Below are 72089 nucleotides of genomic sequence, written 5' to 3' on the forward strand. Positions count from 1 at the left end.
TGGTAACATTCAGCAATATAAAACTTATGACATGGTGTCAGTACCCTGTGAATTCCCCATTTCTGAACTATGCCACTGGCCGCTGCTTGCAGAGTTCAGAAAATCCACCCTGCAGTGATATCACATCCCAGGTCTTCTATTCTACTGGAGGAAGGAAAAGATGGTACGGGGCTACTGTTTGCCTCACACCTCCCAAAATCTCTTGTTCTTCTGATCTCGCTTCTCGGAGGTCCTTCTCTCCAATGGGACTGGCTGGGTGGTCATCCCATGACAATGGACCAATCAACACAACCCCCTGAAAGCTTTCTCAAAAGGAGCAAAGCCATAGGCAGAACTTGCTTTCTTCAGCTGCTTTCCCTGCAGACGATGCTCTCCAACACTGAACGTTCCAGCAAGTACCCCTTGGCACTCCATTTAGGTGCATCCAGAAGAATGCCCAGCTCTGTGGTCCTTTTGACCAGCCCTGGCCATTACAGCTGCTGATTTAAGAAGAGTTCTCCTCAGCTAATAACCACAGTGCACAAGTTGAGGCAAAGAAGGGGAAGTGTAAAAGCTCATAGGCATGAAAGAACTCCAGCAAAATGTGTAAGGTGAATAGAAAAAGTTCCTTCGTGCCTCACACAGCCTTCATCCCATTCTGCTTGTTGCCTGGAATATAAGAGCTTGATATTCCTTTAGGTTTAGACAGTTCCAGATTTTCCAAAAGTGCTCTGCAATCTATATTCTGGATTGTTACCAAATATATCTGCATTTGCAGAACTGGCATACACCCTGCTCATGTTTGCTGAAAAGCACCTGTTTTCATGTAGTTGATGGCTAAACTAAGAATGGGTCTGATATGGAATCTGGATATTTTTCTATTTCTGGTAAATATATGACAAACAGCTTGCCTTATCTCTATGTTTGGGCTAGTTCAGCCATTTATTATTTGAGATGCCCACTAACACACTCCCGCTAACAGTGTAAAGGACCATAGCCTTACAATAGCCCTACACCACTCTCCCAACAAGCAACTACAAGATCTGCAAGGATGCAAGCCAGCTTTTGTTAATGCCAGCATAATGCCAGCTGTTCATTCTCTCTGCACCCAGATTCAAACTACTTCTAGCTCTTTTTCTGTATCATTCCCAGACTCTAATGGGTGATACATCCCAAAGACTGTAGCAGAAATCCAGGCCATTAAGGACCATCCAGCATGTTCTGTTATGTTGCTAATGCTTAGAGTATCTTAGAAATGGACCCATACACAATAAAAGATAGCCAGGCTCTTACTTGCCACAATAAAATAGCACAAGCTTGTAAATAAAATCATGCTGGATATTCTATAGAAGTGTCAATTCATAGAATGGGATCATGAAATCAAAAGCCACAAATGGTTTAGATTAAGTAACAACCGTGTCTTGCATTCTTCTTGCAGATTTGAGCACCTAAAGTAAGATTTGTGACTTTTATGTTGCACTATTTTAATTCTTCTATGCCACACTATTGTAACCATATGTAGTGTACACTTGTAGCCTTTTCCTCATGTATAGAAGGGAAAGATACAGCGAACTATTGCAAGGTGCTGCCACCTATTCACTGGATAATGAAATGGCGTACTTGTGCAAGGAATATTAAAGCAGACCAAATGAGAAGACAGTTTTCACTCATCGATATATTGTTGTTGTTGTTGTTATGCATCCTCAAGGCATCTCTGAATTATAGTGACCCTATGAATGAATGTTCTCCAAATTGTCCTGTCCTGGATATCCTTGCTCTGCTCTTGGAAACTCAGGCTGCAGCTTTCTTTATGGTCTTCCTCTTCTTCTGCGTTCGACTTTCCGGAGCATGATCATCTTATCCAGTGAGTCTTGCTGTATCATGATGCACCCAAAGTATGACAGTTTCCGTTTCATCATTTTTGCTTCCGTATCAATATATCCACTAATCACAAACTCAATTCAACAGCCCTGAGAACCAAATCACCTTTTGCTTTTTAAAACTGGGTCCTGAGACGAATGAGTTTACATGGCAAATGTGTGTTTAAACACTTGCAGTATTGTCAGTTCTGAATAGCATCTAAATGGACAACCTTCTATGAATTAGGCATGAAAGCAGGATCAGTTATTTTTCCAGTTGCCACTTCCACATTCAGTGCAGGGAAACCTGAATATTTAAAGGCACATGGGTCATTCTCAATTCATGGTACCACACATATATCTGACCTTTTACCTTCAAGTAGCTTTTTCATCACAAGTATTAAAAGTAAATTGCACTTTCAGTCATAGTGTCACGCGCACCAAGATGTAGAATTGACAAAAATATAGAAATCGCATTGCACAAACTAGAAACCCATGTAGAGTTAAAATACAGTTAGGGATCTATGAGGGACTTGTTGAGGGGGAAATCACAATGAATATTCATGATTTAGTTCCCCCAGATTGTAGTTTATTAGCCTCATACTGGCAGCGGCTCCCTCTTGTGCAAGTTGAGTCTGTTTCTGCACATAAGTCTCTAAGAAAGACCATGGCTCACACATTTAACACACAGAGACAAACTAAAGAGATTTGCACAAATCACACTATCTGTATTATTTGTGCAAACCACATGATTTGTGCAAATTGCACAATTTGTAATAGCTCCACAAACTGGAAGCCAAAAAAATGCAATTCCAGTATAAGTTATGCAGACAGCCTTGAATACTGGGCAGTATAAAAGTGAAATAAATAGCATAATTTGTGCAAGTTTGCTTAGCAGCCTATCTTAGAGAGGGAAGCTTGTGCGGGGACAGGGGGCAGTTCAGTACATTTCCAATCTTTGGATTAGAGTTGGGTGGGAATCTGTCAAGCTTAATTGAACCAGACTTCCCAGAGTCAGCACATTCCTAGATAGAGTAGCCACCTGCTTTATCTGGTGGTGCCCAAATCTAATAAGTAATTACTGCTGTATCCCCAATCAGAAAGTCAATGTCAATTGAGTCATTATCCTCAATGGAACATTGCTAGATTTCTACTACACAGCAGTCACTAGGAGAAGATGTAGATACGTAGACAAAGCCGAGGACACCCAAAGCACTGGATTCAAGATGGCAGCATCCACTTGCAAGGTCCAAAACTCACTTAGAACTTTGTGGAAAAGATAAGAATAAAGGGGCAGTAGAAGGAAGCCAGAACTAGGGCCACACTGCCTATGAAAAACCGCAGAGCGAAAAAAAAGTGTGTGGTAAACTCACTTGCTCACGATCCAACTGTTTGGGGACTTATGTAGAAATACAAATGGCTTGGCTGCTATGATCTGGATATTATATTATATTCTCACAATTTTTCCCGCAAGGAATGCAAGGCAGCTAACCTTATTCTTGTCTTTTTCTGCATTTTATCCTCTCAACAATCCTGTGAGGTAGGTTAGGCTGAGAGGCGGTGACTCAGCCAAAGTCATCCAGTTAGCTTCATGGTCAGTTGGGATTTAGAACCTGGATCTCCTGAGTCCCAGTTTAATATTCTAACCACTGCACCAGCCTGTATTCCAAACACTGTACATGTGGTTTTGTCTCAACATGCATAGACTTACATCCTAAATATCTTAAATGCTGTAATGGGTGAAGCTCCCCATGTGTTGGAAGCTTAAGAAGACTGTATTTCAGTAATAAAACACAGCAACCAGAGCACAAATGGGTCTACCCCTTTCCATCAATTTGTATACACCACACTTAAATGCCTTAAGTTATGATAGGCAGAGTTGGGACTTAATTATATACTGATGGTGCTCAGCAGGGCAGTGCAAACTAAGGATTTATGGATTTTTATTCTCTCTTGTCTAATACTTACACAAAGATATGTAGTGCAGTGAGGCATGGCTGAAACATGCTGCATTTATTTTTATGCCAGTAATGAAGTGTAGCAACACAATTGTACTTTATAATGAAGCTCCTGTGTCAAAATGAGAGTGTGAATTAATCTATCCTTGAAAGTTCCATCTAGATTCTAAAAGACTTCCTTGAGAGAGGTTTGATTGGGAATAGAAAGACTAAAAAAAACTTTTTATAAAAATCAGGTTGGTAAATCTGAAAGATCAAATTCAGTTCCATATGATGAAAGACTGACAATCATAAGAAGGGAGTGATCCTGTGCCTCTTGACAGAATCTGGGGGAAGGGGGCACAGGATAGTTTCAAATGCCCAATCACAACTCAGAGGCTGTGCTGTGACCTCAGAGTAGGGAAATGGCACCTGCCAGAGATTTTCTAGGTGCTTCTTTCTCACTATTCAAAAGTTGTCTGTAAGCTAACCCAACTTCTTGAAAGACAAGGCAGCTACAATAAAGCAAACAGTATTTGTTCTCACAGCAAAAGTAGCTCCTCTCTACAGATTTTTCTGTACTTGTACTCTGCGGCTCCAGAGAAAGAAGCTGCTATGGGAACTCTTTCCCCAGAAGAGTAATCAAACAACACTGAAAAGCATTTATGTACTAAATGTCAAACAAGGAATGTCAGAGTATACCTTGTGCCCCTCCCTGAGTAAATCAAGGAATGGTCCTATCAATTGCAGAGATTTTCCTCTACAGCCTACAAGGAGAATCAAAATTTTGGAAAGGATTTTAAAAACATATTGTTAGGGAATAAAAAACAAACAAAAATAATACAGGGTGCCATACAGGCAGTCCATGAGTTATGAACAACTGAGTTACGAACAACCTGTACTTAAAAACCTCTTAATGTAACAAAATTACTGTGGAAAATTGTCATCATCGAAAATCGAGAGAGAGGTAGTGAAAGGAGTGAGGGAGGGCTTCCAAAGCAACACCATAGAGAGGAATTAGAAGGATAGAGAGGAGGGCCTCCAAAGCAAACCTTTCTGCCCCTCTCATTTGGAGAGAGAAATCTCTCCAGCATTTTCTTGCTGCAAAGAGGAAGCACTGGTGAGTTTGAGCAGTGGAGGGTAGAGATATTTATGGTTTTCCCACTTTCATGGGGGTCCTGTGCCCCTAACCCCTGCAACTTTGGAGGGCAAACTATACATGATTCAACTTACAAATTCTACACAAATATGTATTTCCATTTTCTTATTTGCAACATGGGGACTGCCTGTATGTCCAAAATAACCAAATCCACAATTTTTTTAGATTCTGCATTGTTTCTTGTTTTACACAGAATTTATCTAACTCTTTATCTAAGAATTAGATAAAAGAAAAACTAATTAATTGGTGTCCTTTGGTTAATCCCATCATTCAGCTTTATGTCACAGGGGAGTAACATGAGAAATTGTAATCATTCCAGATTTGGAGATAGAATTGAAATGTTAAATAATTTTAAAATGTGTAACACACAGCAGAAAAAAAAACTTTAGTCTTTTGTGATACTTCATGCATGATTGTTGCTATGCTATTAGCTTTAATTTGCTGCATGATACAGTTCTCCATACTAGAAGAGTTTCTTTTCATTAGCAAATCATTAGTGATTCATAGATCTGGGAGGCCTAAGTTTAAAATCCTCATTAAACCATGATGCTCACCTGGTGACCTTTCACAGTTTCCCTCTCTCAGTCCAGCCTAATTCACAGGCCTTTTGACGATATGGGTGGGGCAGAACTATAGGCTTCTTGGAAGAAGAAAATGGGACAAAAATGAAGAGATGAATATATAGTGCTGGTAATATATCTAAAGGCAAGATTATTCTACATGACCAGCATTAGTAGATCCTGTCACCAAAGTCACTGAACCATCCTATCAGGAACCAAGGAAACAGTTTGTGTTTAGCAGATTTTGCAACTGGTACACTGCCTGCTCTGACAGAGCAGATGACAGAGTAGCAAATCTACAGTGCTCCTCAATTCACAATAGCCGTACACTGAAATTCAGACTAAAAGGCTTTCATCAGTTCCACTTTTAAATTAACTGTTCCTGTATCTTCCTGTCAGAGTCAGACATAGTTCCATCCAAGTGTGCAAAGAATTCTAATGCTAACTACACTGACTGAAGACTATGTCTCAGTGAGTTGGATTCATGCCCGGTATATTTAAGAATAGATCTACGGAAATCTAGACTAAGTTTCCATAGATTTCAATGGGTCTTCTCTAAATATGTTTGCATCCAATCCATTAAATACAGTAGCACTTACTTTTTAGTAAACATGCACAGAATTGCCTTAAATGTTAGACAGCATTATAAATGAAATAAAACACGTTTCCCTTTCAACAAATGCATTTACAGTGGTACTTCAGCTAACAAACGCCTCAGTTCATGACCAAATCAGGTCGCAGAGATTTCATAAAAATTTTGCTGCAGGTCGCGAACTCCACATCAGGTAACAATTGCAATCGCACCCGTCCTTCCTGCCCCAGCGCGACCACGCCCATCTAAGGCAGCAATTGCACTCGCAAGCAGGGATCACGGTCGTGCTGGGGGGGGGCAGATGGCCACATTTGTGCTGTGGGGGAGATGGCTGATCGTGCCGGATGGGGAGATGGCCGCGATCTTCGTCACTTTGCTTCAAATTTTTGTTATTGAAAAAATGGTTACAGAATGGATTAACCTTATTTACACTGAACCTTATGGGGAAATTTGACTTGGCTCACGACCATTTTGGGTCGTGACCACAGTCGTGGAATGGATTAAGTTTATGAGCCAAGGTACCACTCTATTTGATTTTTTTTTTTTTTAAATTTGCATCATTTTGTGAACGATGAAGGGCCTTTCATATCTAAAATCAGAATTTGTGTGTTAATACCACCAAACTGCTTCTCCATACCCTGGGGACAGAACGCTTCAGTCGAGAAGCTGCATCTGTACAAATACATAACACACACACACACACGTTTAATGTTAAAAGCATAATTACTCCTTTTCTCTGACAGGGAGCTTAAGTAGGAATTTTGCTGGTCAAATGTGGAAGTTTGTACAATGTGGTCTAAGTTAGTTCAGCTTTTCATTTAAATAAGTCTGTTGGGGGACAAACTGAAAAAAATAAGACTCACCAAAAGCTAAGAAATCACAAGTTAAAAGTTTTCAAAAAATGAGAAACGAACACATACCTTCAATTCAGCCTAAACTAAATGTTTTGAAAATGCATATCATCGTTCCACTGCCATAGAAGAAATGAACTCACTGCTGCCTATTTGGAAAGAACAGTTGGGCACAAACACCATTCAGAGTTAGGAGATTGCTAGTGGAACCTCTGCCATTTGATTAAAAATCCATTTAAAAATAAACAAGGATTCCTATACACAGTAGGTATATAGAGGACTGATGCATGCAATTATATGATAAAGCTAAAATTATTTCAGTGTGGCTATTTAATGTGCATTTAAGGTATGACTACCACCAGTTTTGTCAAATCCAAAGGTTGAACCAGGATTTATCTCCTTCAAGACGAAGAGGTCCATTCATAGTAGGTCTTCACTCTAAGAGAGACCCCTCCCACATACACCACAGCAGTGTCTAACTGTAAGGCATTTGTGGGGTGCAGGAGAAGCTGCTGTAAAACAAGGGTCCAAGGAAATCCAATTCTGCCAGTACAGTATTGATTCAGGTTAAATCTATATCCAATCCCTAAATCAATTAAAGCTGCATAAATTTATAGATAACAAAATAATTTTAAAGAAATAAGTTTGTTACTTCTTTTTCAAAATGTGTTCCCCAATCAGGAACAACTTTTCAGTAGATTAAAAGACTTTTTTAATTGATTCAACTAGTTAAAGGTTACAGTCCAATATAAATAGCATACCCAATAAAAGGTTTTGTCCATAGTGGGTTGTAACCAATGTAACTGCGGGAGATTCAGAAGCCATGTTCTCCCCCTCTCCTCCAAGCCACCATAGATTACAAGAAGGGATTTCAAAATGTTTTTAAAAATCACCAGTTTGCTGCCAAAATGTGGTGGTAAATCACTCCAGAATGTTCAGGAGCACTCAAAGAAGTATATTTAAATTTGGCCCTTTTGATACTCTATAGCAACTCTAGAACACAAACAGTAACAAATGTAGATTGAAAAGAAATGAAATTTGACCTTTTTACCACTTGGTAGCTGCTCTGGAACACCACTTCATTTGCAAAAAGATACTTATTTTTTCCAGAAAATTGAGTAATAGTAGGTACCTGTGCTACCCATCTTTGCTGCATAGGTTGTCTGATAGCCTGAAGTGTTCCACAGAACTGGGTGTGGAAATCAGTCTTAAATCAATAATGAAGAATGGTCTTTATCTACCATATTCCCAATTATAAATATATACAAATTAACTAATAAAATTAAACAAGGGCATCCAACTACATTTTCCTGAAATAACTTCCAGTCTTCTTTATTTCCAAATAAAGTACATTTATCCAAGAAGCATGTACATTCAACATAGAACATTTCCAGCAACAGTTACAGTCTATTTTCCATTCACAGTTTTTTTAGTGCAAAGCACTAAAAGGCCAAACACTTGTCTATCCATAAAAGAATATTTTCATTTATGATCAACATTTTAGATATATTTTATACAAAAACTATATATGGACACAAGGCATTCCCTAAGCAAGGGAGTAGACCAATATTAAAAACGGCATTTCTTCAGCGGTTCAGTATCTTTTTAATTGTGGCAATTTGACACAAATCACTAAACATTTTCTAAAAATTAAAAAAATGCACAGAAACCTGCCAAAAAAATTCATAATGGTAGGTATACTACTATTTTGCTATAGAATCGATTATAAAATAGACAGAATTAAGCAAGCCTTTATAAACTTTACAGTGAAAGTCAAGTGCTACCTACAGTGGTCATTCAACATTTTGTGGGCAAAAATAAGAATGTCCTGGTACTATTTTCCTTAAACAATAGTTAAGGAACTACAAAGCAATGGTTGTATATGAATTGTCTACAAAAACAACAACAAACATCTTCACATGAGTATTAGTGTAGTTTTAAAATATTCACTAAAAAAATTAAACTGGAGCTATTAAAGTGCTTGTGTATAAATTTATTTTAAAAAACAATTAAAATAGGGGAATGTGGGTCACTTGTAAACTTCCATATGAAAGACTGTCCAATATGGTAACCATGCAAAATTAATATGGATCTTTCCAGCAAGTTCAGTACAGTAAAATTTAATACTCAAAAAAATTAGTCAATCATCAATTCAAATTAGAGCAAATGATAGAATTATTACAATTCAATTTAAAATTCATTCAAATTATAATAAGAAATTGCTCATATACATTCATTTATAAAAATATATATTTTTAAAGTACATCACACAACAAGTGTTTGCTTAGTAGTATATCACAATGAACATAAAATCTGTTCAGCAAAATCAGATTTAAGTAGGGGCCACATCTATGAAACACATGCTGCAGTTGACAATTTCCTTAAAAATATCTTCCAAAATTGTTTTTTAAAATTCCCTTTTTTAAAATATTTGTCTCCTATTACCAACACTACTGAACTGCGTGGACTAAGACAGCCATTAGTTCTAACAGCCATTTAAATGCAGCTTAATTGCTGTTGGAAAAAAATTGGACACAATGTTATGCTTTATGAACAGTCAATACATTTAGTAAGAAAATACCTTATAAAAATATTTATTCTCATAGTACTATTCAAGACATTAGTGGCTCTATTTTCGAATTTTGCACACATCATTTTTATGTTAGGAAACATGTATATCAATATAACCTTTAGTCAACTTAAAAGGTGTGTATGGGGGTTAGTAGACTGCACTGAAGCTTACCATGAAGACCTAAGAACTTCCTCTCTCCAGTAATACGATTGCGGTTTTGTTATCAATGGGATGGATCCAGCAAGAGGCCCTGACAAAAACCTTTTGATTCCTTAGATGCTTCCAACCATGGAATGAGAAGGAAGATGATTTCCAGTGATCCCCCTCCTTCTGCAGCTCCCCTCACCACACTATTCCAAAGGGTACCCCAAGCCTACAGAGCAGAGTCAGAACGGACAGGGCTCACAGTTAGGACTGAGCTGGGAGAAAGAATCACTGAAAATTACATACCTCTCCACTTGGAGACTAAAGACTCTAATGGATCAGTGAGCTTTCCATCAACCGAGGCCACTAACTAGATCCAACCCAATCATGTATTTCTGTATTATATAGGATTTTAAAAGGAACAAACACTCCCCCACACACAAACCAAAATTCCACCAACAATATCTGAAGGTGGCTTCAATTTTTTGGATGCTTGTCTACATGTATAAATCTTTTCGCTCTGAGAACCAGAATCTACAAGTTATTTAATTCTGGGAAGCCACCTTCAAGTAATGGAGATTTTAGGACTAAAGTACCAGTACAGATATGCTCTTTATAAACATCTGTTACAGAATAAGCATTTTTTGTATAGCACAGTAATGTAAAAAACTATCCTCTTTTTGACTGCTGGTTGACCAAAAATATTTCACTTTCAAGTTAATTTAAAATTCCCCTACATATATATCCATTCATTGTATAAAATGGTACTGTAGAATATCAGACCACACTCTACTTTTAAACAGTGTCTTCAGAAACAAACATAGTTAAAATTCCAGATATAAGGGACCAATTTTTTATTATTCAAATAATACAAAGTATATGAATTTAAGGAATTGGAGTCTTGTATTAAACAGGAAAGAGCATTTCTGAATGTAAAAAATGTTAACTCTATAGATAGTTCAGCACTGTATCATAATTTTGTAATAGTCACAAATACATCAGGATTTCTGTGAAACTGTCAAAAATGTTTGCTAACAGACTAAACCACAGTTAGGTAACACAGAACCCACAGACCATCTCCAGCCTAGGAAGGCTTTCTCTGCCTGGTCAGTACCAATGAAGTGCAAAGTCAATTAAAAAAAAAAAACCTTTGGGACTATCGTATCTACTGCTAAACATTATCCCAAAAATAACCTGATGTGAATATGAAACCTTGAAGAACCAACCCTGTACATTTCAAACTGTACTGGGGTCAATGTCCTGAATGAAGAAAAATTCAGAAATTAAAATCCTTGTCTCATGCTATGGGGAAAATTGGCATAAAAGAATAAATGCAATATTCTTTTCTCCTCTATAGCATCAGTTCTACAGAGAAACGTGTGTTTAAGCTGGGGTGTACCAATGGAACTTTTAGGCAAACATTTAAGGCACTAGGTTCCTCACCAGACAAGAGCTTTAGATCTTGTACTTCTGCCTTTGGTTTTATTGTTTTCTTCGGGTGAATGTGATGCATTTGCTTTATGAGTTTTCTTATGATGTTCTAGAAAAGTCTTTTTGGCAAATGCTTTCCCACATTTATTGCATCTGTGCAGAGAGAAGTTTTTTGTGACTTTCACTTCAATGCCAACATCAGCTCCTTCATACTTTTTGCTTGGTGAGTTAGAGGTGACATCCTGTTTTGAACCATTTTGTTTACTTTCATCCCTCTGAGGGCCTCTTTTTGCCACCTTATTTAGAACACAGTCAATGGGTTTTTTTATTGCTCGGATTTCTAAACTTGCAGTTATCTTACCAAGATAACGTGAAGACTTTTTATGTACTACTGTTATGTGTCTTATCACATCACGCTTTCGGCGTGTTTCATAAGTGCAGAGGGGACACCTGTAGAATTTAACATATATGTTATTTCCGTCTGTGTGCAACTCAATGTGTTTTGTTAAATTTTGTTTAGAAGTAAATTGGCGTTTGCAGAGTTTACAATAAAGCTTTTTAAAGTCAAAACCAGCTGACAGTCTTGGTTTCCTGGGCTTTTTGAGACCACCTGTAAGGGATTGATTACTTGACTTAGAATTTTCAGGACATGGCTTCATTTTATTTCTCTTAGCAGTTGGTGTGCCTTTCCTCTCAGTGGATGGTGCATTTTTCCTCTCGGTGGACGGTGCATTTTTCCTCTCGGTGGATGATGTGTTCTTTCTTTCATTTGAATTATTTGTTCCCTTCACTTCATTCTGTAGAGAACTGATGATGGGAGGGGTGGATTCAGCAGGTTCTGTTGGTTCAATTTTAACTTTCACATCCATGTTAACTGTATTACTAGGTTTTTTCTCTCTTTTAGTATTCTTGGTGGAAAGAGTTATCTTGTGAACAATTTGCATATGTCTTTTAAGCATTACTTGGGAACTGTATTTCCTCTTGCACAAGAGGCATTTGCAAGCAGTTAAGTTGTACTCAGCCTTTGCTGACTTTTGTTTTCGGGTCTTAAGAGATTTTTTAGCAGAAGCTGTATCCAAGGACAATGGCTCTCCTGGTTTTGTAGCTATATCAGGAGTTATGGAATCCCTCCTCAGTCCCCTATGCACTTCATCAAAATGCCTCCTTACATTGGCTTTTGTAGCAAAGGATTTAAAACACACAGGACAACTTCTACCCAAAGTTACAAGAACATTCTTGTTGCGCCCCCTTCTGGATGTCTGGTTTGGCCTTTTTTTAATTTCAATGAATTTCTTTATTTCTTCCATCTTTTTTTTGTGCACTTTTCTAATATGTCGGCGTACACTGCGTCTGGAATGAAATTCTTTTTTACAAAGACAACAAATTAACTGATGACCAGAATCAGAATTATTATTGGATTCCACCTCAGGCTTTTCAGAAGGTGTAGATTCTTCTGGAGTCGTTACTACCTTGCTAGCAGCAACAGCAGGAATATCTACAGCTTCCGGTTCTGATGGAGTCGGAACTGTTTTAGAAGGTTCTATGGGGGGTTCTGGCATTTCTGAAGGAGCTTGATCAGGAGGGACATCTATCTCAATGTTCTCAGCTGAATTATCAGCCTTTGAAACATATTGAAATACAGCATTCTGGTTCGTTTCTATAGGTTCCAGATGAATGATATAATCTTGCTTGTCCACTTTTGGATACATAGCTTCTAGAAGATCACTTATGGCTTGACTTTGTTTATCATTCACATCATGAGAATCTGAAAATATACACATGATGCTTAAATTACACAATTTTACAAACATCACTTAGAACAAGAAAGTTGCTTTAAAAAACATGCATTACTTCAGTAATGGTATTTTGCAGAAGACTACAGGTTTAATTATACTAAAATAATAGTTGAAGAACACAGACAGCAAATTCTGGCCAAGTAGACCAAATATCATCTATCTCCTTGAATGAAGTTCATAAATTAGTTTACACCCCAAAAAGGAGTCAGAAACACAACAGGATCTTTCTATTACTTCATGGGTCAATCAAAATATGCAACTGATTTTCCTTTTTTAAAAAGCAAGGTGAGATAACTAATGACTCAGTATCTGAAACCACCTTTGTTTTTTGCCCCTTACATTTAAACAATAACTACATGCTATTATCTTTAATTTTAACAAATATTCCAATAAAAAATCTGCATCATATAATGTTTTGATCACATTAAGTCTGCTTTATTTTTCCTCCCAAATATTTCAAGTAAATACTTGCATTATAACAAAAAATTAACATAGGGTACATTTTTTAGCTTGGTTGTTTACTAAGTATAATTAAACAAACTTGCTAGATTCAATTACTCTTCAGGGTATCAGAAAATTTGCTGACACAAAGTAGCCCAATTTGCAATTAAGAAATTTCACAAAATCCTCATCAAGTGTGATGCTTCAGAGTTGGTAGGAATGCATGTCTTCCCATCACTCATTGTCTCCACTCTCTGCCCCCACCAGCACATCCTTCTGAGCACAAGCAGAGGAGCTCTTCAAATGCAGACCCCCATCTATGAGGTCAGAATGATTCTCCGCCCTCATAGTCGGGTTTCTGAAAAATTCTATGGCCATCTGGACATTGTGTAGCAGAAGCAGGATTCCAATGTTAAACATTTTAAAGTATTTTATAAATCATTGTAAATAAACATAGAAAACAAAGGTTGGAAAGAAACAATTTATTAAATTCTTAAAAGCAGAATATAATTACTAGAAGAGGTAAGGAAATCTATTCTATAGTGAGGTCATTTTTATAAATGGCTGTGGTGAGGTGCTCTGACGTGGCAAGGAGTGCTTTCCTTCAGCTTCGGCTGGTTCATCAACAGCACCCTTACCTGGATGACCATAGCCTAGCAATGGTGACCCATGCCTTGGTAACCCCCCAGCTGGTCTACTGTAACGCGCTCTACATGGGGCTGCCCGTGAAGACAGTCTGGATACTTTAGTTAGCCCAAAACAGAACAGCCAGGATGTGAACAGGGAATGGCAGATATTGTCGTGTGGCTGGTGCTCCTTCCCAGCGAAAGCAACTAGTCCAGTTGCTGCTAAAAAACTCTTTATTCTAAACAGTCTTACAAGTACAAACACATATACTAAGAAGTTGTCCTCTCTTTCTGAATGAGTTCCGCTCACGGGTTGCTTTTTACTCTCCTGGGCCACCCCTCAATGGGTGGGTCAGAAAGGCCCCATCCTCTCTATAGGCCTTTGGTTCTCTCGGGAAGCTTCTCTCCCTTGTGCGAGCGTTAAAGACTCCCCTGAGTCAGCAAGCATGACAGATATGCTCACATAATGCTGGTCCTTTACCATCTACACTGGCTACCAATTGAAGTCCAGGCCCAATTTTGGGTGTTGGTGATAAGCTATAAAGCCCTAAATAGTTCAGGACCCGGTTATCTTAAGAAGCGTCTCCTTCCCTATGTACCTACCAGCCCCTTAAGAGCTGGATCAGAGGTCCTTCTTTGGGAGCTCTCTTTGAAAAAGCTTAGGACAGTGGCTATCCGGAGAAGGGTCTTCTCTGAGGTGGGGCCCTGGCTATGGACATGCTCCACAGAGAAGTACGGCTGACGCTGATACTTTATTCCTTTCAGTGCCAGGCCAAACTTTTTCTATTTTCCCATTATTTTAAGATTTTTTTTTTATTTTAGTTGGGCTTTTATCATAGATACTATGCTGTGCCTTTGTTGTTGGAGCGACTTGAGACTTTTACCTATAGGATGGGACACAAAAGTTTAAAATAAATAAATAAAAACTTGCCTAGCAAAGCAGAGGCCAGTCTTGTTTTCGGCACTGAGAAGACAATACTTACTGTCATCCATGCGGAGACTTGGAGGACAATAAAACTTTTTATGGGTAATTAAGTTTGGTAATCCTCTGAATAGACTGCGGCACAGTTTACACTCAAAAATGGTGTCCACATCCTTCAACAAAATATGTTTAAGTTGTTTAGTTCCTGAAACAACAAAACAACTTTCATTAACATTAGGCACACTTAGAACACTATCCATGATGATGTAAGCATTTGCAGCAAATTTATGCAGCTAATGTAATTCCAATAATGTCTAATATAACATTTTAGGGGCTTGTAGATGACGGTACTTCTTCCAGATGTAATGAAATAATTCAATAGTAATCTGTAACAGTAAAGTCAGGGTTTTCCCCCCCAAAAAACATATGTTTATATTTAAAAATTAGTCTGTAAAACACATTTTAAGACATAGTGCTCTGGAAGAGTAGCAAGGCAGTTAACCAGGTTTTTAAAAAATATTATACAATGGTTCAAATGCATGCACAAATAAATATAATTGCTGTGTTTTTATTATCTTATGATAATTTTCTTATTTTTTCAGTTTTTCTTGTTTGCAAGCTTTTCAGTTTTGTTAACCACCCAGAGAGCCCCATCTATTGGGCAGTAGAAAAATAAACAAACAAATAAATAAAATATATAATGGAACAATAGTGTTAAGCGTCCCATAACCCAATAGTGTTAACAATAGTCCCATATGCTCTTACTAATCTCAAATATGTGCAAAGCTGTAGTTTAATGCTCTAGATGACACAAACATTTGATTCATAAATACAAGGTGAACTCAGATTCTGTTAATTTGCTTTCTTCTACCATCATACTATTTGCATGCCATGAATCACTCCAAACCATGAATCTATTTGTTTTAGACACATATTGGGTATCCAAGCATTAAATACATGACCTTCTTTCATATAAGCATATTGCTTCTTTTATTACAATGACCTGAGCAAACCCCTAAATTGTTACTGTTATTTGACAGTGGCAGTGCACTAAACATTATGCAGAATACAAATCACAGATGCATAGCTGACTTGCAATTTATAAAAGATTTACAAGGCAGTGGCTGGAGTGGGGATATGTCAGGCACTGGTAAATGGATGGGAATAAAGAGAATAGGGTTAGTTCAGAAAAGGCTTTGTTAAAAAAAATTAGCACTACTCCTTGCGTAGAAAAGGCAAATAGCATGCCCTGAAAAAATGGCAAGAAATTGTCATAGAGAAAATGATAACAGAAATCAAGGAAAAAAGGAAAAGGAAGAAGCAGTAACTATGGTTGCTGCAGAGAATGGAAAGAGTAAAAAAGTGATGCAAAAGGAAACAAGTAAAAATACAAATCTTTAAAGCCATTAAAATGTTAATTTGGATCAAGGGAAAGCTGAAATGGTAGAATTAATAGTACAGTTTCAGCTTTCCTTTGCCCTACTTAGTTGTAATTAAAACCTGCAGTTCTTTTGTCACATGCTACAGATTTCAAATGAAATAAGAGTTTGTAATATATGAGCATTCACTGGAAAGAGTTGGATACTCTAGAATAGCATCAGATTACAAACATCCCCTTTCTAGTTCAAACCTTTATCCTCTCTATAGGTACGAATGAAATGTGCATGGGTGAACGAACAACATTCCAGGGAAACTACCAGACCCTCGGATTCATATAAGAGCTCCGATTCTGGTAGCTTCTCACAACAAAAAACTGTGGCATAACTTTTTTTTAAACAAATGTTTAAGTTATTATTTTGAAACTAATCAACTTGTACATTGATGCACAACAAGTTTGCACTGATGATAAACTCTCTTTTAATGTATTCATCTCACACAGAATCAGGGCCAAATTATACTTTATGATAAATACGCTGTTTAAAAAATGTTTAAAAATACGCTGTTTTAAACTGGCTACTTTTAATTTTGAAGGAAAAAAGTCATGAGACCCAGATCTGGAGCATGCTCTTGGACGGGACCCCAGGTCAGTTTCCTTCCAGAAATTCTCTTCCAATCTGCTATACTTCCCCAAAGGTGCCATTTACTGCAGCATTGTTAGAGGAAAACAATACAAAAAACAGCGATCAGGGATTTGGATTTGGGTCAGATTTGGGGCAAAAACTGGTACCCAGTAGCAATACAAATCAGAAGCACATTCTAGACAGGATTCCCCTAGCTGCTTTTTCTTCAAATAAGATGCTAGTTCAAATCAGCTTTTTAGAATATATTTTTATTGGAACATGAAGTTTGGCATTCTGATGTGAGTTTTCCCTTTTAAAGATTATATGGTTGCATTCAGATGAAAAGACACGAACGTTCATAAACTGGGTAAGAATTTCACTTATTCAAACAAGCCTGATGATCTACCTACTTTGACAAAATACATGTGTTAGCTTCAAAGCAGTGATATTCACTAAACAGACTTGTTTTAAAACAAACAAACAAAAACCTTCCTTGTATCACCACATCTCCAAACTCTAACACAGCTTCATTGGAAGCATAACTTGGGTTGCATTTTTCACACACATACTGAAAAACTACTCCTGAAGTTTAAGGGTACTGCCAAAATTGCCTGTGCTATGGCATTAAGAGCTATTGCTGAAAATACACCTGGCCACATCTGTTTTTGGTCCAGGCACACACAACTCCTTTCTGTATAGCTTCAGGCTCATTCATAGGAAACTTTATGTCTTCTTCAGGAGAAGTAGCTGTAATTGTTTTTGGACAGCATGACAGAGTGTCAAATTTTGCAGGGCAAACCCTGTCCCACACTGTGCAATGTGCCTTGGCAATGGGCTTAATGAGAGCTAATTGTATTAGAACAGAATTTTTCATGCAGGTATTCTCACTGTTCCTTTTATCATTCACTGTCGTTGTGGAAAGAAAAGTGTGTAAACCTCTGCTTGGAGAGTTAGAGTACTCAGTAAATGTGTGAAAGCAATAAGTGTAAGGTGGGTTGAAGAATTCATTCTTTATCTCCTTCCTGCCTGTCAGACCTGGCATACCTTTAGCCAGTACATTTTCACTCAAAGGTCCATGCAGACAGGTGTCTGGTAAGTTCCCAAAGACATAAAATGAACAGGGTGTGTTATGCAATGAAGTGAAAAGGGAACACTCAAGGTACTAGCATCCCCAGTGGCAGGTTTAGTCCCTTCCTACAAAAGGTTCTGAAGTTGCAGATGGGACTCTAGGCATCTTCTGTTTGCCTCAGTGGGTTTATTGGTCTTTTCCAAGTCAGTGCTTCAATGATTCCAACCAGCCGTAAATAAGAAACCATAGTTTGAAAACCATATGGTCTCTGAAATTTAAAAAAAAATTATACATGTTTCTGTTACATCTCCTCTATCATCCAGATATATGTAGATATTAATATGGGTATGAAAAGTATGTGTGAGAAAGCGTGGTGACCACACACATTTTGGGCTCTCAATGCATCCACGGCTGGCTTGCAGCTCGCAGGAGATTTCCCAGGTGGCAATCCAGCCCTTGGGCCAAAAAAGGTTCTCCATCTTTGGTTTACTTATAAAATAAGTGTAATGAAGTTAAATATAACAGCAAAATGAAACTACCAGACAATCAAAATACAAAAGGCAAAAAGTTCAAGTAGCATAAAACAACCAGAATAAACACCTAAATTATCTATCCTTAACTGGCAACACACACACACACACACATATACACAGTATTATCACCAAAATGAGGGAGGCTTGGATAGCAGCAACAATGAAAAGGGACTTTTCAGTGGTGGCTCCTCAGTTATGGCACAAGCTCCTCACTGAGCCCTGCCTGGCACCAACTTTAGTATCTTTTAGGTGCCAGGTAAAGACTGTCCTCTTCCACAGGGCATTCAATTAAACTACTGAAGCCAGCTAGCTTTTAAATGGGTCTTAAGATTTTTCTTAGTTACCGTTTTATCTGTTTTAAATGTGGTCTTAAACTTTGTATTGTAAATGTTTTATAATGTTTTAATATTTTTGAATATGGGGCATTTTCTATTACATTTTAAATGTGCTGCTGTAAACTTCCCAGAGAACTTTGGCTATTGGGTGGTTTAGAAATTAAATAAATAAAATCAGAAAATGCCAGAAACAATGCCTTAGTGTTATCGGTATGAAGTAAATCCTGAATGCTTATTCCATTTTTCAAAAGCAGAAAAACAATACCAGATAGCATAAAAGAGAATGCATACTATGAAATTTCTAGTGCCCCAAAAACGAAATTCCAAATTTCTGAATACAGGCCAAACTAAGAAAGTACTTGTTCACACAATAAATAAATGAAAAGCAGTACAAGATATGGCAACAGCCACTGGGCTACATGGTTTTACAAATCAAATGGCCAGATTAACATGATGATAGAGCAATACCAGTTTATCACATCTACGTTTATTTTACATTTATTTTATCATATGCTAAAGTTTTGTGTCAGAATCCTACATTTTGTGCTCCTACCACCAAGCGTGTACTGGTACACAATGCAAATGCAACTACACAGTTACCAAAGTTTTGCTCTACAAATTCCAATATTTGTGCCATAAGCCAAAGCATGTATGGCAAAAAACTATCACAAAATTTTGGTATAGGTTCAGAGGTGATATGAGACTGTGTATTTTTTAGCATTTACTTTGCCCTACATTAAGGGTATGTCGTGGCGCGCTGCCACGACGTTGACGGAAGCCAGCTCCAGCAGCCAGCACAGGCGCATGCGGCGCCGGAGCGCGTTGCCCGCCGGCCCAGGTGATCGGGCGCGTGCGGTGCGTGACGGGGCGGGACTCAGAGGCGCCCTGCGGCCACAAAGCAGCGGCCACGGCCAGGAGGGAACGGCCCCTCGGGCAGGAAACACCGATCCCGCGCTGCAAGAAAGACTTCCGCCCACCTCCAGCAGCACGCCGCTCCATCGCGCTGGAGGAAAGAGCCGCCGCGTGTGCAAGCAGATGCAAGCAGATGCGCGCTGCCACGACGTTGACGGAAGCCAGCTCCAGCGGCCAGCGCAGGCACACGCGGCGCCGGAGCGCACTGCCCGCCGGCCCAGGTGATCGGGTGCGCGCGGTGCGCGACGGGGCGGGACTCGGAGGCGCCCTGCGGCCACAAAGCAGCGGCCGCGGCCAGGGCCGGCGGCCGAAGGGCAGCAGCCAAAGGGGTCGCCGCCGTTTGGGAGCCATTCGGGGGACGAGAGGGGGGCTGGGCTGGCCAAGGACTCTTGTTGAAATAGGCTTGCCTACCGCTGAATCTTAGGGAAGGGGAAGGATTTTTTTTTCTTTTTTTCTTTTTATCGTTCTTTTTTCTCCTCTTTCAAACTGCTTTATAATTTTACCCTGCTTTAATCATTGCTTTGAGTCATCCCTGGCCATGTCGACATTTATATATCCTGGGGAACACACGGGCGCTGCTATTGGCGTAGTCATGGGCAATGGTCGTTACAGGAATAGGGGCTTAACGTGTCCACGTAGAAGAAGGATGGACAGATGGCTGACACCTGTCCCTCCTTCTGGTTCTGCCCCCAACCAGAGGGCACCAGGTAGCCTTGTCAACCACCCCTCAGGCCTGACGGTGCTGCTGCTCAATGCCAGGTCGGTCAATAATAAATCTTCCCTCATCCATGACCTGATTGTGGATGAGGGGGCCGACCTGGTTTGCATAACGGAGACCTGGGCGGGAGAGGGAGGGGATGTTGCCCTCTCCCAATTGTGCCCGCCCGGGTATCTGGTTCAACACTGTTCACACCCAGAAGGGAGGGGAGGGGGAGTCGCGTTGGTTTACCGAGCCTCCATCTCTCTCACGGGTCTTCTGGTCCCTTCGAGACCAGGGCTAGAGTGCCTCTACTTGGTGTTGGGCGAACGAGACAGATTGGGGATTCTATTGGTGTACCGTGCACCCTTCTGCCCAGCAGTCTCCCTATCTGAGCTGACAGAGGCCATCTCAGACCTGGTGTTGAGGACCCCCAGGATGTTGGTCCTGGGGGACTTCAATCTCCATGCCGAGTCTGGACTGACCGGGGCGGCTCAGGACTTCATGGCCTCTATGACGGCCATGGGCCTGTCTCAACACGTCATCGGCCCGACCCATGAACGTGGACACACTCTGGACCTGGTTTTCTCGATGGGGCAGGAAGAGGATGACCTGAGGGTGAGGAACTTATGTTTGACTCCCCTGTCATGGTCAGATCACCTCCTGGTGAGGTTTGTGCTCGAGAGCGGCCTCTCCCTCTATAAGAGTGCGGACCCGATTGTAAGGGCCCGCCCCCGGAGCCAGATGGATCCGGATGGATTCCTGAAGGCCCTGGGGGAGTTTCCGGCTGACAAGACTGGTGCTCCTGTCGAGGCTCTGGTCGAACCGCAGAACGGAGAGATGACAGGGCTCTGGACACGATCGCTCCCAAGCATCCTCTCCCACCAGGCAGAGTCCGCTCTTCCCCTTGGTATATACCTGAATTGCGGGCGATGAAGCGGGTTGGGAAACAACTAGAGCGTAGGTGGAGGAAATCACGGGATGAATCTGACCGAACACACTTGAGAGCCCACTATCGGGCCTATGCTGTGGCGGTGAAGGTGGCGAAAAAGAAGTTTTTTTCCGCTTCCATTGCCTCCTCACAATGCCGTCCGGCGGAGCTTTTTCGAGTGGTACAAGGCCTGGTTCGCCCGGGTCCTAAGGAAGATCCGATGCCACCCTCAAAGGCCCGCTGTGACGACTTTGCCAGGCATTTCAGGGAGAAAATCGCTCAGATTAGTCACGAGCTGGACTCCACTAATGAATCAGAGGTCTCTGGGGAGACGCCAATGCTACCGTCTGGTCCAAAATCATTGGAGGAATTTCAATTATTGCGGCCCGATGATGTGGACAATGTGCTTGGACAAGTACATCCCACCACTTGTCTATTGGATCCTTGTCCGTCTTGGCTAATAAATAACTCCAAGCACGGGATTGGAACCTGGATCTTGGAAGTGGTTAACGCTTCTCTGAGGGAGGGTCGAGTGCCTGCCCCTTTAAAGGAGGCGGTAATACGACCGGTCCTGAAGAAAGCGTCACTGGATCCAGAGATGGCCACTAACTATAGACCTATGGCCAACATCCCGTTTCTGGGCAAGGTGTTGGAGCGAGTGGTGGCGGGACAACTCCAAGCACTCTTGGATGAAACTGATTATCTGGATCCTTTTCAGTCCGGCTTCAGACCTGGGTACAGTACTGAATCTCCCTTGGTCGCCCTGTACGATGACCTGTGCAGGGAGAAGGACAGGGGGAGTGCATCCCTGTTGGTTCTTCTGGACCTCTCGGCGGCTTTCGATACCATCGACCATGGTATCCTTCTGGATAGGCTAGTGGGATTGGGGGTTGGAGGCACTGCTTTGCAGTGGTTCCACTCCCATCTTGACGGTCGATTCCAGAAGGTAGTGCTGGGGGACTATGTCTCTGCGCCATGGCAGCTATGCCATGGAGTACCACAGGGCTCCATTCTATCCCCTCTGCTATTTAACATCTATATGAAACCGCTGGGAGAGGTCATCAGGAGGTGTGGGCTGCGGAATCATCAATACGCTGATGATACCCAGCTCTACCTCTCGTTTTCCACTAATCCAGGTGAGGCAGTGGCTGTGCTGAACCGGTGCTTAGCCGAGGTAATGGAATGGATGAGGGCCAATAAACTGAAACTCAATCCAGACAAGACGGAGGTCCTGTTGGTTGGCGGATCGGGCTTCGGAGAGGGTGGATTTGACCTGGTCCTGAATGGTGCAACACTCCCTCTTAGGGACAAGGTCCGCAGCTTAGGAGTACTCCTCGACCCGGAGCTTTCTTTGGAAGCTCAGGTGACAGCGGTGGCGAGGAGCGCCTTCCTTCAGCTTCGGCTGATTAATCAGCTGCGTCCCTACCTGGAGTACGACTGCCTGGCGACGGTGACACACGCGCTGGTAACTTCCCGCCTAGACTTCTGTAACGTGCTTTACATGGGGCTTCCCTTGAACACGGTCCGAACACTTCAATTGGTACAAAATAGAGCTGCCAGGTTGCTGACGGGGACGGGGCGTTATGCTCACATGACTCCAGTCCTCCGTCAGCTTCACTGGCTTCCCATTGAAGCCCAGGCCCAATTCAAGGTGTTGGTTATGACCTATAAAGCCCTAAACGGCTTGGGTCCTGGCTACCTGAACGAGCGCATACGTCCGTATATGCCCGACCGCCCCTTGAGATCTGCGGGAGAGTCCCTTCTCCGGGAACCCTCCATGAAAGAAATTAGGAGAGTAAGTACTCGGAGGAGGGCTTTCTCTGCGGTGGCACCCAACCTATGGAATTCACTCCCCAAAGAGGTCCGCCTGGCACCGTCGTTACTGGTTTTTCGGCGCCAGGTAAAGACCTTTTTATTTAAACATCATTTTAATTGTTAAAATATATGATCTGGCCAGGGCAACTTCTTCTTCCTTCTCTTTTCTCCTCCTATATTCTTTATTTACTTATTTTATACTGTTAATTTTAATTTTATATTATTGTATCTCAGTGTATTTTTTGTATTTTTGTATTTAGTGGTAATTTATTATGTTCTATTGTATTTCAATGTATCTTATTGTGTTGTAAGCCGCCCCGAGGCTTCGGCAAGGGGCGGCATAGAAATGTAATAATAATAATAATTATTATTATTATTATTATTATTATTATTATTATTATGCCTTTGCAGGTGGCAGAAAACTCTGGATTTGTAGCACAAATCATTGGCACAGGGTTAGAAATGATATGATAATGTTACTTTAGTTAATTAGACTATGAACTATGAACCCACATCTGATGGATCTGTACATCTTGGTGAGCAGTGATCCAAATTTTGGAATTTGTGGCACAAAACTTCAGCATATATTTGAAAGAGATAGCACAGTGCTATTTTGTGTGTTAGCCTACATTTGCTGTGTTAGCCTACACACTTAAGGGAAGTATCTCAAAACTTGGGATTTGTCGTGCAAAGCTTTAGCATATATTTGGAGATGATATTAGTTTTGGGTGTTCACAGATAACAGAACCTTTCAAAGTGGTCTACAGAATATGAAACAATAGACTGAATGAATTTGCAACACAAGGAATTCACCCTGTGAATAAACTATGCTGGATGAATTTGCAGTAAAACACAACTCATGTAACATCCCACAGTGTGCCCAAAATAAGAGTGGGCTTATTGTGGGTTGTTCTTTCCCTTGTTCTTTCCACCCCTGTCCTCTAGTCATAATGCCAGGCTCTTGTGGGTCAGAATCCATCTTGCCTCCCACTCCCTCTTCTGACTGTGACCCCACTTTCATTTGCAGATTCATTTATATATTTTAGAACCCCATATCACCACTACTAATAGCCATTCCACTGATGCCTAAGCTGCACTTAGGTTTCTTTCTCTTGGACTTGGGTAAGATGCAGTCAGTATGGTCTGGCTGAATGAGCCAAAGCAGGCTAACCATAGCAGCTGCTGAAAGCTGTTCTCAATTTAGCCTGTATGTGATCTCACCTCCTTATTGTTTGACAGGTATAATTGACAAGGTAAAATCAAAGCAAGACTGTATATGCTTTGAGAGGAGTAAGTGTACACTTGGCCAGCTTCGGGAAAAAAATTAGAAAAAAAAAGCAAAGACATCTGTGGAGACTTGTGCCACCCCAGTCCTTTTTGAAAAACAATGAGTCAGTGATGGTGGCGCCAATCTGACCCATGTCCAAGAGAAAGAAACCTCCCTTTTGCAACCAGTTAACCAAAAACCTCCCTGAAGCAACCTAACCTAAAGGCCAGGTCATTACAATGCAGATGCCTTTTCTGAATTCATCTCAAGGCCAAGCACTTCCAGTAAGCAAACCTATGGATCAGTAAACTGTCCAAGTGCCAAAACAATGAGGTATCTTCAAGAATCCATCTCAGAGTTGAGGAAGAGTAACAGTCAGCAGACAAACAACAAGAGATTCTCCTGGTATCACTATCCAGGGGGCAGGGAGTGAAGGATATATACTTCCAAGTTTGCTTTTTCCAGGACCAATGTGAAGACCAACTTTCCCAGGAAGTAGGGGAGCTTGATATATTCGTCAGAAGAGATTTGGTCAAAAATTCCTATGGTACAGGTGTGGGTTTGTATAATGGAGAGAAAAGACATGACATAAGCACCCAAAACATTCCACCCGAGACTGTGAGTGTTCAAAGAACCTGCTAGGCAGCTTAACACAGGGTTGTGCTAACCAGACTATATTTCTGTTTGTCATTCACTATTGAACTGCCTCTTTAAACAGCTTATTGGTTTGTACTCTGAAATTTTCAACCTCTTTTCTGAATCACTAATAAATCTTAAACACTGTTTTCACCCAAACTCGGACTGTATGCTTTTGGATGAAAAGCAGGAGGCTGACAAGGGGTGTGTCATGTTAACTGGTCATGCTACCACTGATTTAACAACCATTTGTGCACAACATGCTCAGCAAAATGTGTATCCTAGCTGTGCTCCTCTAAGGATCAACAAGACTTTAGAGCCCATCAAAGAGACCTCAGCAGGATCCTTGGCTAGTTATTCCCAAGGGGCTGAGAGGTCCTGGAGACGGAGGTGGTTTAGTTTACTTTACTCTGGGTAGTAGCAGCAAGTACCAGTTGCATGAGGCCTTGTACCTATGGCCAGGGTGTCAAGACACCACAGCTGCTGAGCTGTCAACTAGAACACTTTGACAAACAGGAAAGAAACTGCAAAGTAACAGTACAAGAATGGAAGTACGCTGCAGATCATTATCAGAAAATTCTGAATCACAATTTTCCCTTCTATTAGCTTCCCAGCCATGAAATCTTCATATATTTCATCTCACTTATTGCCCAGCTGCAATCTGCATATATTTTCCAGTTTAAAAACACACTTTCCAGTTTTTTTGAAATCCTTAGAGACTGCAAAATGAAACATACAAGATGTACATGGTGATGCACCACCCCCCACTATATGTGGCTACATTCACTCCATCCCACCCAGTAGCCTGTCAAGGGAACTGCACTAATTATCCCTTCAAAAGAGTGGCTTTAAGATTCCCCTTTTCTGTACTACTGAAAACTCATGAAGCATCCCAAAGAGGAGGGCTGTGAGAACTGTCAGTGCAACACTTCCTAAGGAGGAGATCTACAGTGAACCCCATCTTGGTGCACATACATTCAGCTTCTGTCTTGTTCCCTGGTGCATTCCAAGTGACAGCTAGGCAAGTGACAGCTGCTGGCAATTTAACCTCTACGAGTCTCGCCTTGTTGTTCTCTTATCAATTGACAGCTATAACTGACAAAGTGATAGACCAGGCAGGACTATATGTTTAACAGCTTGGACAGGGCTGAAAGACTGACAAAAATGAGTCAAAAATAAAATAAAGTAAAATAAAAATTTTAAAAAGGGAAACCATGTGATGGGGCTGTCAATGGCAGCGGCACAGACATGCTCACATAGAATCTCAGGGTTTTTATTGTCAATGCATCACGGACTGAAATACAAGTCATGAGCTGTCAGAATGGCTCATTGCCAAAAACTAAACCACCCTGTGGGAAGCAGTCTGAGTTTGGACAAGGTGGCAATCCACTATGGTTAGTTACCCATAATGGGTTATCATATTATACAAACCTAATTACTCCCAAATATGATTCATATAGTACAACTAAAGAACATAACAATATTTAAAATGTTCATTCAAATTAAACATCCAAAATGAAACTCCATGTTTAAAGATAGGATATCGCTGAGTTACAAACAGCATCTGACTGTCTCCTGCTGGTAACAGAAAGGTGTAATAGGTGGCATCTTGCTTAGCTTTAGCGTGGCCATTCTTATACTCTTGACACAAGAATAATAAAAAATCTGACATTACCATGGACATGTTCTAAATATTAAATCAAAGAAATACGTCACAAAGGAAACAAATCATACCTGATCGAAAACATTCAATAATTTGTTGAATGCCAGATTTTGATGTCTGAAGAGGCTGCTGCAATAAAGGAGGATCCCCAGGCTCCAGTACATGTACTAGAAAATATGTATAACAAGCAATAAGACCAATGTAAGGAAAATTACTATGGAAATAGTAATGGTTGTAAGACTGTACACACTCATAGCAGTTCTATGAAAAGGCTCCAATGTGCCGCTGAACCTATGGTCTAGAAGCCATTAATGTACAGTGGTACCTCGGCTCATGAACGCCTCAATTCACAATCAAATCGGGTCGCGAACAGAAATTTCAGAAAAATTTTGCCTCAGGTCGCAAACTCCACATTGGGTGAGGACCATGATAGCGGCCATGTTGCCACACGAACACGACCACGATCACGCCTGTCTTCCCTGCATGAGCGCAACCACGATTGCGCCCATCTTCCCTGCATGACTGTGCTTGGGGGGCTGGGGAGATGGCTACAATCGTGCTGGGTGGGGAGATGGCCGTGATCTTTGTTGTTCTTTGTTATTGTCACTTTGTTTCAAGTTTTTGCAATTTTTTAAAAAAATGGTTACAGAACAGATTAACCTTACTTACATTGAACCTTATGGGGGAATTTGACTTGGCTCATGACCAATTTGGGTTGCGGCCAGAGTCGTGGAATGGATTAGGTTCATGAGCCAAAGTACTACTGTACATCAAGTATCTTTTGAGCTCCAGCTTCAGCACAATTACACTATTTGCAACTGATCAACTTAATCTCAAAAAAGTACACAGACACACTACACAGCTAGGCTAACATGGCTAATTTACTATTGGAAATAACAGTTCCATGTGTTCAGTTCTGCAAAACATAAATGCATGTTTAGGCAGGAAAATCCCCAGTAACTGCCAACATCTCACAGTCAGCATGGTTGGGAAATACTTTTTTCTGTCTAAATATATGAGTCTGTTCTATATGTAGTACTGCATCTTTAATATATCATCTGATGAATTTATAATGAATTAATTGAATTTAGTCAATTAAAAGCTTTATTAAATCTATTATGGTAACCAGTTAAATTCTCACTCTTATGCTACATAATCCGGGTATAATCTGGTTTGAGGGAGAGTCCCCCTCCATAAGGACATTGGGGAGATCTCTTTCAGGGGTTTCCTCTCCTCTTTGTCTCTTAGATGCAGGGTCAACTTTGGTGAATAATCTGTCTATAGTCAGTTGTTTTTTCCTGCACTGCATAACCCTCCGGAAGTAAGAGACCATGTTATCATTCATGATTCAACACTGTTTGTTACAATTATGTTGGGGTGGCACTTCTCAAAGAAATCCTGGCACTCATTCCATTTTTCCATTATGGATTGTATCACATCACTGCTAACCTCCTCCCTGTCTTCCTCTTCCTCAGTGCAATCCTCCTCAGCAAGTGCCTTCCGCTGCTCACTCTGGAGTTCAGCAAGTTCTTCTGTCATCAGCTCCTCTATGTCTTCCCTGCACGAACGCAACTGCAATCGTGGCCATCTCCCCACTCGGGGGTGGGGGAGATGGCCGTTATCGTGCTGACTGGGGGAGAGATGGCTGAGATTGCACCCATCTTTCCTGCAGGAGCGTGCCTGTGATCACACATGTCTTCCCTGCATGAACACAACTGCACTCGGGGGGTTGGGGAGATGGCCGCAATCTTGGTTGCCACCCAATGTGGAGTTCGTGACCCAAGTCAAAATTTTCATGAAATTTTTGTTCATGACCTGATTTGGTTGTGAACCAAGGCGTTTGTGAGCCAAGGCACCACTATATATAAAATAATGATTTTGTGCAGTATGCAAGATTTTTTGCAAGGTAGGCAATCTCATCCTTAACTGTGCACAGGATTGCATTTAGCTTACTCACAGTGCAATCCATTATTGTTTTGACATTTTGGTAGGAAAAGGAACACCTGATTTTTGCAATAGCAGTCTTCCTTAGATTCTCAATATGACAACTTCAAGGGCCACTTTTAGACTGCAAGCCTGAGGACAGTGATTGTTTTTAGAAAGCCAAAAAAGAAGGCATTATTGATGTATAAAATGCTCTGCATCTTTTCAACTGAACAGTGAAATAAAAGTCTTTAAATAACTAAAATGTCTTTTCAGAAGCAAGCCCCAATGAGTTTAATTTTATTCCATGTTTATACTTCTCAGGTAAGTAGATGCAGGATAATCTTAGGCTGTAATCCTGTGCATACCTTCCTGTGATTACATTTCCTGTTTTTTTAAAATATCTCCTTTCTGTGGCTGCTCCATTTTTACCAGAACACACTTTCTAACCCTGAATTTTTATTTTCCTTTAAACCATATTTAAATATATTTCTTATAAGTCCTTCTTTAGTTCCAGTAAAAGTTGAAAAATGATTGTTTTCAATATATATATTTCTAATTATATTTTCTTAAACAAAGTATACAGGAATATACAAGACAGTGTTCTACTCACTCCTTGTTTCATGAGTTTTTAGGCTGAAACACATTTTTGGTCAGGTCATATGTATTACAGTGAGAGACCAGATTGCTTATACACAAATATTTGTTTCACACATGGCAAAAATAGCATTTCCAAAATGCTTATCTTCACAAATCCTACTTAACCATCAACCCTGATTAATTCCATGCACAAGAAGGCAACACAGACTTCATGGCATAGTATATTCAGTCGTGGCGTACCCAATTTATTTATTTTAGGATTGGTGGGGTTTTAATGTTTGTAAACCACCCAGAGAGCCCTCTGGGCTATTGGGGTGGTATATAAAAGCAATAAATAAAATAAATAAACATTCCACAGACGTTTTTAAAAAATTGCACTCCCTGAAACAATTTTATGTACCAGTTCTGCTTTTCAGTCAACCCTTTTAGAATAAAGTAGAAAACTTGGTATTTGAAGTCATCCAAATTCTATCACAGCTACATAATCTTTGCTCTTCATTTCTGAAAACTTCAAAAGAAAGCTTTCTAATGCTAAAGATGAAGAAACAGTATTACCTGGTTCACAACATCCATGGTGATGGTGGTCAGTCTGACAACACTTGTCCCTTAAAGGCATTTTCTACATCAATGACCCACTTTCCTTCTGCATCCAGTAGCTTGTCTCTGCTAAAATATAAAGGAATATAAGGTTTTGTAGTTCTACATGATATATCTGTAACATCATTGATCTCAAAGTCAGTGAATTTTGAGCAAGTACAAGAATTAAGTCTTCTTTGTTGAAGAATCTGACTTTTTAAATAAGCTTTTCTAGATGGTTTTGGTTGTTCCCAAAGCTATTTGGAAAGTAGCTTTTCTCATTGCTGAGTCAGCCTGCCCTATTAGAAAAACAATAATATTTATTTATTTAATTTAAACCATTTTTATGCCGCCCCATTCACAAAAAGCCTCGGGGTGGCTTACAACAATAACAAACAAACAGTTTATACAATTAGAGTTAAAAAAACCAGAAACATCTTGGCATGTACATAAAAACCCCATAAATACAATTCATGAATTAACAATTAAAATAACTTTTAAAAAAAAGGTCTTGGCCTGGCGCTGAAAAACAAATAATGACAGCGCCAGGCAGACCTCGCTGGGGACCGCATTCCATAGGTGGGGCGCCACCACAGAGAAGGTCCTCCTCTGGGTACTCACCCTCCTAATATCTTTCACGGAGGGTTCCCGGAGAAGGGTCTCTGCTGCCAATCTCAAGGGGCAGGAGGGCATATATGGACGCAAGCGTTCCTTTAGATAACCAGGTCCCAAGCCATTGAGGGCTTTATAGGTGAAACCCAACACCTTGAATTGGGCCCAGACTTCAATGGGGAGCCAGTGAAGCTGACAGAGAACTGGGGTTATATGAGAACAACGCCTAGTCCCCGTCAGCAACCTGGCAGCTCTGTTTTGCACCAATTGAAGTATCCTGACCGTCTTCAAGGGTAGCCCCACATAGAGCGCGTTACAGAAGTCTAATCGGGAAGTTATCAAGTTGTCACTGTCGCCAGGCAATCGTTCTCCAGGTAGGGACGCAGCTGATGGATCAGCTGAAGCTGAAGGAAAGCGCTCCTCGCCACCACCACAACCCGAGCTTCTAAAGACAGCTCTGGGTCGAGGAGCACTCCCAAGCTGTGGACCTTGTCCTTCAGAGGGAGTGCAACCCCATTCAGGACAAGGTCAAGGTTCCCTTCCCCAAAGCCCAAACCGCCTACCAACAAGACCTCCATCTTGTTTGGACTGAGCTTCAGTTTATTGGCCCTCATCCAGCCCATTACCTCGGCCAGGCACCAGTTCAGTACAGCCACTGCATCAGCTGGATTCGTTGAAAACGAGATGTAGAGCTGGGTATCATCAGCATAATGATCATTCTGCAGCCCACACCTCCTAATTTATTTATTTATTTAAAACATTTCTATGCCGCCCCCATCGCAACAAAGCCTCGGGGCAGCTCACAAAGAATACATAAATACATACATAAATAATGATAATATAACAATTTAAAATATTGTTTAAAAACCCCTGGTGCATTCTCAGTTAAAAATTTTAAAATCCTAATTAATTCAATAATTTAACAATTAAAATAAGTTTTAAATAAAAAGGTCTTAGCCTGGCGCTGAAAAACAAATAACGATGGCATCAGGCGGACCTCTCTGGGGAGCGCATTCCATAGATGGGGCACCACCACAGAGAAAGCCCTCCTCCAGGTAGTCACCCTCCTAATATCATTCACAGAGGGTTTCCGGAGAAGGGCATCTGTTGCTGATCTCAAGGGGCGGAAGGGCATATATGGACCTCTCCCAGCGGTTTCATGTAGATGTTGAATAGCAAGGGGGACAAAATGGACCCCTGCGGAACTCCATGGCATAACTACCATGGTGCAGAGCCATAGTCCCCCAGCACCACCTTCTGAAATCGGCCATTAAGATAGGGGCGGAACCACCGCAGAGCAGTGCCTCCAACTCCCAATCCCACTAGCCTATCCAGAAGGATACCATGGTCGATGGTATCAAAAGCCGCTGAGAGGTCCAGGAGAACCAACAGGGACACACTCCCCGTCTCTCTCCCTGCACAGGTCAGGGCAACCAAGGCAGTACCATACCTGGGTCTGAAGCCGGACTGAAATGGGTCCAGATAATCAGTTTCATCCAAGAGTGCTTGGAGTTGTCCCGCCACCACCTGCTCTAACATCTTGCCCAAGAACGGGATGTTGCCCACCGGTCTATAATTGGTGGCCATCTCTGGATCCAGGGATGCCTTCTTTAGGACTGACCGGACTACCGCCTCCTTTAAAGGGGCAGGTACCCAGCCGTCCCTTAGAGAGGCGTTGACAACCTCCAGGATCCAGGTCCCTATCCCGTCCTTGGCTTTCTTGAGTAGCCAAGATGGGCAAGGGTCCAGTAAGCAGGTGGTAGGACGTACTTGTCCAAGCACCTTGTCCACATCATCACACCGCAGCAACTGAAATTCATCCATCAATTGTGGACCAGATGGCAACATTGGCACCTCCCCGAAGGTTCTGAGTAACTAGTGGAGTCCAGCTCGTGAAGAATCTGAGCGATTTTCTCCTTGAAATGCTTGGTGAAGTCGTCACAGCGAGCCGTCGAGGGTGGCACAAGATCTTTTTTTGGGGCCTGGATGAACCAGCCCCTGTACCACCTGAAAGAGCTCCACCAGATGGCATTGTGAGGAGGCAATGGAAGCGGAGAAGAATTTCCCCTCACCGCCATAGCATAGGCCCGATAATGGGCTCTTAAGTGTGTTCGGTCAGATTCATCCTGTGATTTTCTCCACTGCAGGAGCAGGGCCCCTGGATGGTGGTCCACTAAAAGAAATATGCTTCAGAAGGACAATTAAGAGAAAAGATCTCCTCAAACAAGAGGAGGATCATGGGAAGAACACGATCTGAGCATATAATCACTGTTCCTCCATCACCCAAGCATTTCCTTCAATCAAAATGGAGGAAAAGAGAGATAGGAAGGTCAACTGAAAAAAATTAGAAATGCCATACATAGTGTAAACAATTGCATACCAAAATGACTCTTCCAATCCCATGCTTTTATACACCTAAACCTAAAGATTCTCAAACATCATCTTTAAAATTACATTTATCAGCCACAATGCTTATGCCACTGGTTTTCTTTGCATCTGTGCACTTCTGGCTACACATGCAACACACTGCAAAATTTAATGATGTGGTTCCTAATGTTACAGTTTCAACTGTTGAGTGATGCATTCTTTTCTGGGAAAAGTAGCTCTGGAATTTTTTCCAGAAAGTTTCCCAGTGCTTTGAATGTTATGTGTTTTACCAAGTTTGTTTCACTAAATTTTCCCTCCCAACACACACACTGCTTCAATATATTAAAAATATCTCATAGTAAACAGAACTGAAAATGCAGTCTATTTCAGTTGTATGTTCTGTGTAACACATCAAAAGTTTTCCTAATAGCTACAAAAATCTTTGAACTGAACTACTTGCTTTATAGGGAAATTAAATTAAGCTCACCATATAGAATAAATATGCATATATTTATCATAATATATGTATTCATATATTTATATCAAATACATTCAAAGTTTTATATGGCAATTACAGGAACATTTTAAAACAAGAATACACTTCTTTATGATGGAACTTGAGCAGGAGGATACAGTTCCACTCATGCCCTGCCTCTGGAATCGCATGGGGAACTGACCGGCCAATATGTGAGCAAGTACTGGTCTAGAATAGACTCTTGGTCTGATCCAGCTCAGTTCTGCTTATGTTCTTAAGTGCAACAACCAGTAATCAAAGTGTGAGTTTCAGTTTCAGTTTTTCTTCAGTTTGTTATTGAAGAATGCTTGCAGTAGAGGGCAAATACATCATTTATAAGTCAGGACCAGACCCATCCAGAAGCCAACAACACTGTGCGCAGAAAGTGATTCTTATATATTATTTTTAGTTCCCCATGGGCAACTGAGTACCAAGGCTTGCCCATGTTTGCTCTAGAAGAATAACTTATAGAAGTTCATATCCTATATTTAGCTCATCCAACATGATGGACTGCAGTGCAACAGTCCAGACAACTATGCAGACATATACTCCATGAAAGGAGGATACTCCATGAAAAAATATGAACATTTTCCAGAAAAATCATGGTCCAACACTGTTGCATATCACTTCCTTTTCAATATAGGTGTCCCCACAACCACAACTTTCATAAACTTGTTCTAAACTTCTAACATGTAACACTACACAACTGATGGACTGGTAAGTCTGACAGAGAAGGAAGAGTGAAATTGTAAATGATTTAATTGTGAATGAATGAATATATATATATATATATATATATATATATGCTGAATTCTATACCAATACATCTATGGCTATCTCATAAATTTATACCATAACCATCAAGCAGCATAATGAGTTGAAAGGCTTGGAGATGTGAGGTCTATCACTTGTGTGTTGGACCCTTACCCTTCCTGTCTTATAAAATAAGCCAGGACATGGGGTTAGTGGATTAGTGTCTGATCCATTTATGGTGAACACCTCTCTACAGGCAAGGTTCTCTCATGGCTGTAGGCCTTCCTTAAAGGGGCAATCTCAGAAGGTGAATCCTAGAAATGTCTGAACTGGCCTCAGTCACATACACCTTTACTATAGCTCCTTTTGGCTCCTGTTAATGTGCTATACATGGGGCTGCCTTCCAAAACTGTTCAGAAACTTCAACTGGTCCAGAGTGTTGCAGCCACTGTTGACCAGAGCTGCTTAGAGGGAGCAAATACCTCCTTCCTCTGGCTACCAGTTCACTGGCTACCAGTTTGCTCCCAGAAATAATACAAAAGTGAGCTTATGATCTATCAAACACTATTCAGATTGGGACCTGGCTATCTGAAAGAACACCTGCTCTCATAAGCCTGTCCAGTCCTTAAGATCTTCCACAGATACCCTTCTTTTGAAACTGCTACCATCAGATATGTTTGGTGGCAATGAGAGGGCCTTTTCAGTGGCTGCTTCCAAGTGACTTTTCAGTGGCTTTACTCCCTCACAAAACAGGCTAGATTTGCACCATCTCTATTATCCTTCCAAGAGCAGACAAAACTCACTTTATTCAAAAAAGGCCTTTGGCCTACATGTACATTTGCTGCTTAAAAGCTTTTATTCTGAAATAGTCACATTTTTAGTTTATTATCTGTGTTATTGTTTTAAACCATATTAAATTGTTTGGTAAGTTACTATCAGTGCCATTTTGGTAGAATGATAAGGTATAAATCAAATACATAAATAGTAAAGTCTGCTTTGTATTTAAAAAATACTAAGGAGAGAGATACCTAACCTCTGAGGATAAACATTAAGTTGTACAAAGTAAGTCTTGTGTGTTCAAGTTTCCCACTAGACCAAAAGCTAGCAAGTCATCATCATTGCTGGGATTCTTTCCAGATATTCCAAAGATTACCTGTGTAATCTATATAGGTGTTCTTGAACTCCAACTTCTAAATTCCTGATATCAGTGTTTTATTCCTGAATATTATTCATTTTATTGTTCAATACCAATGTTCTTGAATTATGACTATTCATGACCCCAAAGATTTCAAACAGCAAGGACATACACTTTCAATTCCATGGATAAACACTATATTGTTCAGTAATTGTCAACTCTTCCTCATGAAAAGTTCTAGATTTACTCTGTGCACAATTACTGTCAAGTTTCACTTTTCTCACTTATTCTCCTACTCAGAAATGCAGACTTCAAACAGAAACCAGTTTCTCATTTTCAAGAAAATAAAATTATGCGGGCTGCATGATTGAAAGAGCGTAACACAAACCTTCACTTGTATAAACTAGACTCTGTCAGTTGCAACCGGATATATCTTCATCAGTATAGCAACCATTAAGCATTTATGCTTGTTCAGGAGATATTTCAGAATAGGAAACTTGATTTAAGTCACTGATATAATCAGACTTTTCATGGTGTTTTAATAGCCTTGCTCTAACACAAACTTGCCCTGAAACCACCTACTTCCATTTACTGGAAATCCCACACACATCCTACCATGTCTTTTTGCACCCAAATATGCTACATCTCAGAACACCTATTGCTACCACCAATCATACATGCTGCCTCCCATGTATCCAGTCACAGACCTGGACTTTTACAAAAATAAGTGCAATGATCACAACCAAAAGTTTTTTCAAGCCTCATGACACCTTAGGAAGATAAGAAGCTGTTTTATACTGAATCAGAGCATTGGGGTATCTCTGTCAATCTTGTTGACACTGATGGCCACTGGTTCTCCAGGGTTTCAGGCAGGAGTACTCTACTCAGAAATGCCAGAGATTGAACATGGGACCTTCTGCATGCAAAGCATATGCACTACCACTGAGCTACAGTCCTTCACTTAACTTCCTTCAAATATCACCAGAAAAATCTTGCATATTCAACTTAATGTTCTTCCTTATATACAAGACACACTGATACTACTTAAAATCAGCATCTTCAGGACTCAGTCTCCAGAGCTCCTTTGTAGTGGTGGAACTCATTCTCCTCCTAACAGTGTGAAGACAGATGGGTATACCTGATTGTGCAGAATGTGTTTGCAAACTCAGCCCTCTCTTACCTGAGGACTGGATCTAAGCGTTCCTCAAACCAAAGTACTTAATATATCCTCCCTTTCACAGGAAACTAAGGATCAAGCACTGGAGGCCCAAGATCCACATCTACCGCACTGAAAAGTGCCACCAGACTCTCTGATTGTCACTCTAACCTAAGACAAAAGAGCTGTTTAGAAGAGTGCCCCCGTGACAAGAGGCTTTGCAGACCATAGGCAACCATAATGAGAGACGACGGAAACGATAAGCTCCCTTCGCCAAACATCCCCGGAGAAAAACAGTGGTTGATCCAAGCCATGTGCTCACCCACCACGACAACTCAGCAGAGCACCCTGGCACCTTCCGTCCCATCGCTGCATTTCACACCCGTCATGCATTCCTCCACGGAATCCGGAGGCCACATTCCAAAACAACGCACGAAACACCACTAACACAAACGCGCGCGCGCAACGCTTCTCCCACGGCTCAGCCCTCTGCACCCACGTAGCCTTGGCGCATCCCCGCGGGTGGCCAGGCAAGCCCTCGCCTCGCGCTCCCATCTGGGGCCACCTGTCACACCACCAGCCCGCCGCGCGCAACGCAACGCAGCGCAGCGCAGCCCGCCGCGCGCACGGCCACAGACACAAAGTCTCCGCGCTCAGCCGCAGCCTCCGCAGCAGGAGCCGCCGCCGCCCGCCGCCCGCCGCCGCCGAGGGGGAGGGGGAAGGGGAGGCTGCGTGAGATGAAGGGCGGCGGAGTGGCTGTCTCGCCGCTCGCCTGTCTGAAGAAGTTCCAGCGGCACCGCACTTACGGAGGCTCCTGGAAAACGGCGCGGCCGCCAGCTCAGCCGCCGAGTCCCTGAGCGGCTGAGGCGGCGGCGGCGGCGGAGGACGGTTAGCCCGCCGAGCAGGTCCGCTTCGCCGGCGGTGGGAACCTGGCTGCGGCGGTCTGTCTGGCTGGATGGCAGTGCGCGCGGGAGGGAAGGAGGAAAAGACGCCACCCGCGCCGCGTCTGTCCCTGCGCCTGGATGTCCGGGTGGCGGCGGCAGGTGACAGCGGGCGCGAGGCGAGCCCTCTCCGAGGCAGCCGCGTAGACCTCAACCTCCGCCGAGGAGGCGGCGGGGGAAGGAAGGCGCTCTCACCGCGTCCCGACTGAAACTTGCCGTCGCCTGTCCCGCCCAAGCGGCCGCACGACGCGACCCCGGAGCCGGATGGGCGCAAGGGCAGGAAGTGACTGCGGCCGCGGCAGGGCCGGGGCAGCGCACCACGCATGCGCCGCACCCGGCTTCTCTCGCTCGGCAGCCCTCTCCCCCTCCGCTTTTCGCTCACTCGCCCTCCTCCCGCGGAGCCTAGCGCACAGGTGCCTCTCGCTGCCGCCGGATACTTTATTCCCTCCCGCGCAATGGAAAGTTGGTTTGGGAATGGGAAGGCGGGCGGGGGGGAGACGAGCGAGCGAACGAGGAAGAGCGCGGGCGCGCGCACCGCTTGATTCTTCCACGTGCGCCTCAGCCAATCAGAGCAAGGCACCGCGCGACCTGCCCGGGCTTTCTTTTTAATTTTTTTCCCTTGCAGGAGGCGGGTAGCGCTTCTTACCTTCCCCTGGTTCTTCAGGGCGACTGAGAAGTTGTCGCGCATGGCAGGACTGGCACGAAGCGTCTCCGTCGCCCTAAAAGAGCAGCGGTGCTCATCGGAGACTGGCTGCGAGGACGTACAAGTGAGGCGCAGCTTGGCAGCTTCGACGTGTGCAATCCAGCGACCCGATTCGTTGCGCCGTTGCAGCGGCATGCGGTGCAGAGCCGGGCGCGCGAAGGAGCCGTTTCCATCCGCGAGAGCACGCGCTGGAGAAGCAGAAAGATCTTCACGCGTTCCTTTGCACCGGGCGCTCTTTTTTCCGAGATGAGGAATCCGGGACGGCTCCACCAAGCAGTGGCATTCCGCGGTTGTGCTATTGAGTCTTGACCCCATGGAGAGCTTGCGGGTGCTGGTGCTTCCCAAGTGCTGGGTCGCGTTCGGGATACGAGGCTCTCACGGTCCGATTTGCCTTGATTCTGCAGCTCGCCCAACCATTTTCCCCTTCGTCTGTTGCCCCGGACGATCTTAAAAACAAAGAAAAATAAAGTTCGGCTAGTCGTTCTGCCAAGGGATCGTACATCGGCAAATAGAGGAAAAATCGCACGATGCATTTGAAGAATCTGGTTTTTTTCCCATAAAAAAGGTTATCATAATTAGACTTGTATGCTCTCAAAGAGCAGTCTCTGATAAAATATGGACCTACGCAAGAGGACTGGGATAACCTTCAGAAAAGGCGACTTCAGGCTTACATAGAAACAGAATGGATGGTGCATATTAAGCAAATGTATTCATTTTTACTAAAATTGCATACCAGGTTGCAATATTCCTTTTTCCAGCAGAAATTTGATTGAAAAACCCATGCACTAGATTAGATTCTGCCCTGCTTATACCTTGAAAGATAGGACAAAGGCCCTTTAAGGGGCTTGCCTTCCCTTTGCAAAAAGGGTCAGACCTTCAGGAGATAAGAAAATATCGATAAATGTCCTTAAATGGTGATTCCCCTCTCCAGAGCATCCTGGGTAAACTAGAGAAGGAAAGGAATTAGTCTGCCAAAGCATGGGAGGATGAAACATCTCATTCCTGATGGTTTCTTCTCCTTGATAAAAAGGTTAGCATGAGAAAGTGTGGAGATGCCCTTTTTTATTATGTCTCCTAAAGTCACCATCAAGCCTTTAGGGGGGGAAATGGCCTTAGTATTGTTCCTTGGCACAGTTCCCTTGACTTTTAGAACCTTTTTCACTATATTTTTAGTGTCAGTTCCTATGTTTTCAGTGCTCAAGAATGTAAACAAAATGGGAAAGATTGTTTGCTTTTAAAACAAGTTTCTCTGGTATCCAGGTGTTTTAGACTTCAGCTTCCAACAGAATGGGATCATTGCCATGGCCAGTGATCAGTTATGCTGTGAACGGCGCCCAAAACATCTGGAGGCTACCAGGTCGGGAAAGGCTGTTTGAAATCTGGCTGGGGCTTTCTATCAACTGGACTGAACACTTTTTTCAACCCGGCCTGGACACTACAAAGCTTCACATAAGACATTTTTCTAATTGGAATGGCTTCCTTTGTCATTAATTACTCCTTTTGGCTAAAACCTTTCCTTAGTTGCATGACTAAGCAGAAAGACATGTGTATTATGCATTATTCAGGCGTAAGTGTTCCTAACTCAGTAGGATTTAACCTCTAGGAAATGTTTGCAGAATGTCAGTCTTCCTTAAATACCACTGAAATCAGTGGACTTTAATTCAGAATAAACATGATCAGGGTTAATATGCCACATGTCAAGGAGTGCATAGCTGGCAGGTGCTTGAACATGCTTAAGGTTCCAGGTCCCATCCTTGACCTCCAGTTAAGAGGTTTGGGTAGGGAATGAAGAGGACCTCTGTCTGGGCCTGTAATGTGCAGATGCCTGGCAGAAGTTAGCTGTAAGATAACCTGACAAATAGTCCAGCCTGGGATAAGGTAGCCTCTAATGTCTTCATTTCATTTCCACATTGCACAAGGACCCACAATGCAAAAAAGTGGAAGAAGGAGACGACGAAGACAAAGAAAAGAGGAAACCTAGAAGAGATACTGAACTTTGTGAATGGAGTACTGCATTTAAGCTAGCTTTTCAGTCCACCCTATCATTCACCTGGTGCTTTCTCTTCCCTCTTCCATACATTTATGGGAACATCCCATCCTGCCCTTCTACACCAATTTCACCTGCAAAGATTTTGTGTACCTGATTTACAATTAAATTCAGTTTAAAAGCAATCTCAGGTGCATATTCTTGTTGCAAAGGACAAAACAACTTAATTTCAATGTCTAAACTCATTTTGGGGTTGAAGAATCATCAGTAAGAGAAAGAAAGAAGGTTGGGCCACCTCGCTTTTTTTGCCAACTGACTAGATGGGGGAAGGATTTCATGATAAATACACTGAGAGACTGCATGGCAAAGGCTGCATTGCCTTTGTCTAATGTCAGTTCTTAACCTCCCAGATTATACTTGAGAATTTAAGGGTCAAGCTTCATGTTTTGTAAAAAAGCATATTTTTGTAAACTTTGTTCTTTTAATTTTGGTATTTTATACAATGTTAATATTCAAACTGATGTAATTATATTCTTAATTTTTTCGTATTTTATTCATGTTTTAATTGTAATATTATAAGCCACCCTGAGTCTCAATACTGGTAATAGACAGAATATAAATATAATAAAAATGTGCAGTATGAGGAGGACAATAATTGGGATTAGGATAATAGCAAAGATGGGATTTTAAACTTTTCCTCCCAACCATCGTAAAAATATAAATTCCATGACCAAAAGCTGCTCTGCACCAGAAGAAAGTTTCCAATTATACTAATGACAATTTGTATAAATGGAATTTCCCTTCAGTTCAAACAGCAGCCAAATAGGAGCACATTTTGTTATGAATACAGCATAGCCAAAGGATTTGTTTAAAAGTCCCCTCATCACTGTCTCCGTTCCCCCCAAGCCAGGCTGTTATGTCTTTAGTGCAGTAACATACGGTTTGCCACATACACTTTTGTGGCAGTCAACACCACTGAATGCAATGTGGCAGAGTGAAATGATGTGGGATCAGGCTGCATTCAGCTTCATTTATAAACCATACAATGTCTCCAACCAAATTTAGTTGTGCTCCTGACCCACTGAAAATAATAGAACTTAAATAAAGCACCAGTAACCAGTTTTGTTGCTTTCTACAGGAGAACATACTTCCTAAGTATGCATATTCAGAAGTAAAAACCTACTGACATCAATGGGGCTATTGCCCATGAAAGTGTGTTTTGCTGGATAGCAGTCAGTATGCATGATCCTTTGCCACACTTAATATTCATTCATCAAGTATCTATGATCTTTTTTGACTGACACAGGTCTTTTTGTGGCCAAAGTGTGTTAGCTTGATTCGTATGCCCACAGCCAAGATGCTGATCTTTCTTCACCTCACTGGTAACAATGATTTCCAGCATAATCTGATGCATGTCTATGTCAGCTATTAAATATGTGCGTGCTGGACGACAGTCTTTTTAATTTTAAAGAAAAAGAACACTTTGGAATTCTGTTTCATGCTGTAATGACTGCTAACTGCACAAACACACAGTTGACTTTTGCTACTGTCATGACCTCACATCCCACCATTTGCAAACAGGGTCATTCCAGGCCACAATAATTAGAGCAACCTAGGTTGAAGAAGGCCATGAAGATTAGACGTAACTGCAAATCAAAAGCTAACAGTGTTGTCCTTATACACAGCCCTTGGGTCCTACAAAGTTGCTTCAGTGAGAGAGTCACTCATCATCCTGATCAGTGGCTTCTCAGTTCAGTTTATCTTTTGCTCCAGATTTACCATTAGATCATATCGGGCTGGGCAGCAATAGCAGAGGAGTGGACTTGTATGGGGAGAGGTGCCTTCTGAGTAGCATCTGAGGTTCCTAGGCCACCAAGAGCTTAATGCTATATATGAAAAGCAGGCATTTGAACTGTACTTAGAAATGCAGAGCAAGCCATGTATTTGTTGCAGTACCTGCTGAATCTTTTGTAACCAACCTTTCCTTGCAAAAACACAAACACCGAAGGTTCTTTTCAGTGAATGGCACTAAAGAGTTCAGAACAAAGTATGTAAGTATGATCTGATAAAGTTATTGTCAGTCCCAAAAGTGTTTCAAACAATCCTTGCTCTAATAATTTCTGTCAAATCTCCAAAAGTTGACATTTATTCAGTGGTTTAGTTTGCACATAGCGCTAATCCACTGCATGGGTTGTTGAATACTGGGTTGTTGTGATGTGAGAACATGGTCTTGCTAACAATACATGTTTTGTTGTCAGTTAAGCATGATTGACATTGATACGTTTTTATAGTTGTGTTTCACTGACACCAAGCAATTAATTTTGAAAACAGTAGTTTTGAAAACCACATTTCCAGACATGACTTAGAACAATACATTTTATTTTGAAGTGCATGGGAATATATGCTCCCCACCCGTATACTCGCAACTATATCACAAGAATGGAAATACCCATGAGTATATGTGTTCTTTGCGTGTGTTTATGGAATGCTGCAACTGGTTTGCTACAGCCACTTTTTAACAGCTAATAATCAGTGCTAAGGTAGATGTAGTTCATCAGGTTTGAGTCTGAAGTGAACTCTTCCATTTTTTTAATGTAGGGAAGGATTGTCTTACCACACTAATGCAGGGACAGAAGAAAATTTCTTGAAGTTGCTGCTTCACCCTTAGGGATTTTTGTAATGTTCTTTTTTGCTTTCATTTTGAATCTCATGAAATCACTTTCATTGTCATTTGATAGGGCAACTTAGCATTCATACTTTTCCCACTTGCACCTAATTCTATGGATTTTGGACAGTTGCTCATTCAGGCAAGTTGGAGTAACTTTCTGCAGTAAAATGGCAATATGTGCTTGTCAAGAAGGATCTGAATTTGATGTGTTCCAACCTTATGTCATGGTACAAACATAATTTTCCAGTGCATTTCCTAGATTACTGGAAATTTTTCAGATCAAAAATAGGGGCTATGTCATTTAATGTTCTGTAGAAGGTAGGCTATATCAAGTTACCTTTACAATATAGGGTCCCAACTTATGCACTACCAAAAAAAGAGAAACTGCAGCGTAAAAGTCAATGGCAACTCAATTGCATAAAAGTGGCTCATGTAAAGGTGCAAATTTAAAAATAGTAACTGTGATTTTCAGTAGAAACACAACACTTACCACTATATTATTATATTGCATTTATATCATGCCTTTCTTCCTATAGCAAGGAACTCAAGGAGGTTCTATTCCTCTCTAATTTTAGCCCTATAACAATAACCCTGTGAGGTAGGTGAGGCTGAGAGTATGTGACTGGTCCAAAGTCACCCAGTGAATTCCATGGCTGAGTGGGGAGCAGAATCCAGATCTCCCAGACCCCCATTCCAGCACCCCAACCACTATATCACACTGCCTCTCACATACCATAATGAAGAAAACTACACAGATAACCCATGTGCCTGGTGAGTCTGCTATTTAAGTAATAACTGGGTGGTGGGTAGGACACCAGCCATCCTGAAGCAGAGGAAGACCCGAAAAGAGTCTTTTTTTAACATCCATGCAATTGTAAACAACAACTACAACAACAAAGCAGTTGATACTTCTCCGAAGAACTGTAGATCTGTTCTCTCTGGAATTGTTCTGGCTTTCTCCACTGAAGACTAGCTTGGTGAGTTTGATGGTACTGTACCTTTAAATTTTATCCTGGCTTAGCTTAGCAAATGCATTTGACTTACAGCACTCTATAAAAGCAAGCTGATGCTACTTCTCTTAAAGCTACAAGTTCTGGAGGAGAACTGTTTCACCAGTTTGAAGTAAGACTGGGTTTAAAAAATTTATATAGCACCAAGAATGCAATCATACGCATGTCTTGACAGCAGTAAGTTCTACCCTTCTCAGCATGGCTGGCTGGGGAATGCCGGGAATGGCAGGACTTATCACAGTCAAACATGGATAGGATTGTGTCTTCGCTCATCTTTCCCTTAACTAAGTCAGGGGTGAGTGTCAGAATGGGTGACAATAATGACACAGAAGCAAGTGGAAGCCCAGCGGCATCTCTTTTCACAACGATCCAAAGTGCTGATTCTAAGCTTTAAAGCCCTAGGTGGCCTGGGATAAAGTTACCTAAAGAAACCTAATACCTAACTATATTTGTATTATATTCATTTATTTGTGTGAGCCGTCCTGAGGCTATACAGCAAGGGGACAGCATACAAAAACTTTAAATAAATAAAATAAATAAAAACCTTTATTTTAAATAAAATAATAAAATAATAAATATTTTTATTTTAAATAAAAATAAATAAAATAAATGTTTGCCTGCCTGTTTTATGACTTGAGTCATAGTTTGAGGCCTTCCTCTAGACACCGCACTGAGGAGGCAGGAGGTCCTTTTCAGGGGGGCTGCCCATTATGCAAAATGCCCTCCTCATAGACACTTGGAGAATGTTTCAGATTCAATCCTTAGCCTTACCAATGAAAAATATCAGGAAACGAGTGATGCTCCAGTTAACATGGACAGGGCTGGGTTAAGTGGGCTAACCATATGCCCACTAGGGGTGTAAGCATTTTGTTAAATTTGTTCTATCTGCATTCCTCATATTGCCAGATGCCTTTCATTCCACTCTCTGCTTTTGAATGGGATCATTCTGATCTTATGTTCATGTGCATTTGTACACATTTGCACTCACAAAAATATGTGAACTCCTCCAAAATACACTACTCCTTCCATTACATATTTTCATGCTTCATCCTAGGTTTTTTCTCTATATTTGCATAAAATTCTGAAAAGTTTTTTTTTTTTTTTGGACTGATCTGCAGGTCCATAGATTCTATCTATGAAACTAAGGAAACGCCAATCCAGAATCTGGGTGAGAGTCATAAAATCTGAACTTATTTGAATTCATTGCAGATTTCTCTGACATTCATCATTGCTATGAACAGAACACACTGATGTTTTCCAATGAGCTTCCACAATCACTTGGTCATAGCCCAATATAAGTATTATCCCAATCCATGCACCTGCTGACATGAGATCTCAGCTGCATTCTGTGGTTCTGTCAGAGACTCTAGAGACATTACATTGGAACTCACCACAGTCACTGGAAAAATGATAACTCATTCATTCAAAAATATCAGCGTTTCTAGAAGAACATGACTTATACTACAAAGGGCACACTTTCACAAATGCCCCTACAATTAATTATATAATCTGCTCCCTCAGCATATCGACCCAAACCCAACTTGGATTTATTCTTGCCCTACAGCTCCTGGACCACTACCCACTGCTCCCTTCTGCCTATTCTATTGACCATGGAGGGACTTTCTTCCAAGTACACTTGTGAATGGTTAAGATGCAGAATTCATCAGTGGTTTGTTAAATTGTGTGGTTTTTTTCTAAAGGAGTGTTAATGCAGAGTCCATCGTCACTAATGGTACATGCATGGAATGTATTGGTCCTTTGCAAGCAGAATATTTTATGCTTGTGTTTGGGGAGGGGGTGTCCATCTGCACATGCCTATATCTGTCTCTGCATAGGACTTTTTCAGATTGCTTTATCAACAGCTAGCAGTAGAACACCAATTTTCTTCTATAGAACAGAGACTTGAATGTTTTTATTGCTTCCCAGCATTTTCCAGTGCAATGTGGATGCCATTTCAATAAGCTACAGGCTGCTAATTATTCTGGCAAGTTTTCAGGTACTTTTGTTTGTCCTCAAATGTAAATGCAGTGTAAGGATCCTAGCACATTATTTGTCAAACATGGTTCTTAATTGATTTTTTTCTTTTAAGTCTCGTTTGCCTCTTTGATTGCCTGGCACAAGCTATGATTATTTCAAACATTTCTTATATTGATACATTTTTTCATATTTTCTAGAGCCACCTTCTCAACATCAAATTAAAACATTAAATTGCTCAAGTGAAAGAGTGCGAAGAAATTACTTTGTAACAAAACTTTACAATAATGAATGCTTGCTGTAGAAAATTACATGGAGTGCAATCATTATCTCTAGATAAATTATATATTTTGTTCTTTTGCACTTCTCATGCATACAGTAACTAAAAGAAATGCTGCAGTACATTTTTATTTGTCAAGTTAGGAAATGATGTTATTGTGCACTGTTAGAAAATATTCCTACAAATATTTTTAAAAATTCTATCTCTGTCATTATTTCAGAGATATAAACCTTCATTTAAAACAGCTTCTTTGAAACTAATGATGTTCTACAAAACATTAAAGATTGGCACTGTATGGGATGCTAGGATGTTCACAGATGTAGTAGGCATATCAAAACACAATGATTGGTGGAAATTGGTGGATATAGTCATTTGTGGCCATACCCCTGGGGTATTTGTTTCCTAGCAGGCTTCATGTTGGGACTACTTTGCCTAGACCATATCCTCCAGCCAAGTGTTTTAAACTCAAATTATAAAAATATTGATCTTCGAATGAAAACACATAACTTTTACCTAAGACTGGCTTCTTAAGGAGAAAAACTAGAAAGCAACCAATGTAACAGCTTTGTTTAAAAAGGGATCCAGGAACATCCAGATTAGTTAGTTTAACCAGTCCAGCGTAACTGAAGATAAAATTATTAAGTATACAGAAGTACAAATTTTCTTGAAACAAACTCAACATGGTTTCCACAAAGGTAAATTCTATTTTAGCAATTCTTAGAATTGGTGGAGAGACAATCACTAGTAAATGTTGTATACATAAAGATGTTTCGCCAAATCCCATTTATAGACTCAACAGTCATGGAATAAATGGTTCCCTTAGGGATAAGTAAAGACCAGAAACTGAGAACAAATGAACAGTTCTCACAGTAGAGGAATGCAAAAAGTCCTATCTCCTAGGACCTGTATTCGGGTGACTCTTTTTTAATGTGCTCATTGATGACCTAAACCTAAGAGCAATGAGAATCCAGATTTGCTGATGACACCAAATTATTTAAGGTGGTAAAAAAATGTGAATACCCTGGACCAACAGAAAGATGCACAAGTGGGTCATAGATCAAATCAAGCCAGAAGCAAAAATGACAGAACTGAAGCTGTCATGCTTTGGATTGATCACAAGAAGGCAAGGCTCAGTGGAAAAGACAATCATGCTAAGGAAAGTCAAAAGCAGAAGAAGACAAATATAAGATGGGCTGAATCCACAAAGGAAGCCACAGCCTTGAACTTAGAGGAGCTGAGCAGGATTGTCATGGACAGGACATTTTGGAGGGCTTTAACTCATGGGATTGCTGTAAGTTGGAAATAGCGCATAACAACAACAACAAAAATAGATTCTGAAGATTTCCAAAGGAACTAACCAAGGTGGCTTAATGGGCATCAAAGTGGCAAAAGTGCTGCAGTGAAAGTGAGTGAGTGGGAAAAGAATTCCAACCACATGTAACAGATGCAGTCACTGAGCTATCAGTGACTGACAAGGGAAAGGGATGTTGGAGTCACAGTGGACAGCGCCATGAAATTGTTGATCGCTCCAGAAAAGAAAAATAACCATCATTAGGGAACGGATCAAAAATAAAACTCAGTTGGACTGTACCATCTGCACTCCTGTTCTGGGTTCCAGCCAGACAATGATGCTGCTGTCCATATACTTTGAGTTGTGCAAGGACAGACCACTTCTCCCCTCACTCACCTGCTGTTCTTCCATTTTACTTTTTCCACTGTGGATACATGGTTGTGGAGGGAGCTTCCCTTTGACATTAAAAAAAAAAAAAAAGTTTTTCTACGTTTCTTGGAATCCGCCCAGTCAGGGTGATACATCCTTCTTGTTTCTCAGTGGCCCTCCTTTGGCCTCAATTCTATTAGCACCTTCATCTGTGTTCTCTGAAAAAACTGCCAACATTCCCTTACATATTCACTTTCACATGACTATGAGACACAACTCAAGATTGCCCCTCAGATAACATTTTTGGGGGTAATATAATGCCTTAATTCCAAAGACGAGGCGAACATTATGAATAGCACAGGAGAGGGTTTGATCATCACTGGCTCCCTTTAAATTCTGTGGAACAAATTAAATGAACTGTATGTTTGGAAGAGGCACTTAGCATACTTTCCTGAAAAGCTGGGAGCAGCAACTGGACTTTTAGACCTCACTATGAATGTCTCTGAATAGATAGCTTTATTTTCGTCCAGGTTTCTTTTTTATTTGCATTTTTAGAAGAAGGAACATGCTACACTGCAGGATGGAAGGGGTATCTCTGTATTTGGGTTTTCTAGAGATCAGTTTCTTGATTTATATGATAATTCTATAGTTTCCTTTTGCAAGGTAGTATATAGACTAGGCAAGTCTATGGCCCTGGTTTCATATTTACAGCAATTAATGGCATTAAAAAAAACCTTTCCAGAACATAGTGTCTGTGACGGGGCAGACCTGGCTTGTTTTTTCAGTATGTGAACCTGTTGAAAAATGATCCTAAACTGGAGAAATTCCAGCAAATCTGCACACATACTATGCAAGCCCCCAGTGTAAGAAGCAGTCAGATCCAGCAGTGAAATCCAACCCTCCAAGGTTCCCCAGAAAGCTCCGCTCCTTCCCCCCAACCATTAACATTTGGTGGTTTCCTGGATTTTGTGCAGTTTCTTCTTCATTCTAAAAAGCTACTGGTAATAAGAGCTCCAAACTAAAATAGGCTAACAGTGTTGTGGCATTCTGGCCCTGCCCACCATGCAAAGTGTCCTGCAAGAGTTTCTCCCAAATAAAATTCAACCTGTGGGCACAGATTCTGCACACCTGATCTAAAGAGAAGACATGTTGTAATGTATGTGAGCCAGACAGCCTCTGGGAGGGTTCCAGAGCTATGGAGAAAAATTACAAGAGGGTCATTGGGTTGGGTTAGTGGCCAGCAACAAGCTGGCCATTTAAGAGCTAATTGCAGCCTTCGTTCCAGCAAACTGAATGTGGAATGCTTGGAATAGCTAGCTAGAGAGGGAAATAAATAAACTAACAATTTATGAATTACAAATAATATGTATTCCCATAAATTGATTCTAGGAAGCAAGGAGCGCTGCTGCTGGAACTATCAGAGGATACCATGGCTTTCCCAAGGGTAATGGGTACATGAATTTCCTATCCTGTGCACCCCTCTATCACTGGGACCCCAACTTCCATTCTGTGTCCCCTTTTATTTAATGTTTAATGTACCTCCAATGTCTTGGAATCTGAGTTGTTCCACTGCATGGGCTGGAACAATTCAGAGCCAGTACTGACACCCATCAAGTTCCCCAACTTGATCTGTCAATTCCCCTTTGACTGAAGATCTTTTCTCCCTCTTCCTGTTGCCAGGCCTTTCTCCCAACCCAACCAGTTGTCTTTCCTCACCCTGTGACAGCAGCCTTTCTAGTGTTTGCGTAGCAACTGCTGCTGCTTTTCCTTTCCTTTTCCACAGCAGAAGTGGTGGGGAAGTGGGCTGGGCTGGGGAAAATGGCAATGAGTGAGGGAAGGAGGAAGAAACTACAGGGCATGGAAGGATGACACTGTGAGCACATGAGAAGGAAGGAGAAAATTTCAAGTGGGGGGAAGAGAAGGGCAATGGAGAGCCAAGAGAGGAGAGACAGCACTCACCAGGACCCCTCAAGTGCCATTGTTCACGTTCTCTGAAGACACTTTTCAAAATGTAAGATATACTCACAACCCAGAAATGTTACCTAGCTAGACCATGGGGAGAACAACTTTGGAACTACTCATTTTCCAAGAAGCAAAAAGAAGATGTCTTCAAGCACTTTCCATTTGCTGGCACTTCCAAAAAAACAAATGGGAAGAAAAGCTAGAGAGGCAGTAGTTTTTAAAACTCTTAAAAATATTTAAAAAAACCTTTTCTTTAAAAACTATAAAGAAATTAAAAGGGGATGCAGGACAGGCATAAGTATGGATAGTCTCTGAGCTGTGGATCTCAGCTTCAGCTCTTGAGTCCCTGATCCCAGTCCAGGCTTCAAACCTCTGGAGTTACTGCTAGAAGAATCAGGAAAGTAGAAGCCAAATTATTTCCAGGCTGAAAAAACTGAATTCTTGAGAACTACCAGAATCTCTGCCAAATCACCTGTAGGGAGGAAAGAATGTCCAGTAAAACTCTCTCTCTTCTAAGTAGTTAATAAGTTTAAATCTCTGGAGACTGAGTGGCATAGCAAGTTGTGCCATCAAATAGTTACCCAATTTGAAGTGGGATCTCAGAGAAGCAGTTGGGGTGAGGGGAAGAGAGAAATTATTATTGAATTCAATTATTGAATTCATCTCTCAGGTGCCCAGGCCTTACAAATGCATGTTGTACATATTTTTACTGTACAATGCAAAGACAACCAACTGTACCGTTAGAGAATAGATGTTTCATGAGAGAATACATTAGACAAAAACATGACAATACATGTTTGGATGTTTGGGGTTCAACACCACACCAGATGAATGTAGACACTCTCACTAAAGTGTCACAAGTCAAGGATACCTGTGCATTATTTCATTACATTGTTGGCATATGTAAAATGTTGTGAAGACCTGCTGAGACTTGCCAAGAGCAATACAAATACTTATATGTTGCTAACCCCACATATCCAACATCAGTTTTATATTCATGGGTCCTAGTCAAATCGAGCCAGAGTTTTATCTAGAAGAAAAAATGACAAAGCATACTTCAGACACACAATGAGAAAACAAAACTCACTGGAGAGAACATCATGCTAGGAAAAGTTCAAGGCAGAAGAAGGAAAGCTAGACCAAAGAATAGATGGAGTGATGCCATAGATGAAGACACAGCCCTGAATTTAGAACAGCTAATCAGGGATGTCATAGATAGGACATTGTGGAGTGTGTTCATTCATAGGTCACCGTATGTTGGAGAGAGATTGACAGAACATACCACACGCAACTGCACTGGTTTGTCCAGCCAGAAAATCTTGGCAATAATCATGTACATTCTAACCTTCTTCACTGGACCACACTTTCCTGGATTCCACAGACAGACGGTTCAAAATAATTAAGCTTGATTGTCTGTGATAATAGATGTGCCTTTCATTTCACAGCAGGATTGCCAATTCTTCAAAACAATCGTGGAGCAGATAGTTCTAAGCATAGCTGAGGGCAATCCAAGACAAAAATAAGTATTCCTTATAATAGCAAAATTGTTGAGTGGCAGCACTGTAGCCTAAACAGGACCACACAAACAAGAGGAAGGTTTTAGAAAAAGTTGGCATAAGTAGAAAGCATCTTTAGAAAGGAAAGTAAGAGTAAAAAAAAAACTTCTCACCGGACAAAAATGGTCCAGCCCGATGGGAACAAGCACTGACTGGGGGGGCAGATGAAGGTGGCCAGGGTAGAAAAACAGGAAAAATGGAAAGAAGTACTTTGGGGAAAGGATGGTAGCTGAACCCTGAACAGGACCATGTCAGCCTCATGAGGATACCCTATTATCAGCTTCTGTTAATTCTGAGTGACATTTTTCAAATTCCAGTAATATACCTGCTGGAACTGGTCCTGTGAAATGCAAGCAGGGATCACATACGACAGCCTTGAGTAGCTTTTTACTTCTAGCCCAATTTCACAGTCACAATCTGTCCAAACTTTTTTTGTCTAAGAAATTGAAAATGCTACTCATTAAGCCCTGGAAGGAATTTGATGCATGCAAAGAGATGACTGGAAATTTTTCACTTTTTTCTTGGCTAGGGAAAACTGCAACAATGTAAGTACTGAGAGGGACCAGTAGAATGGTGCTACCCAACCCGGCATTATCCAGATGTGCCAGACTATAATGCCCATTCAGCATAGTCACTGGCCTGGGATAAAGGAATTGGAGGTCTACACATCCAGAGGGCACCAGGTTGGGGAAGTGTGTCATTTAGCATTCTGTTCCCCAGGGACTCTGAAAATCTCACAAGCCAGTAGACCTGCACTGTTCATCCCAGGCATCTAATGATACTTGACAGCATGCTAACTTTGCATGAGGATGTTTCCTTCAGCCACTGTGGCTAGCAGCTGTTGATAGACCTTTTACATCCTCCATTATTTTGTCCAATCCTTTTCTAAAACCAGCTAAGGTAATGACATAGTGTCACCAGTTCTCGAAACACTGAACTCCAGAGTTAATTAAAGGTGCAATCCTATGCGTGTTTTGTCTGAAAAAAGCCCAACAATTCCCATGCTGGCTGGGGAATCCTGGGAGTTGTAGGAGTTTTTTCCGTTTAAACTTGCATATGATGCCTTTTAAGGTATGTTGGCAATGATCTTCCCATCCATGCTTTCTGTTCTTCCTGTTCCCACTACCGCATACTGCCATAACCAGCTATGTTTCAGCTTAGTTTGCAATGTGCAAAGAATCTTATTCCTAAACAATAAGATTTAGCTTCATCTTCAGTACCATCAGGAAAATAATCTTCAGTATAATTTTCCAGGAACAGAATTGGTTCATTTTCATTTCTTTTTGTGCATGCTATAATAGTCACCATCTCAAAATAAAGCTTATCAGGTGTGCAGATGAGAGCAAACAAGATGAAGGCTTAATAAGTACTGCAAGACTGACATCTGTTGGTCAAATGGTGCTGAGGTATAAAATTCCTTTGGAATATAATCTCTTCCTGTGCAATCCTTGTTAAATTTCCCTGAATGTCTATGTTGCATGCTACGTTACAGAAAATTCTAAAAAGGAGATCAAATGCCCCTGGATCATCTCGTCTCATGATCAAGGGAAGAGGATCACTTGCTGAAAAGCAGACTTGGATTCTCTTAAGTCTACACCAGAAAGGCAGCAAGCCTTTTCCATGACTCATTTTCACAGGCTTGAGTGGAAGCTTGCCCTCCTAGCATGAGCCATGAGAATGAAAACACAGTACCAACGGCTCTCTGCAATGATAAATGCAAAGCGAACTGCACTGGGGACTGGCTGGCTGTTGAGGTTGACTGGCATGTCTCTTGTACTGTCCTGTGCTTGCCCATGGACTTGGCCCTAGTCTGAGCTCCACTGTTATCTTGATTTAGGCTAATTTGTGCTGGAGCTGCCTCAGCCTTCTTCCCACTCAGTAACTGACCCTTAATTATTCTGCCCATAGGGGCATATGACATGACCTGGCTAGTGCTCAAGGAAGGTACAAAGCACTTGGTCAGTCTAGTGCTCAAGATGGCCCTGGCCCAAGAAAGCTACAAGTGCCAAAGAAATTGTCTGATTGGCAATTATGCCCAGGAAACAAGGACACAGCCAGGCTGACTACTAGCACCTCGGACAGTGCTCTGCAGATGCTACTAGATCTTAATGCAAAGAGCTGGTGTAGTGAGATGGGATTAGTAGCAAATGTCAGCTCAAGTCTCTTAGAAGCTCCCCATCACACCAAGTACAACTATGGCAACCTTAAAGAGCCTGTGCTCATTTCTGTAGCCTTAAGATTCTGTACGACTGTGGGATCTGATTGGTGAGTTTGATGGGAGGGCCAAGTATCTTTGGAGAAGGGTCAGAGGTTCTCAAGTGTCCTCCCTGGAGTAGCATGACCAGTATCTTGCTGGTTTCAAAGCCTGTTTGGGGTGCTGCTAAGCCTGCAGAGTCAGCAGCAAGTCAAAGGATTCCATTTCCAAATGTCACTATTGCCAACTGCTTAAAGCTCTTGGATGCCTTCCTCATCCAGATGCATATTGTGAATTCCTGAATATGGCTGGATGGCACCACCAATTATCCTCAAAAGACTAAGTAATGCCACATAAACTGTGGCCACAAGGCTCATATGCTGTTAAATCTTCACATTTTCCCAAGCAATGAGAAATTGTGGGGTAGAGCTACGAGATTTTGTTTTTCTTAAGATGAGAGAGTACTGGAGACATACAGTGCTCACTTACTGCTTTGCTTAAAAATATGTCAGCAGTCCTGACTATGCAGTGCAAGCAATCACACTCCTTCAGCAGGCAGCACAGCTGCCAGTCCTCCAACCAATCTACCAAACAGCACTTTATCTCATTCACAACATTCTGTATCTCTCCCTTCACATTCAAACTTCAGACTGTTCCCTACTTTTCCCACTTTCAGGAGAATGTTACTGTCTCAGCTCTGATGGATGTCCCATTCCAAAATTGGAGATGGTTCCTACCTTTCGGTATAAGCTATCCTGCCAATAGCTGCCCTCGATGAAATGTCAACTACTCTTCGGTTATTTATGACCATCCAATCAGATTTCTGTGCTAAGTCATATATAAACTTATGACAATCTTCCAGAATATGAAACAGGAATTTATTCCAGGTTCATTTATGGGATACACTATAGTCAAAAAGTCTCTCATGGGTAGGATTTTTTTCTCAGAATTTGAAAGACCTTTCTTCTAACAGATCTGCATGTGATTTCCCCTTCCATAATCCTCCCATGCTTAGGAAGGCAGTTGGTGGGCAGGAGAGGAAAGGCAACCAGCCTAAAGGAAGCCAACACCTTACTTTGCAACAACAGAAGCAGAACAGGATCAGTGTGAAACAATGAACCATTTTGCACAGGCTTATTGGAATTATGACATGGATGGAACAAATGACAAGAAACATTATGGCACTAAATGGAACCAATTGTCCTGGTTTGATGGGCAATGGTAAAAAAGCAATAGTTGATTGATCCAAGGTCAGTTAACTGAAGGTTGTAAACTACCAAGCCAAGATGAGATAGCAAGCATTTGCCATGAGGAAGGTGGATTGAATAGCAGTAGATCTTGTTGTCAAAGAGCAATGGTGGGGCAGGAATATCGTGGAAACAGGAATGATTCAGTCAAGGGACAAAGAAGCTTGCATTCATGACTGGAAATAGTGACACACTGTTTTCCAGTGTCAGTTCACCTTCACACCGGCTACACTAGTTTGGCTGAACTGCTCACCTCAAGTTCCAGACATTCAGGCATGGAGCAGTAGCCTACAATGCTGCTAACCCGTGGAGGTACTCCAGTTTAGAAGAAACTTCACTTGCACCCAAGCACTTCTCCTTTCTGGAGTTCCTGGAATGTTCTCTTGAGTTGACCTCTCTCCTGAAGGCTAAAAGCCAACTCCTCGTCTGGCTCTGACTGAAAGCTCTTCTGCTGTGGGGGTGGAACCACAAGGGTCTGTCATGAGACTCCCAACTCTCCAGCCGATGTCTGCCTGGTTATGCTCTAAACTCCCCCGGTGAAGGAAGTCTTCTGGGCCAACAACAGATCCTTCCTGACTGCTGCTCTGGAGCCCTGGCCCCAAGCTAAGTTCTCTTACTCTTGAGAAGAGAAGCCTTCCACATGAGACATGACATGAATTCTGTTAGCAGATATTGGCAAGTGCTGGAGTCTTTTGTCATCTTCGTCTATAGTTGTCTTCAGAGTCTTCTGTGAGTGCATCTCAGTCTAGATCCTCTTCAGTCATTCAAGCTTCATGCAACAACTGGATGAACAGGCATGAGCCTGTTGGCTTACCACATCCATGGTGCTGGGAAAAGAACTTCTGCCGTTCTAACTTCTACTTATGCAGGTTCCCCACATAATTGAGAAACCTTGAAGATGGTGATGGGATTACAGTGACTGAGCAGGTAGGCCTCTGTTCTCCTCACCAGTATGGCAAGAATCATATGAAGGTGTACAACTTATGGTTTACTGGCTGCAGGTAGGTCATGCTGTAGCTCTCCTACTATGCTACTCCTGACTTAATGATTACACAGGCAGAGATGTCAGAATAATACAACATATTACATTCACAGGAATGTTTTAATGTACCCCAGCTACATTTCTTCAAGCTTTTCCTCCAGATTTGTGGTACATATGGTTCTTCAGAAAGCCATTCATAATGATGGACCATTTGAAAATAAAACAAAGCAGAAGATGTGACGGTCTCTATGTCATTGAAAAAGCCTTCAGATCTTAGTTTGGTAGTTTCAAAACCAGAAAGGGACAAGACCTGAAATGGTAGTTTCCTTATCATCCATTCAAGTTTTCCTTCACCATCCTGAATATGTTGCTTATGTGCAGAAACATTTTGAATTAGGAACGTCTCCTGGAATGATGTTCTGTGATCCTGCATGGTGCAGTGTGATTTATTTCAGGATTTTAATGGTATGGACTAGCAATTTATCTTCCATCCCCACAATTTTTGCTCACAAAGGAACACCCTCATTACCATTAATGTTTTAGCTGGAGTTGTTGTGTATAAACTTTTGTAAAACAAGGACCACAAGAAGAAATGACCTTTATACAGACACCTATTAAGGCACTAAAAGGCTTGGCTACATTCAACTCTGCCGCTTATACATAACCATCAGAACAATGACAGGATCAGCAGCTGCAAGGGGCTTGAATTGAATTCTTTAACAATGGCAAAGTTTTTCCAGGCCCAAATGAGATTTTGGAGGGGGAGGAGCAAATAACGCCAAAGAAAGAAAATAATATAGGGAAAAATGCTAGCCAACTTTGCAGCAGTTAGCATAAGGTTACCATCTGAAACATGTCAGCTTAAGAGTGGCCCACACTAACCATTCTTTAGCACAACTGCAGCATTCAGAGCTGCTATGCCCCCTCCCCCATAATCCCAGATGGCACGCCACAAAATTTCAATTCGTTTTTAAAGCCGTCTTTGCTGTTATTATGCGATTGAGAGTGCAAAAGCAAGTTGCCATTCTCATGGCACTATTTGCATTGGCTATTATTCCCTAAAATCCCCTTTAAACAGCTACATTGTCAACCCATAGGCCCCATTTAGGACGACAAAAAAGCACAGATTAATTCGATCAAAGGGACAGCCAAGAACAAAATGCACTTTTCAAACTGCATCAGAGTAGGTTCCTTTTACATTTCACTGCATAGCAAGAACAGTGCAATCAGGGCGGAGGGAGGGGAGAGACAAAGCTTAGGGAGGGGGATGTTCCCATGATTTGTACCAAATATATTTAAAATGGACTCTTGGAATTGAGGTATAAGAAATTTTGCATACTTGGCTTTTTGCCACCATTTCCTCCCTTCAAGAAAGGGTTTTACTGAGCAGCAGTTGTGACACATCTGAAGTCACTGTACACAAGAGCTTTTATAGACTAAATGAAAATTTCTGACTTAATGAAATTCTGCTCCAGAACTACTGATAAAGGAGAGGGTGTATTATGCCAGAATCGATTTTCAGCATTCAAGGCAAGCTCTCTGAAGAAAATATAGGGACCCTGTTATGTCCACATAAAAAGCTTATAGATATGGGCTTTAAGGTGCCTTCTGCTGCAACTGGGACAGGGTTGGCATCAAGAATAAGCATGGTGAGAATCTGCTAAGTGCTCACACCCCATCAGGAGCCCATTAACAAAAGGCCAGACTCCAGTCTTGCTTGGCCCTGTAGTCAGGGATGGGCTGGGGGACCTGCTCCCCTAAATTTTCTCTATGCCCCCCCTTTACAAACAATTTTTTAGTGTTCACAATTTTGTCTTTTAACAGTCTGCAAACTGGATGAACTATGCTCTGCTTTTGGGGCATCTCCTGCCCAGAGCTTTCAAACCTGAACTTGTTCCCCTTTCACCAGTGCAACCTGCATATTACATCTCTCCCCTTTGGGCCAAGCCAGTGGAGGTGGAGAAAACAGGAGCAGTGGCTCGCGGACTGTCTGCTGGTCAAGCAAGGAAGTGGTGGCAATGATAAGAAAGTGGTCAAGGATTAGAAAGAGGATGAGGAGATGGTGACAATGGCAACAATAAAATAGCTTTCCTGAGGAAGGGGAGCAATTATGGTGTCTTGGTCCATAGACCTCAAAAATCCGGAGCTGGAAATGAATGTATGGGCCTTCTCCAGGCTGAGATGCTCTCGTAAATATCCTGTCCTGTTCTAACCGTGAGCATTAACTCACTGAGCATCAGGGGATACTAGAGGGTAGAATAATTAGGCATCTGGTGAATCTGGAGTGCCCATGTATCCTCTTTACAGATGTCAGGCCTATATTTAAAGGACTGTCCTGTCCAACTTTGGCATACAGATGAAAAATCTAAGAACGGTTGCCCATGACTAGTTAGCACTAAACAGCAGTTGAACAAGCAGGCACAGAAGGCACCTGGTCACAGTTTTCTGCACTATGGTGAGATAAATTGCACCCCCATTTAAATTATAGCATTTTCCTAAATTTGCATTTGCGAGTATAAATTAGCATATGAAAATTCTATGTAGATCACTTTGCTGTACTGTCTTCTTTTCTGGTGATCCATTTCCTTTCTGTTGATTCATTAGTGGTCATCTAAGGAAGAACATCAAGCCAGAGTCAAGAATCCCAAGACAAATGGCATACTTTAATGATCTCTGTAGCTCAATTGAGCCCTTATTTCATAGATTCTTCCTGAGTGAGCCTATACCTTCCAGACTTCACACCTGTTTTGAGGAGTAAAAGGCCCTGAAGGGGTAGACCTCTGCTTTGAAGCCTAGCACTCTTCCACCTCCCTGTTCATTCCTTCCTGGTGTGTTACCTGAATAGACAGTGCAGCTTGCAGAGCCCCTGGTGAAAAGAGGGGTATGTTTCGGGGGAATCTGGGTACTCAGTTCAAGAAACTCTGGTTCAAGAGTTTGAAACCCTGAGTCTTACATCAGAGTTCACCACCTCCATATCTCCCAGTATTAATCATTCTGATTTGGGTGGTGCCTACATTGCTTATTTTAGGGTAATATGGCAATTGACAGTGCTGTGGATCTAAGCCTCGAATCTACCTTGAATACATTCTTAGCTGCCTGGAATCATAGTCAAAAACATGTTTTTCTGATACAACAAAAAGTAGACCAGTACAAGTTATAATCCACCAAGATGAACTGAAGTTGTTTTGTATTTCAGGATGTCAACGTCCCTCAATTCACTTAATAAAGAATTTGTGATGTCATGCCCACTGCAATCTGTCTGGTGGAAGTCTGATGCAGCCAGTCCCAACTGGGCAGAATTCAATGAAAAGTTCATGCAAGAGGAATCCCTAGCTTTTAAACCTGAAGTTTTCTTATTAGGCATTATACCTGTTGATATTAGTAAACAAGAAATGTACTTGATTTTACATGTAATTACTGTGGCGAGAATTGCATTTGCCCAACACTGGAAAAGTGAAGAACCACCCACCAATGAACTGATCCTAAAAAAGATCTTGGACTGTGCAGAAATGGACAGATTGACTTTGTTGTTGAAGGAGAAAGAAGATACTGATTTCTATCAAACTTGGGACTCTTTTATTATTGGCTAGAGAAATGGGACTTCGTATAGATTTAAATATGTTTTTAAGTTATCATAAATAGAAAAAATGTGGGGGCTGACCCAGCAGGTTTGATGTTTCTGATGACTGATGTTGTTTTTAGTTTTTCTTTGTATTAGGATTATTTTGAATTATTATTTTGAATAAAACTTATTATTAAAAAAAAAAGAAAAGTACATGCAAAATGTTGCAAAAACTGGCCTTTGGACAACCCAGGACAAAGTGATAGCATCATCATAAACATCTAAACAGTTTTTTGCATTTCTCATTTGCACTAAACCTGAAGTGGCTCACAACAACATCAAGAAACAATAAAACAGTCCAATAAAATACAATAATACAATATTTGAGTGATACAAACAGCTCATGGCTGTTCAAAAACCAAAGTAAAAAAGGTATATTTTTGAATAAACATCAAATGCATGCCGAGCTTGAGACTTGACATACTATGGAAAGGAAAGCATTCCAGAGAGCAAGTACCACCATCCCCGTGTTGCTACAGAATGGAAATGGCCATATCTATGTTGTTGACAATATTCCATTTTTGGACATGGAGCTGGAGCATGTGGTAGCTTATCGAAACAATCAAGATCAGGTGCTCCCAGCCTTTCTGGACTCATGGGCACATTTGGGAATTTGAGGATCTGCTCTGCTCTGTGCACCACCATAAAATGGTTCCCCTGAAGATGTGGTAAGTCATGTTATGTCTGCATGGGTGATGCCATTACAAAAAAGAGTTTGATATGAAAATTCCATCCATAAATGCAAGCAGAAAAGATGCCTCACCTTAGACTTAATGTGGTATGTCTTGACGTATAGTGTAGGGAATGGATCGGTATCCCTCTGCCCAAGTTTTTAACCTGTTCTTAACTCTCATTAACTCCTTCTCTTCCTGTTAAACACAATTGCTGCTTCTTGGGCTAATGGTAAACACTTCAGCACTTGCACAGTAGAAGTGACTCTGTGGGAGGAGACAACTGGGTGAATATTGAGGAATCAACCCAATTCATCATGTTGCTAACTTCTCCCTGTCTTAATTGGAGCTATACACTGGGTTTGAAAATTTGGACCTTGCTCCCCTGCCCTGGTTACAAAACTCAACAGTCAAAGTCCCACTCCTGTCTGGATAAAAGATGGTGAGATAATTTTCCTGTAATCATGCCTATGTTTCAGTTCATTGGTTTTGCAATTTACAGTGATGTCTCAGAACTGCAGTAGTGGATAACAGCTTCTATCAGAGTGTGATTTTGAAGGGATTGTGGGAGTAATGCCATGCCAGATAATTTGACATCCTTACAGAAATTGAATGGCTGTTCATTCCTGCTCCCTTGACTATGAAAAAATGCGCAGGTGTAGTTTCTGACTGGTATCAAGGAAAGGAAGAGTGTTTGTTCTGGCTTTCATCAACCATAGTTGATGAAACTTGGCCAATGCATAAAAGATCCTAACAATTTAAAAAGCAGGCTGAATGATAAAAGATATAGAGCAAATAAGACTTGGTAGCATAAATAATGGACTTTAGTCCTTGTATTTGCGAAGAGCACCACTGATCTGGAAACCTGGTTCACAAAGTTACTGCAACCCACTATGGTGGCTTGTGGCACATGCCAGAATTTGTCTGGTGATCTTTAAATATTCGAGATGCAACTGTAATTTTTTATATCATCTGAACCTGGAGAGGGTGGAATACCAAACCACGAACTATTTTAGATTTTGGGGTGGTTTATTAACTATGCCAACAACCCACCCTCACTGGGATTGAATGACACAACAAGGCATGGTCATGGCTTGAATATTCAGAATGGTTGCCTACACATACAATAGCCCACCATTCATTAAAGGAGCCATTGTGGGCTGCTTGACTGTGCAAACCAGCCTATGCTAGCTCATACACCAGCCTCTTTCAGCTCAAGGGCCAAAGTCTCTCTTGGAAAAACTCTCAGGGACTATATTGCAGAGATGGCAGGGCTGAAGTCAAAGGGATGGGGCTAAAGCTTTAAAGCTCTTACTGCAAGTAACTAAGCCTTAGCACAGGCAATTCAAACTTTTAGAATGGGGAAAACTGTACAAAAGCAGGAAAGAGCTGAATAGTTCAGGCAAAGGCTGGATTTGGCCCCTGAAGTTGAGATTCTCCACCTCTGTTAAAGAGCATTAAAACCAAAAATGAAGAAGCTCCACTGTATGATGATAGGCAATAATTGTTTGTCTGTTCACATCCTTTACAAAAAGTAGACTTCCAGGCCCTACAAACAGTAGCCATTCAGCTATCCCCAAACATAACAGGGAGGAAATCAAATGTTTCAGATCTTGCCAAGGCCCAGCAAGCCGCAGATGAAGAGGCTATTAGCTTCCCCTTTCAGAGGCAATCATGAAACTGATAATGAAGAGCAAAACAGGGTCTCTCATGAGCTATGCCAGATTTCAACCCTTTAAATGTCTCTGCAACTTTCACCCTGTGGAGAACATAAGGTGGGCAAAAGTGAATACAAACAGAGGTACACAGCAAGACATGCTTAACAACTCCCTTTTCACACGTTTTATGACAGGTGCTCTGTGTGATTTAATCAGCCTTCTGTGGGATAGTTCATTTTGGAAAAGGACCAAAGAAAGCATCTAAAGAGATCCTGAGAGATGCTAAGGCATGATGGGAGAATGGTCAGGGAGGAACCAAATTGATGTCAGGTAGTAAAGTATGAAATGGGGTTGGTTGCTAATCTGGTGACTAAGTCATGGCAAAGATAAGGTTTAATTAAAACAAACAGGAAATTCCTGTCTTGATGAGATTAAGCAATGTACCCAGGAAAGACCAATGACAAGCTCAGAAAATAAAGTGGAAGTGATGGAATTTGCTGGATTTGAAAGAAAGTCACGATCAAGGGAAAGAAAATACAGCAAGAAATAATTAAAAAATCCAAGTCAAAGGAAAATGTTGATTAAGAATAGAATAATGAGAGAGACATAGGGAACTTTACTTACTAATCTAAGCATCCTTCCATTCTCCGTAAGAGAAATGAGGGATTGAAATGTATTCAGAGACAGAGTTCTTAGTATGTAGTTAGCTCACAGTTCATCTTGCTTATGCAGTAATCAAAGCCTGAGTTGGTTTTGTGGGATGAGTGACATGGACAGGAATATGTTTCTGATCTTTCCCTCATTCCATTGCGCTATTAGCTAAAAGGTCTTATTCTTTTTAGATCTAGAAGTGTGAATAGTTATGTTTGCTTCTTTCTCAATTAAGATGGTAAACTAATACAGGGAAGTTGTAAAGAATGTGTATCTGTTTTATTTTATGCTTGATCAAAGTATTTTTTGTATTCTGAGTGTGTTCACATGTGTACTAATGTAGAGAAATGAAGAGTCCACACACACTCAGAAGACACACACACACATTAGAAACCAGAGAAAGATCTTGCACCTTTCAGGAGATTGCAGGACTGCCACACAAAACAAAATATGTCAACCCAAACATATCCTAACTGTAACACATCTTTGCAATGAACATGGAGAGGGCTGCAAGAGGAGCCCACACACCTGGGAATGTGCAGCTGGGATTGGGATGCCCATTCATGCCTCCTGCATGCTTCTAGGTGGCATGTTAGGCTTAGCTGAAGAAGAAGTATGAAGCAGAAACTTCAGAGATTTGAGGATTGGTTAACCAACTTTGGATCCCAGTTGCTTACTCTTCTGTTGTTCTGCAGTCTGATGTGTGCTGCATCCTTATACATGCAGCCTTTTGCCAATATGGTTTCCAAAGGGTCTCAGCAGAAGGGACAAGGGAGCAGGGGGAGAAAGGGGAAAAGAACAGAAGTAAAACAGTAAGAAACTAAAGATGAATAAAGCCTTCCATGTGTTATTATCCTTGATCTTTTATTCCATGTGTTATTATCCTTTTGATCAAGATATAAAATGTATCAGTTAAGAAGGGATTCCTCCTCCTCCTCCTCCTCCTCTCTCCCTCTCCACCACTAAATGCAGTCCTAGATTACTCTCCTTTGCAACCTCCTGCCCTACCTGTCTGTTGCAAAAGCCGAGGGAAAAAATCAGGCAATACAGTTTGAGCAGGAGCAACAGCTTATGTTGCCTGCCAGCCTGCCTCTCTCCCTCTCTCCTGGAATTGTTCCCACAGGACAGTGAATGGTTGCTGCTGTTCTAACAAGTCTTCTGACTGGTTCCAGAAAATCTTACTAGATCTTAAAGGAGCATGGACAACCAAGGGAATAAACATTCTGCAGCATGAGCTACAGCTTGGCCTAACTCCCTTCTTTATGATCTAGGGTTGGGGCTATGGCATGGGGTAAACTTTTCTCTCCATGCTCCACTCCCCACAGTTAAGCAAACTGACCTTATTCACAATTTCCAGGTGTTGATGAGAGCATAGCAAGTCTGTGAATTTTGCCACACAGGTTTCAATTCAAATATTGCATATCAAAATGCATATATGAAAGAAATCTGCATAGAAGAAATTGCATTAGGGAAAGGTACATAGAAAAGATGCATGTTAGGAAACATTGTGTATGAAAATACATATACATTTTCATATAGTGTTTTGATTGTTCATTGACCCAGAAAGATGGAGAAATTGAACAGAATCAACTTAAGATTGAGCAGATAGCTGCCTTGAGTGTCATTTCTTGCTAAAAAGCTTCAGTACAATTAAAATGAAGCAAAGTAAATGAAGCAAAGTCTCATTTTCCCATCCTGGCTCCATAGGAAGCACCTCAGCTGCTCACCCCCAAATGTAAGTCAAAGACATGAGAAAACTGGCAGCTAAGCAGCCTAAAGGAAGAGTGTGGCCAAAGCCACAGAGAATCAGAGAATAGTAGAGTTGGAAGGGGCCAAGAAGGCCATTGAGTCCAACCCCTGCTCAGTGCTGGAGTCCAAGTGAAACTGTCCCTCTTGAATGACTGTCAGATGCATCTTGAATGCCTCTACTGTAGGATAGTCTATGGCCTCCCTAGGTAATCACTTCCATTGTCATGCTGCTCTAACAGTCAGGAAGATCTTCCTGATATTTAGCTGGAATCTGCCTTCCTGTAACTTGAGGCCATTATTCCATGTCCTTGAACTCTGGGGTGATCAAGAAGAGATCCTGCCCTTCTTCTTGCTTAGCAGAAGACCTCAGTTCAGTTGGAACTGGTTGCTGACTGGGACAGCAACAGTCAGTGGGAACAGCTGCAGCTTGGGTATGGAATTGCACAACACTGCCACTTAGTGGTGTCTGCTGTACACAGTTGTCAACAGACACTACACATTTTTCAAGATACGATTTGGCTTGGACATATGGCAATCCAATATGTCATGAGCAGTTAAAAAGAAAGAGACCACCCAGGTGAAGTGACTCTAAGTTGATTTGGAAAACATTTTCCAGCTAGATTTCCCTTCAGCATCTTCATTTATGTGCGCCTGCTTGTCAGCCAATTTGTTTTCTCAGCAAAAAATCAGAAAGGGAGAGAGAATGAAATGACTTTGTCACACACTTGGAATTCAATTCCCAAGTAAGTTTCAGTTACCTCCTTAATGCTTCTTATTCCAGCAAAAAGCTTGCAGAGGCAACATTTTTTAAAAGTATTTCTTTGCATGCCTTCCAATTTGCAGGGGTAGATTTAAACTAGCAAAAATCTATCACAAAATATAGACTTCACAGTAATCATTTGTCTGTGCCGAGAGTGACTGTACCCAGAAAGAAACTAGAATCTCAGATATTAAAATGAACTATTAAGAAAGCAATCCTATGGATATTTAAACAGAAAAAAGCATAGCTGGCTAGGGCATACTGGAAAATGTAGGGGCGGGGGGGGGGTTTCCTGTCTAGGTGTGCATAGGATTGTGCCTTAAGAGAATGTTTCTATGGACCCTGGTGAGCATTTAGGGGAACATAAAATTATTTGGATTCCCAGATCTTGGCTCAGTCAGAGCACCAGCTCCAACCACTGGGAATCCATGCTATAATCCCACCCACCACCTGATTTCACAGCTGGCTTGCAAAGAACCATGCTGGCTCCCTCTTCAAGGTTGCAGGAAAAGCTCAGAGAAGGATAAAGGTCTGGAGCTTATGAGTATCAAGAATGCATTTGATAGGACAATTCCCTAAATGTATATACTTATATGTGTATTTTATTATTTGAAGGATTTAGATTTGATTATTAGATTTATATCCCAGCTTTTCCCCTTCCAAGGAACGCAAGGTGGTTTTCATAATTCTCCTCCTCCTCTCAATCTTATCCTCACAATAACAGCTCAGCTCCATTCTGAATGGGGACTAGAACCCACATCTCCTGAGTCCCAGTCCTACACTGTTAACCACTATACCACACTGACCCTTCAGGATAACTTCTGGGCTGGTTTCCAAAACAAGATAGAACACTACAAATTAAAATATTTTAATGCATTAAATACAATTAAAAGTCTAGGAGATTTAAAAGGTCTTTCCCTGATGCCAAAAGAAATCCAACACTGCTGGCACCGTTAGTACAGGTGGGTCTTTCTTTGAAGTACTTTCCACAAATGGGGCACTACCACTAAGATGGCTCTGTTTCTGAGCACCATCTACTATTCTTCAGATGATGAGACAGTCTAGCAGAGACTCTCTGAATGTGATCTCCATGCATAGGCAGGTTGGTATGGGAGCAGGGTTGACTTCTGGCACCTAAAGTATGGAACTTTAAAGGCAATAGTCAGAGAATTCTGAAAATTATTTTTCCAATGAATGCTAAGAATATGTTATTGAGTATTGTGCCAGAAACTCTTCCAAGAAATATGAAAGAATTATTTAAACATATTATAACAGCAGCTAGAATTATAATTGCAACAAAATGGAAAGCAGAAGACTATCAAACTAGTGAAGATTGGAAAAATAAATTAGTGAAATATTCAGTAATGGCAAAATTAACCACCTGTACCAATAGAAGGCTGGCCAAAGAATTTAATAATAAATGGAAGGCGTACTATACATATTTTATCTAATAAATAAGTAGCTTATACATTGGCTAATCAACTCTATATAGAAGACCAGTTAAGGAATTGTATGTTCAATAGAAAGCCTACTATATGTACTTTATTTAGCAACAAATGCTTTATTGCCACTTAAAATAAATCTAAAAATAATAGAAAACATGGTATTATTAAGTATTACATATATAATGATCAAAGTAATATAATTGATTTATGAATCTAACTTTTTATTATGATAACATTTTATCTAGGGAAAAAGGAAAATCAATTATTGATTGCTGGTGGGCTTGTTATAAAGTTATATTATATCATATTATAAATGTTATAAAGTGCATTACTATTCACTTGATATCTATGTTAATTTTTTTCTTTTCTAATAACCAAATATTACTAAGTCAAAATTAAAATTAAAAAAGTAGTAATAATTATTACTTTTTAGGTAACTTCTCACACTTAGTGCTAAATGTAAATTGTGTGTAACTACCCCTGGTATCTTCTTTCTTTCATTCTCACATTACTTTTCCTTGTTTTTTTCTCTTTTATTATAGAAATAAAAATGTAGTATGAAAATTAAAAGATGAACAGAAAAAAGGCGAGTACCAACAACTGGATTTATGCTTAAAATAAGGAGGCAGCCAGTCATTTTTCAGTGCCTTGACTCTTCCTGCAGCTCAGAGGAAGGCTTGAATAAGGTATCTCCATTCACCTTAACATGTACTTCCAGACCAGAAGATATGGTTTCTTTACCCATATCATACAACTTGAAGGACTTTCTTCAAGGGTAGTCTCTGATACCTTTTGTCATAAGAGCCAATGACTTGAATTGAACAAGGGTCCTTTAGAATCTCAGGTGCCTTCCCAGGAGGAGGCAGAGTCTACAGCACTATCAGGCTGGCAAACTTTCTAACCTGAGTAGGCAGCTTGTGACCCCCCAGATGTTGGTGAATTACATCTTCCATCATCTCTCACCCTTGGAGATGCTAGCTAGGACTGATGGGAGTAGTAGGCAAAAAGGTATGGAGGGCCACAAGCTTTTTACCTCTGCTTTAGAAGCCTCTGTACCCTGCTGAAGCAATAGCTTCCTTTCGAATAGGTGAGAAAACTTCATCCAGAGATCTGTCCATGGTGCTGAACAGTTCCATCTTGTTCTAGGCTGAGTCTGGCCAAGTCCAGACTGGCCTTGCTGAATAAGATTATTCTGTCTAAGCTTTCCTTCACTTTACTTACCAGAACCTCCTCTGATTTTGTCTGCTTTTCTATGCAATCTAGCAATGAGATATTCTAACCACAGCATATTTTCTTAGGAGTTCCATGCTCAGCCAGGGCAAAAGTCTTGAAATAACAGAATGCTAAGTTAAGACAACATTTTTCAGGAAACTGGAAGAGTTGAAGATCTAAGTTCTATGCTGTCCAGCCAGATGATCAGTGACTGTTTTGTGAGTTGAATGCTAGATAACCAATCAATAGGAAGTTAGTTGTCTGAGAGATACTTACACTAATAGGCCTTAAGTTTCTCTCTATTTGGCTACACTTAGGACTTAGATGTGGCTTTCTTTGAATTTAGATGCTGAACCAAAATGTATAGAGGCCTACATGTATGTGAGCAAACAGAAAGAAATGTTGGTCCCAGAACTTCAGGTGAGTTTAGTTTGAGGAACATTCACCACAAAAATGGAGCTGTAAAGCCCAAACCTACATACAGAATATTGTATGTGATAATGTTGAAATCAGACTTGGTCTGTAATAAGAGACTGCTAACAGGGCCTTCTGTTGGGGACCTGTGAATTCATTTTCTGTTCTCATCTTCTTGCTTCTAAAGAGAAACCTGTCATCCACACATTTCACACATTTCAAATACTGAAATGTTCTGTTGAGAAGAGTCTTTTAAAAAGGAAATGATTTCAAAACAAATTAGCTGATTTTTGCTAAAAGCATCACTTGAAATATGCTGGCCATTCCTTTTCTTCCATATGAAAGACTCAAGAGTTATTCTGCCACTCTAGCAAGGTCCAATTGTAATAGCAATAATAACTGGGTTAACAGAAAAAGCACATTCCTTTGACACCAAATTATACAATTTATGTGAGACCAAGAAAGCTTTTCAAAAGTATCACAGCAGAATACATTTCTTTTCAGGTGCCTATTCTCTTCTGCCTGCCTGCTTTCATTATTTTACAAACTGTAAAGGTTTCTGAATTGACTGCCTCCAGGTTTTCACTTCAGTCCAATCAATTGGCGATAGGGCACTTTCTGTGTTCAGTTCACATGATGATCCCAGAGCAGCATTTGCTATTTCAAAGAAGCAAATGGCAAAATGATGTCTTTTATTTCATTTTCCTTTCTGGGCAAACTGCAGCCTCTTGGGCAAGCACTCCCTATCAATGGAAGAGGGAAACAATAAACCCAATTTTAAAATCAGCCGCCATTATTGTGTTGTGAGGAGAACGAGGGAGAATTCTGGGTTCTACTGTGTAAATTTCCTTTATATACTCACTGAAGAAAATTGTTTCAAACATTATCATAAGAGAACAGAGAGCATCCACCAGCAAACTCCATTCAGGTAATAGAGATGGATTTGAAAAATATCCAAGAAGGGTCCTGGTTTGACTTTAGCTGGATATCTCTGAATCTTTGTGCATCTGTAAAGCAGTACATGTTAGAGAACACTACAAAAGTTGTCTGTTGCAAATTATTACTGGACCTATCTGCTTCCTGCAGGAACTACACCCAGTATCCAAGACTGCCACTGCACTTCCCTTACACCAGTGGGACTTACTGCTTGTGCTCCAGTAACCAGACCTTCTTCAGGAAAGCCCAGAAATGAGCAGAAATCTCCACAAGGCAGTTTTTCAACCATGTGGTAAGTCATTTCGGCATAATAGCTTAACACTCAGATTTGAAACATGTTTCAACTCCATCACAAGCTGTATCTCCTCAAAGGGTAACTGAGAGTGAGGAGAACATGGTTCTGTGCGCAGAAACAATTCACTGCCACTACTTAAAGGATTTATATTCCAGGAAGAAGATTGCAGAGTGATAAACAATAAGAGGTAAAACACATAAAAGAATAAAATGATATATTAAAGCAAGTCCAATAAAACTATCTAAGTAAAGCCTAACTAGATCAGGAAGGACAGCTGTCACAAAGTGTGATTCATAGAAGCTGCCACATGGCAGTCATGAATTTTTGCAGCAGCTCTGCGTCCAGTTCCTTGAATTGGGACATTTTTAAGGAAACATAAGTCCTTCTTCAAAAGGCAGAAGAGCCTATTGATATAACAGGTGTTGAAGCAAATCGTTCTGCTTCATTATTTAGGAGTGGAAAGGTTAACATGGATTGATTGATTGATTGATTGATTGATGTTTAAATTTATATACTGCAACCTATAGCACAATTTAGGGCTCTCTTGGTAGTGATGATGATAGTCTTGGGCTTGTTTTCTGATTTATACTGATTTCTCTTTTATAAGAAAGAAAAATGTTTTCATAGTATACCTGCAATATTTAAACAGAGGTTTAAATAGAGAAATGTCCAGTAACTCACAGCATTCCCCTGCCATTTGGGAATTGTAGGATTTTTCTTCTATCCAAACAAGCATAGTATTGTACCCTTAGTACAGGGTCACATATGGATCTTGTGAGCATGTAAAAACTAACAGGAGCTTGAGCTTGAACAGTTTTTCAGTATTGTGTGTATTACTGTTTGAAAGAATAGCATGGACAAGATTTCATCTCCATTTTTTAACGTGTTATCATCCCACCATGATGGTGTCCAAGCACTGGGGAAAAAAATCAAAATATTTGTTATGTAAATTTTAATCTTTCATTCAGAGCTGAAATACTTTTCGATAACAAAATCTTATATTCATTTTTCATAACTGTTGTTCTAGCAACTGGACAATTTAAGCCACATTGCATTTCTCAGACCTCTTGATGTGAGCAGTTCTAATAATAACCCACAGGATGGCAGTATAAGAGCAGGAATGAAAATATATTTCAAAATTATTTCTGAACATTCTGGCTATAAGTGTAAATGTCGTAAGGGTTTCATGCCAAGATCTTTTAATAAGCGTGGGCTAAGTACTCTTTCATGGCAGATTCCATCCATGCCTGTCATGAACTGGCACTTGCTGGCAACCCCAACTGAAAGAACTCACAGTCTGGTCCATTGGTACCAGCTGCTATCATCAAGAGTAAAACAAATCACTCTTCTCCATTCCCAAGCACTCTCCCTCCCTTGACTAGCCAAGAGTCCTAACAGGATCTCTTGTGTGGGGCTTCTATGGAGTCCACCCGTGTCCTTAGGGGAGCATGGCTAGATTATATGCCACATCTTACACTTTGCATGCAACATGGGCCTTGAAATAGCATAGCACAAACAGGGCATGCCTCTTCTGAGCTTCCCCACTTTCACTTCCAAAGCACATAGTCTGGGTTTTGATGAAAGCAGGTCTTTCTCTGCGGTGGCGCCCAACCTATGGAATTCACTCCCCAAAGAGGTCCGCCTGGCACCGTCGTTACTGGTTTTTCGGCGCCAGGTAAAGACCTTTTTATTTAAACATCATTTCAATTGTTAAAACATATGATCTGGCCTGGGCAACTTCTTCTTCCTTCTCTTTCTCCTCCTATATTTTTATTTTATACTGATAATTTTAATTTTGTATTTGTAAATCAATGTATTTTTTGTATTGTTATATTTAATGGTAATTTATTATGTACTATTGTATTTCAATGTATTTTATCATGTTGTAAGCCGCCCCGAGGTTTCGGCAAGGGGCGGCATAGAAATGTTATAATAATAATAATAATAATAATAATAATAATAATAATAATATATTAAGGATTCCAGAAAAATGTACAGGGTGGGAGAAAGACCTGTCAGGTGCTGAGTACACACCAAAAAGTTGCTTAAAGAGGTATATTGGTGCACCAGCAATAAGCAGGTCAAAGCAGCTGATTGGTGGCAAAGAACAAAATACAGTTCAGCCCTGTGCTAAGCTGACTACCTGGTTCCCATTGTATCTGTGGCAAGATTCTCTGGTGCCTGAGTCAGCTCCCCATTCGTTTTCATGAAAAATACATGGGTGAGGAACCTTGGGCAATCTCTCCACATCCCTGCCTCTTTTACTTCCTATAAGAATTGCTCCTGGCACCACTGCTAGGAGACAAATAGTTCTCCCCCTCTCCCTATACTCCCCGTGGAGTATATCACTTTTACTCCCTCTCCACTAGCCTGGGGGGAGATCAAATAATCTTTTGGTACTTCCTGTCTAATGACTGTCAGCAATGGTTCATTCCCTGCTCTGATACTGGAAGATTCTTATTGTTCAGGCACCTGAATGGTTTACTACAGAATGGATTGGCTAAGTGGTGGTGCTTGGCCTACAGATGTCCTGCACAAGGTCATGAGCATTGTAGTACCAGTGAAAGGTGGCCTTGCCTTTCACTTAAGCAGAGACATGCAGCCAATTGTAAGAGATTTCTGTTTCTTGGACCAGGTTAAGATGGCATCAGTACGGTCCAGCTGAATAGACCACTCCAAGCTGAATATAAAAGACCGTATGTAGGTAACCCAAAACAGAGCCCCACCGAGCAAGCATGCGTCTGTGCATGAACACACAATATTCTCACCCTGCAATATTCTCACCTATTGTAGGTCTTCACATAAAGCTCACCCTCTCAAAGGACAATGTGCCATTTTCTAAATAGGTTTTTCAAAGAGGGGAGGGGTAATGAAGGACGCTATGAGTGTCCAACAAGAAAACTCCCTAAATCTACAACCAGTTTATATTTTTATTTGGGCCAAGTTGGTAGCTCCTAATAAAGGCCTGTGGATTTTTTTTCCCAAAAGGAAGCCACTTTAAAAATTAAGTGGGCATCACTGCTGTCCATCAACTCTACCTTATGGCTGCCCTTCCTTTGGTTTTATTTGAGTACTCTGCTTTCAGTTTCTCATAAGCACTGTCACTGGCTATGCATGTTACAACCCTAGTTAGTGTCAATCTTGGGCAA

General features: G+C 41.1%; 1 protein-coding gene across 3 annotated transcripts; it reads right to left on the reverse strand.

The window, feature by feature from the left end:
* Positions 1 to 8238: 8238 nt before the first annotated feature.
* On the reverse strand, positions 8239 to 37530 carry ZNF800 (zinc finger protein 800). Of its 3 annotated transcripts, none has more exons than XM_044423470.1 (5): positions 37170 to 37530; positions 29806 to 29916; positions 26799 to 26894; positions 14931 to 15074; positions 8239 to 12849 (listed from the first exon to the last, which is right to left on the reverse strand). In XM_044423470.1, exons 2-5 carry the CDS (start codon positions 29864 to 29866, stop codon positions 11093 to 11095), a joined length of 2058 nt encoding a protein of 685 aa, XP_044279405.1. In that variant the 5' UTR covers positions 29867 to 29916; positions 37170 to 37530; the 3' UTR covers positions 8239 to 11092. The 3 variants fall into 3 exon arrangements, with proteins under 3 accessions (XP_044279405.1, XP_044279406.1, XP_044279407.1); XM_044423471.1 differs by lacking the exon at positions 37170 to 37530 and adding an exon at positions 35226 to 36818; XM_044423472.1 differs by lacking the exon at positions 37170 to 37530 and adding an exon at positions 31065 to 31086.
* Positions 37531 to 72089: the final 34559 nt, after the last annotated feature.

The sequence above is a fragment of the Varanus komodoensis genome, unplaced genomic scaffold (genome assembly GCF_004798865.1).
Source record: "Varanus komodoensis strain SLA01 unplaced genomic scaffold, ASM479886v1 scaffold13_3, whole genome shotgun sequence".
Classification (NCBI taxonomy): Eukaryota; Metazoa; Chordata; class Lepidosauria; order Squamata; family Varanidae; genus Varanus; species Varanus komodoensis.

Bases quoted from the DNA above. Each gene is read 5' to 3' on its own strand.
- ZNF800 (XM_044423470.1), bottom strand. From the start codon at position 29,866: ATGCCTTTAAGGGACAAGTGTTGTCAGACTGACCACCATCACCATGGA. The intron at 26,895-29,805 runs GTAATACTGTTT...CATATTTTCTAG, and splicing joins CCATGGATGTTGTGAACCAG to TACATGTACTGGAGCCTGGG. The intron at 15,075-26,798 runs GTATGATTTGTT...TTGTTGTTTCAG, and splicing joins TATTGAATGTTTTCGATCAG to GAACTAAACAACTTAAACAT.